The sequence below is a fragment of the Mesoplodon bidens genome, assembly GCF_964165515.1.
Source record: "Mesoplodon bidens genome assembly, contig: HAP1_SCAFFOLD_46, whole genome shotgun sequence".
In the NCBI taxonomy this organism is placed as follows: domain Eukaryota; kingdom Metazoa; phylum Chordata; class Mammalia; order Artiodactyla; family Ziphiidae; genus Mesoplodon; species Mesoplodon bidens.
Window position 1 is genome coordinate 2,537,142 of NW_027672173.1, and position 72,089 is coordinate 2,609,230.

Here is a 72,089-nt window from a genome sequence, read left to right on the forward strand (position 1 = left end):
TGTCAGAGGATTGAAGGGAAGACGGAGAACCAATGAGAGAGTAGCTGTTAGGCATTTGGACGGGCCCATGTCACTCTAATTTCCTGGCAGGAAGAAGAATTTACCAAAGCCGCAGCCACCCACCGGGAACCAGTATAGGTCCTGAACCAAAATTTTGGACTTGCGTTCAGCTCACAAAAAAACGAGTTGAAAAATGGAGCTCAGGGGCACAGCAGTTCACAAACTGGCAGAGTAATAAAGGACAACTCTCGTCCAAATATCTGCTGAGGGAAGGCACCGAGGCCGACTTGAAAGCGAGGCAGAATAGCAGTAATCAGATTTCAAGAGGTACGTAGGAATCGCCTGTAAAGCACAGGAAGAGGGGCACAACCACGCCAATGATGCACTTGTCCAGAAAGGGCATATGCGTTTTCTCCAGAATATATTCACGAGAAAACGCATACGCACTTTTTGGCCAAGCAGGCAAGCGGGCAATGCAAATCTGCACTACAAAGAAGTATCACTTCCCATCGTTCAAAAGGGACATCCACAAAATATGTAAAAACCAGAAAGGCAAGACAGGCCCTGGAGAACAGGAGCCTTGTTATGCTGATGGGTGGGATGTAAATTGCCAACTGCCTCCCTGGAGTGATGCATTGTGTTCCCTAAAACAAGTAAACAACAGAGCTACAGAGCCATGGGCACTTAAAGTCTAGGGAATATACCTTGGGAAAACTGAAAATCAATAAGACAGAGCCACCCCCAAATTTAGGGCTCCACTGCTTAGAAGAACCTCAACTAGGGTACACCTTCAATATCCCAGGAAATATAAAATTATTTCAAAAATAGGGGTACTTACGTATGATGGATTATCCTTCAGCCATGAAATCAATGTCATAAGACCAGTAACAGCAAAGTGAGTGGATTCAGGTACGGTGATTCTAAGTGAAATAAGTCACACAGAAAAAGAAACTTATCATAAGATATCACTTATGAAGATCCTGTAAACATGGCTACACATGAACTGAGTTAGGAAAGAGAACACAGTCTCACATTTAGAAAACACTCTTATGCCTGCTTAAATGGGTAGAAGAGGTGGGGTGATGCATAAAACCAGAGTTTGATATAAGCACAGGTACCGTTACAAAAACCAACTCTGCAATAGACAAGACCTACACCTTCCTCAGTGAAAGGGAATCAAAACCCCATATTTCCCGCAGAGGAATATATCTGACTAGTAAGAATCATAAAACCTATGTATTGATATGTCTCCGTAAGGGTATCAAGTGTGTCTAGACTGGCATAAACATGGCAGCGAGAATCAGCTCAAACCCACTATAAAAAGAAATGTCAAAAACAAAACAAAAAAACAGGGAAATCCTTTACAATTATTTCAGGGTCTCTTAGGAAATCTGGAATGACCCTATCTACAATGACAGCTGGATGCGGCATAAGGCTGGACACTTGGGACTGAGAGGATTGGTGAGATTGTGTGAACAAATGCAGACCCTTTAAAGCAATAATGCATGGCACCCATTATATGGCTCCCAACTCTCCAGGTTGAAGGGAATATTACTACATCGAAAACATGTATGGGAAACCTAGAGAATGGACACACCGTGAATACGAAACGTCTCTAAAACTCAACGAATAGTCCCTCTCCTGGTGTTCCTGTTTGACTTTCCAACTGCTTTACTATCAATCTCCGAACTTGGAGGGATAACCCCTTTAAGCTCCTGGTTCGCACAGGTTGCCAATTTGGCAGAGGATGGAAGGGAAGAGGGAGAACCAATGAGAGAGTAGCTGTTAGGCATTTGGACGGGCCCATGTCACTCTAATTTCCCGGCAGTAAGAAGAATTTACCAAAGTCTCAGCCACCCACCGGGAACCAGTATAGGTCCTGAACCAAAATTTTGGACTTGCGTTCAGCTCACAAAAAACGAGTTAAAAAATGGAGCTCAGGGGCACAGCAGTTCACAAACTGGCAGAGTAATCAAGAACAACTCTCGTCCAAAAATCTGCTGAGGGAAGGCAACGAGGCCAACTTGAAAGCGAGGCAGATTAGCAGGAATCAGATTTCAAGAGGTACGTAGGAATCGCCTGTAAAGCACAGGAAGAGGGTCACAACTTCGCCAATGATGCACTTGGCCAAAAAGGGCGTATGCGTTTTCTAATGAATATATTCACGAGAAAACGCATACGCCCTTTTTGGCAAAGCAAGCAAGCGGGCAATGCAAATCTGCACTACAAAGAAGAATCACTTCCCACCGGTCAAAAGGGACATCCACAAAATATGTAAAAACCAGAAAGGCAAGACAGGCCCTGGAAAACAGGAGCCTTGTTATGCTGATGGGTGGGATGTAAATTGCCAACTGCCTCACTGGTGTGGTGCATTGTGTTCCCTAAAACAAGTAAACAACAGAGCTACAGAGCCCAGGGCACTTCAAGTCTAGGGAACACACCTTGGGAAAACTGAAAATCAATAAGACAGAGCCACCCCCAAATTTAGGTCTCCACTGCATAGAAGAACCTCAACTAGGGTACACCTTCAATATCCCAAGAAATATAAAAGTAGTTCAAATATAGGGGTACTTACATACGATGGAATATCCTTCAGCCATGAAATCAATGTCATAAGTCCAGTAACAGCAAAGTGAGTGGATTCAGGTACGGTGATTCTAAGTGAAATAAGTCACACAAAAAAAGAAACTTATCATAAGATATCACTTATGAAGATCCTGTAAACATGGCTACACATGAACTGAGTTAGGAAAGGGAACAGAGTCTCACTTTTAGAAAACACTCTTATGTCTGTTAAGTGGGAAGGAGAGGTGGGGTGATGCATAAAACCAGAGTTTGATACAAGCACAGGTACCGTTCCAAAAACCAACTGTGCAATAGACAAGACCTTCACCTTCCTCAGTGAAAGGGACTCAAAACCCCATATTTCCCGCAGAGGAATATATCTGACTAGTAAGAATCATAAAACCTAAGTATTGATATGTCTCTGTAAGGGAATCGAGTGTGTCTAGACTGGCATAAACATGGCAGCGAGAATCAGCTCAAACCCACTATAAAAAGAAATGTCAAAAACAAAACAAAAAAAACAGGGAAATCCTTTACTATTATTTCAGGGTCTCTTACGAAACCAGGAACGACCCTATCTACAGTGACAGCTGGATGTGGCATAAGGCTGGACACTTGGGACTGAGAGGATTGGTGAGATTGGGTGAGCAAATGCAGACCCTTTAAAGCAATAATGCATGGCACCCATTATATGGGTCACAAATCTCCAGGTTGAAGGGAATATTACTACAGATATAACATGTACGGGAACCCTGGAGAATTGACACACTGTGAATACGAAAGGTTTGTAAAACTCAGCGAATAGTCACTCTCCTGGTGGTCCTGTTTGACTTTCCAACTGCGTTACTATCAATCTCCCAACTTGGAGAGACACCCCCTTTAAGCTACTGGTTCGCACAGGTTGCCAATTTGTCAGAGGATTGAAGGGAAGAGGGAGAACCAATGAGAGAGTAGCTGTTAGGCATTTGGGCGGGCCCATGTCACTCTAATTTCCCGGCAGGAAGAAGAATTTACCAAAGTCGCAGCCACCCACCGGGAACCAGTATAGGTCCTGAACCAAAATTTTGGACTTGCGTTCAGCTCACAAAAAAACGAGTTGAAAAATGGAGCTCAGGGGCACAGCAGTTCACAAACTGGCAGAGTAATGAAGGACAACTCTCGTCCAAATATCTGCTGAGGGAAGGCACCGAGGCCGACTTGAAAGCGAGGCAGAATAGCAGTAATCAGATTTCAAGAGGTACGTAGGAATCGCCTGTAAAGCACAGGAAGAGGGGCACAACCACGCCAATGATGCACTTGTCCAGAAAGGGCATATGCGTTTTCTCCAGAATATATTCACGAGAAAACGCATACGCACTTTTTGGCCAAGCAGGCAAGCGGGCAATGCAAATCTGCACTACAAAGAAGTATCACTTCCCACCGTTCAAAAGGGACATCCACAAAATAAGTAAAAACCAGAAAGGCAAGACAGGCCCTGGAGAACAGGAGCCTTGTTATGCTGATGGGTGGGATGTAAATTGCCAACTGCCTCCCTGGAGTGATGCATTGTGTTCCCTAAAACAAGTAAACAACAGAGCTACAGAGCCATGGGCACTTAAAGTCTAGGGAATATACCTTGGGAAAACTGAAAATCAATAAGACAGAGCCACCCCCAAATTTAGGGCTCCACTGCTTAGAAGAACCTCAACTAGGGTACACCTTCAATATCCCAGGAAATATAAAATTATTTCAAAAATAGGGGTACTTACGTATGATGGATTATCCTTCAGCCATGAAATCAATCTCATAAGAGCAGTAACAGCAAAGTGAGTGGATTCAGGTACGGTGATTCTAAGTGAAATAATTCACACAGAAAAAGAAACTTATCATAAGATATCACTTATGAAGATCCTGTAAACATGGCTACACATGAACTGAGTTAGGAAAGAGAACACAGTCTCACATTTAGAAAACACTCTTATGCCTGCTTAAGTGGGTAGAAGAGGTGGGGTGATGCAAAAAACCAGAGTTTGATATAAGCACAGGTACCGTTACAAAAACCAACTCTGCAATAGACAAGACCTACACCTTCCTCAGTGAAAGGGAATCAAAACCCCATATTTCCCGCAGAGGAATATATCTGACTAGTAAGAATCATAAAACCTATGTATTGATATGTCTCCGTAAGGGTATCAAGTGTGTCTAGACTGGCATAAACATGGCAGCGAGAATCAGCTCAAACCCACTATAAAAAGAAATGTCAAAAACAAAACAAAAAAACAGGGAAATCCTTTACAATTATTTCAGGGTCTCTTAGGAAATCTGGAATGACCCTATCTACAATGACAGCTGGATGCGGCATAAGGCTGGACACTTGGGACTGAGAGGATTGGTGAGATTGTGTGAACAAATGCAGACCCTTTAAAGCAATAATGCATGGCACCCATTATATGGCTCCCAACTCTCCAGGTTGAAGGGAATATTACTACATCGAAAACATGTATGGGAAACCTAGAGAATGGACACACCGTGAATACGAAACGTCTCTAAAACTCAACGAATAGTCCCTCTCCTGGTGTTCCTGTTTGACTTTCCAACTGCTTTACTATCAATCTCCGAACTTGGAGAGATAACCCCTTTAAGCTCCTGGTTCGCACAGGTTGCCAATTTGGCAGAGGATGGAAGGGAAGAGGGAGAACCAATGAGAGAGTAGCTGTTAGGCATTTGGACGGGCCCATGTCACTCTAATTTCCCGGCAGTAAGAAGAATTTACCAAAGTCTCAGCCACCCACCGGGAACCAGTATAGGTCCTGAACCAAAATTTTGGACTTGCGTTCAGCTCACAAAAAACGAGTTAAAAAATGGAGCTCAGGGGCACAGCAGTTCACAAACTGGCAGAGTAATCAAGAACAACTCTCGTCAAAAAATCTGCTGAGGGAAGGCAACGAGGCCGACTTGAAAGCGAGGCAGATTAGCAGGAATCAGATTTCAAGAGGTACGTAGGAATCGCCTGTAAAGCACAGGAAGAGGGTCACAACTTCGCCAATGATGCACTTGGCCAAAAAGGGCATTTGCATTTTCTAATGAATATATTCACGAGAAAATGCATACGCCCTTTTTGGCAAAGCAAGCAAGCGGGCAATGCAAATCTGCAATACAAAGAAGAATCACTTCCCACCGGTCAAAAGGGACATCCACAAAATATGTAAAAACCAGAAAGGCAAGACAGGCCCTGGAGAACAGGAGCCTTGTTATGCTGATGGGTGGGATGTAAATTGCCAACTGCCTCACTGGTGTGGTGCATTGTGTTCCCTAAAACAAGTAAACAACAGAGCTACAGAGCCCAGGGCACTTCAAGTCTAGGGAACACACCTTGGGAAAACTGAAAATCAATAAGACAGAGCCACCCCCAAATTTAGGGCTCCACTGCATAGAAGAACCTCAACTAGGTTACACCTTCAATATCCCAAGAAATATAAAAGTAGTTCAAAAATAGGGGTACTTACATACGATGGAATATCCTTCAGCCATGAAATCAATGTCATAAGTCCAGTAACAGCAAAGTGAGTGGATTCAGGTACGGTGATTCTAAGTGAAATAAGTCACACAGAAAAAGAAACTTATCATAAGATATCACTTATGAAGATCCTGTAAACATGGCTACACATGAACTGAGTTAGGAAAGGGAACAGAGTCTCACTTTTAGAAAACACTCTTATGCCTGCTTAAGTGGGAAGGAGAGGTGGGGTGATGCATAAAACCAGAGTTTGATACAAGCACAGGTACCGTTCCAAAAACCAACTGTGCAATAGACAAGACCTACACCTTCCTCAGTGAAAGGGACTCAAAACCCCATATTTCCCGCAGAGGAATATATCTGACTAGTAAGAATCATAAAACCTATGTATTGATATGTCTCTGTAAGGGAATCGAGTGTGTCTAGACTGGCATAAACATGACAGCGAGAATCAGCTCAAACCCACTATAAAAAGAAATGTCAAAAACAAAACAAAAAAACAGGGAAATCCTTTACAATTATTTCAGGGTCTCTTAGGAAACCTGGAATGACCCTATCTACAGTGACAGCTGGATGTGGCATAAGGCTGGACACTTGGGACTGAGAGGATTGGTGAGATTGGGTGAGCAAATGCAGACCCTTTAAAGCAATAATGCATGGCACCCATTATATGGGTCACAACTCTCCAGGTTGAAGGGAATATTACTACAGATATAACATGTACGGGAAACCTGGAGAATTGACACACTGTGAATACGAAAGGTTTGTAAAACTCAGCGAATAGTCACTCTCCTGGTGGTCCTGTTTGACTTTCCAACTGCGTTACTATCAATCTCCCAACTTGGAGAGACACCCCCTTTAAACTACTGGTTCGCACAGGTTGCCAATTTGTCAGAGGATTGAAGGGAAGACGGAGAACCAATGAGAGAGTAGCTGTTAGGCATTTGGACGGGCCCATGTCACTCTAATTTCCTGGCAGGAAGAAGAATTTACCAAAGCCGCAGCCACCCACCGGGAACCAGTATAGGTCCTGAACCAAAATTTTGGACTTGCGTTCAGCTCACAAAAAAACGAGTTGAAAAATGGAGCTCAGGGGCACAGCAGTTCACAAACTGGCAGAGTAATAAAGGACAACTCTCGTCCAAATATCTGCTGAGGGAAGGCACCGAGGCCGACTTGAAAGCGAGGCAGAATAGCAGTAATCAGATTTCAAGAGGTACGTAGGAATCGCCTGTAAAGCACAGGAAGAGGGGCACAACCACGCCAATGATGCACTTGTCCAGAAAGGGCATATGCGTTTTCTCCAGAATATATTCACGAGAAAACGCATACGCACTTTTTGGCCAAGCAGGCAAGCGGGCAATGCAAATCTGCACTACAAAGAAGTATCACTTCCCATCGTTCAAAAGGGACATCCACAAAATATGTAAAAACCAGAAAGGCAAGACAGGCCCTGGAGAACAGGAGCCTTGTTATGCTGATGGGTGGGATGTAAATTGCCAACTGCCTCCCTGGAGTGATGCATTGTGTTCCCTAAAACAAGTAAACAACAGAGCTACAGAGCCATGGGCACTTAAAGTCTAGGGAATATACCTTGGGAAAACTGAAAATCAATAAGACAGAGCCACCCCCAAATTTAGGGCTCCACTGCTTAGAAGAACCTCAACTAGGGTACACCTTCAATATCCCAGGAAATATAAAATTATTTCAAAAATAGGGGTACTTACGTATGATGGATTATCCTTCAGCCATGAAATCAATGTCATAAGACCAGTAACAGCAAAGTGAGTGGATTCAGGTACGGTGATTCTAAGTGAAATAAGTCACACAGAAAAAGAAACTTATCATAAGATATCACTTATGAAGATCCTGTAAACATGGCTACACATGAACTGAGTTAGGAAAGAGAACACAGTCTCACATTTAGAAAACACTCTTATGCCTGCTTAAATGGGTAGAAGAGGTGGGGTGATGCATAAAACCAGAGTTTGATATAAGCACAGGTACCGTTACAAAAACCAACTCTGCAATAGACAAGACCTACACCTTCCTCAGTGAAAGGGAATCAAAACCCCATATTTCCCGCAGAGGAATATATCTGACTAGTAAGAATCATAAAACCTATGTATTGATATGTCTCCGTAAGGGTATCAAGTGTGTCTAGACTGGCATAAACATGGCAGCGAGAATCAGCTCAAACCCACTATAAAAAGAAATGTCAAAAACAAAACAAAAAAACAGGGAAATCCTTTACAATTATTTCAGGGTCTCTTAGGAAATCTGGAATGACCCTATCTACAATGACAGCTGGATGCGGCATAAGGCTGGACACTTGGGACTGAGAGGATTGGTGAGATTGTGTGAACAAATGCAGACCCTTTAAAGCAATAATGCATGGCACCCATTATATGGCTCCCAACTCTCCAGGTTGAAGGGAATATTACTACATCGAAAACATGTATGGGAAACCTAGAGAATGGACACACCGTGAATACGAAACGTCTCTAAAACTCAACGAATAGTCCCTCTCCTGGTGTTCCTGTTTGACTTTCCAACTGCTTTACTATCAATCTCCGAACTTGGAGGGATAACCCCTTTAAGCTCCTGGTTCGCACAGGTTGCCAATTTGGCAGAGGATGGAAGGGAAGAGGGAGAACCAATGAGAGAGTAGCTGTTAGGCATTTGGACGGGCCCATGTCACTCTAATTTCCCGGCAGTAAGAAGAATTTACCAAAGTCTCAGCCACCCACCGGGAACCAGTATAGGTCCTGAACCAAAATTTTGGACTTGCGTTCAGCTCACAAAAAACGAGTTAAAAAATGGAGCTCAGGGGCACAGCAGTTCACAAACTGGCAGAGTAATCAAGAACAACTCTCGTCCAAAAATCTGCTGAGGGAAGGCAACGAGGCCAACTTGAAAGCGAGGCAGATTAGCAGGAATCAGATATCAAGAGGTACGTAGGAATCGCCTGTAAAGCACAGGAAGAGGGTCACAACTTCGCCAATGATGCACTTGGCCAAAAAGGGCGTATGCGTTTTCTAATGAATATATTCACGAGAAAATGCATACGCCCTTTTTGGCAAAGCAAGCAAGCGGGCAATGCAAATCTGCACTACAAAGAAGAATCACTTCCCACCGGTCAAAAGGGACATCCACAAAATATGTAAAAACCAGAAAGGCAAGACAGGCCCTGGAGAACAGGAGCCTTGTTATGCTGATGGGTGGGATGTAAATTGCCAACTGCCTCACTGGTGTGGTGCATTGTGTTCCCTAAAACAAGTAAACAACAGAGCTACAGAGCCCAGGGCACTTCAAGTCTAGGGAACACACCTTGGGAAAACTGAAAATCAATAAGACAGAGCCACCCCCAAATTTAGGTCTCCACTGCATAGAAGAACCTCAACTAGGGTACACCTTCAATATCCCAAGAAATATAAAAGTAGTTCAAAAATAGGGGTACTTACATACGATGGAATATCCTTCAGCCATGAAATCAATGTCATAAGTCCAGTAACAGCAAAGTGAGTGGATTCAGGTACGGTGATTCTAAGTGAAATAAGTCACACAGAAAAAGAAACTTATCATAAGATATCACTTATGAAGATCCTGTAAACATGGCTACACATGAACTGAGTTAGGAAAGGGAACAGAGTCTCACTTTTAGAAAACACTCTTATGCCTGCTTAAGTGGGAAGGAGAGGTGGGGTGATGCATAAAACCAGAGTTTGATACAAGCACAGGTACCGTTCCAAAAACCAACTGTGCAATAGACAAGACCTACACCTTCCTCAGTGAAAGGGACTCAAAACCCCATATTTCCCGCAGAGGAATATATCTGACTAGTAAGAATCATAAAACCTATGTATTGATATGTCTCTGTAAGGGAATCGAGTGTGTCTAGACTGGCATAAACATGACAGCGAGAATCAGCTCAAACCCACTATAAAAAGAAATGTCAAAAACAAAACAAAAAAACAGGGAAATCCTTTACAATTATTTCAGGGTCTCTTAGGAAACCTGGAATGACCCTATCTACAGTGACAGCTGGATGTGGCATAAGGCTGGACACTTGGGACTGAGAGGATTGGTGAGATTGGGTGAGCAAATGCAGACCCTTTAAAGCAATAATGCATGGCACCCATTATATGGGTCACAACTCTCCAGGTTGAAGGGAATATTACTACAGATATAACATGTACGGGAAACCTGGAGAATTGACACACTGTGAATACGAAAGGTTTGTAAAACTCAGCGAATAGTCACTCTCCTGGTGGTCCTGTTTGACTTTCCAACTGCTTTACTATCAATCTCCCAAATTGGAGAGACACCCCCTTTAAGCTACTGGTTCGCACAGGTTGCCAATTTGTCAGAGGATTGAAGGGAAGACGGAGAACCAATGAGAGAGTAGCTGTTAGGCATTTGGGCGGGCCCATGTCACTCTAATTTCCCGGCAGGAAGAAGAATTTACCAAAGTCACAGCCATCCACCGGGAACCAGTATAGGTCCTGAACCAAAATTTTGGACTTGCGTTCAGCTCACAAAAAAACGAGTTGAAAAATGGAGCTCAGGGGCACAGCAGTTCACAAACTGGCAGAGTAATAAAGGACAACTCTCGTCCAAATATCTGCTGAGGGAAGGCACCGAGGCCGACCTGAAAGCGAGGCAGAATAGCAGTAATCAGATTTCAAGAGGTACGTAGGAATCGCCTGTAAAGCACAGGAAGAGGGGCACAACCACGCCAATGATGCACTTGTCCAGAAAGGGCATATGCGTTTTCTCCAGAATATATTCACGAGAAAACGCATACGCCCTTTTTGGCCAAGCAAGCAAGCGGGCAATGCAAATCTGCACTACAAAGAAGTATCACTTCCCACCGTTCAAAAGGGACATCCACAAAATATGTAAAAACCAGAAAGGCAAGACAGGCCCTGGAGAACAGGAGCCTTGTTATGCTGATGGGTGGGATGTAAATTGCCAACTGCCTCCCTGGAGTGATGCATTGTGTTCCCTAAAACAAGTAAACAACAGAGCTACAGAGCCATGGGCACTTAAAGTCTAGGGAATATACCTTGGGAAAACTGAAAATCAATAAGACAGAGCCACCCCCAAATTTAGGGCTCCACTGCTTAGAAGAACCTCAACTAGGGTACACCTTCAATATCCCAGGAAATATAAAATTATTTCAAAAATAGGGGTACTTACGTATGATGGATTATCCTTCAGCCATGAAATCAATGTCATAAGACCAGTAACAGCAAAGTGAGTGGATTCAGGTACGGTGATTCTAAGTGAAATAAGTCATACAGAAAAAGAAACTTATCATAAGATATCACTTATGAAGATCCTGTAAACATGGCTACACATGAACTGAGTTAGGAAAGAGAACACAGTCTCACATTTAGAAAACACTCTTATGCCTGCTTAAATGGGTAGAAGAGGTGGGGTGATGCATAAAACCAGAGTTTGATATAAGCACAGGTACCGTTACAAAAACCAACTCTGCAATAGACAAGACCTACACCTTCCTCAGTGAAAGGGAATCAAAACCCCATATTTCCCGCAGAGGAATATATCTGACTAGTAAGAATCATAAAACCTATGTATTGATATGTCTCCGTAAGGGTATCAAGTGTGTCTAGACTGGCATAAACATGGCAGCGAGAATCAGCTCAAACCCACTATAAAAAGAAATGTCAAAAACAAAACAAAAAAACAGGGAAATCCTTTACAATTATTTCAGGGTCTCTTAGGAAATCTGGAATGACCCTATCTACAATGACAGCTGGATGCGGCATAAGGCTGGACACTTGGGACTGAGAGGATTGGTGAGATTGTGTGAACAAATGCAGACCCTTTAAAGCAATAATGCATGGCACCCATTATATGGCTCCCAACTCTCCAGGTTGAAGGGAATATTACTACATCGAAAACATGTATGGGAAACCTAGAGAATGGACACACCGTGAATACGAAACGTCTCTAAAACTCAACGAATAGTCCCTCTCCTGGTGTTCCTGTTTGACTTTCCAACTGCTTTACTATCTATCAATCTCCCAAAGTCTAGGGAATATACCTTGGGAAAACTGAAAATCAATAAGACAGAACCACACCAATATTTAGGGCTGCACTGCTTACAAGAACCTCAACTTGGGTACACCTTAACTGTCCCCGGAAAGAAAAAAATGGTTCAAGAAATTTTGGTACTTACGTACGATGAAACTTCCCTTAGCCATGAAATCAATGTCATAAGGCCAGTAGCAGCAAAATGAGTGGCTTCAGGTACGATGATTCTAAGTGAACTATGTCAAACAGAAAAAGAAAATTATCATAAGATATCACTTATAGGGTGAATTTACACATGGCAACACGTGAACTGAATTACAAACACAACAGAGTCACACATTTAGAAAACAATCTTCTGCCTGCTTAAGTAGAAAGGCGAGGTGGGGTGATGCATAAAACCACAGTTATAAATTAGCACAGATACCGTTACCTAAACTAAGTATGTAATAGACAACACCTACTCCCGGCACAATCAACTGGACTCAACACCCCCTATTCACTGCAGAGGAATATATCTGACTCTAATCATTTTAAATCATATGTATTCTCATGTCTCCATAAAGGAATCATATGTGTGTATAATGGCATGAACACAGCACTGAAATTCAGCTAAACCCCCTTTTAAAAATAAGTTTCAAAAGCAAAATGCAAAAACAGTGAAACAGAGAGAAATCTTAAAAATTACGTTCAGGGCCTGTGATGCAACCTAGATTGACCACCTTTACAACCATAGATGGATGAGACATAAGACTGGACACTTGGGGCTGACAAGATTGCTGAGGTAGTGTGAGCAAAAGAACACCACTTAGAGCAATACTGTGTGCTACCCATTCTAGTGGTCCCAACTCTCCAAGTTGAAGGGAATCTTCCTACAGTTAAAACATGCATGGGAAACTCAGTGGATGTTACACTGTGTAATTGGGAAAGTTTTCTAAAAGGTACCTCATTTTTCCTTTAATCGTGCTCAGCTTCACCATTCCATCTGCATTACTAAAAATCTCCCCACTTGGAGTGTCACCGCCTTTATCCTCCTGTTATGCACAGTTTGCAAATTGAGCAGAGGATGAACAGGAAGAGGGGAAACAAATGAGAGATTAGCTGTAGGTGTTTGGATGGGCACATATCACTCTAGTTTCCCATCAGAAAGAAGAATTAGCCAAAGGCTCAGCCTGAAGCTCCGGAACCAGACTAAGGCCTAAAGCCATCCTGTGGTATTGCAGCCAGCTCACAAATAGGCGATTTGAAAAATGGAAATCAGGGAAACCGCAATTCACAAACTTGCAGAGTTATAAAGGACAACTATCATCCAGAAATATATTGTGGTAAGGCAGTGAAGAGGATTTGAATGCAAGGCAGAATTGAAGGAAACAGATTTCAAGAGGTACATTGGAGTCATCTTTAAAGCTCATGAAAAGCAACAGAACTTCAACAATGTTGCCCTTGGCTGAAAAGGGACTATGTGTATTTTCTTGATTATATTCGGGAAAAAATGCATACTCCCTTTTTGGCCATGCAAGCCATCAGGAATTGAAAATCCACACTACATAGAAGTGTCCCTTACATCCAGTCAAAAGGGCCATCCACAAATAGTGTAAAAACCACAAAAGCAGGAGAGGCCATGGAGAAAAGGGAGCCTGGTTACACCGATGGACAGGATGTAAATTGCAAACAGCCTCTCTGGAGAACTGTATGTTGTTTTCTAAAACAGCTACAGAGCATAGCACAGTTCACTCATGGGCGTGTATTTTGGGAAAACTAAAAATCCACAACACACAGCCAGCCCAAAGTTTAGGGCTGCTCTGTTTACAAGAACCTCGACTTCGGTACACTTTAAATATCCCAGGAAAGGAAAAAAAATGGATATAGATGTTGTGGTACTTATATACAATGGAATGTCACTCAGACATAAAATCAATGTCATAAGGCCAATAGCAGCATAATGAGTGGCTTTAGGTACGATGATGCTAAGTGAAATGAGCCACAAAGAAAAAAGAAACTTATTGTAATATATCACTTATAGAGGGAATGTAAACATGGCTACACATGAACTGAATTTCAAAAGAGAACACAGTTACACGTTCAGAAAACACACTTATGCCTCCTTAACGGGAAAGGTGACGTGGGGTGATGTGTAAAAGCAGAGTTTGAAATTAGCACAGATACCATTCCATATACCAAATATGTAATAGACAAGACCTACTCCTTTCTCAATGAACTGGACACCAAACACCCTATTCACTGAAGAGGAATATAACTGACTGGTAATAATCTTGAAACCTATGTATTTATATGTCTCCATAATGGAATCAAGTGTATGTAGATTGGCATAAACACAGATCAATGGAACAGGACAGAAAGCCCAGAGATAAACCTACATACCTATGGCTATCTCATCTATGACAAAGGAGCTAAGGATATACAATGGAGAAAAGACAGTCTCTTCAGTAATTGGTGCTGGGAAAAATGGACCCCTACACATAAAAGAATGAAATTAGAACACTCCATAACAAAATACACAAAAATAAACTCTAAATGGATTAGAGATCTAAATATAAGACCAGACACTATAAAACACTTAGAGGAAACCATAGGCAGAACACTCTATGACATAAATCACAGCAAGATCCTTTTGGACTCACCTCCTAGAGAAATGGAAATAAAAACAGAAATCAACAAATGGGACCTAATGAAACTTAAAAGCTTTTACACAGTACAGGAAAACATAAACAAGATGCAAAAACAACCCTCAGAATGGGAGAAAATATTTTCAAATGAAGCAATTGACAAAGGATTAATCTCCAAACTTTACGAGCACCACAAGTAGCTAAATATCACAAAAACAAACAACCGAATCGAAAAACGGGCAGAAGACCTAAATAGACATTTCTCCAAAGAAGATATACAGATTACCAAGAAACACATGAAAGGATGCTGAACATCACTAATCATTAGAGAAATGCAAATCAAAACTACCGTGAGGTATCACCACACAGCAGTCAGAGTGGCAATCATCAAAAAAATCTACAAAACAATAAATGCTGGAGAGGCCTTTATTGGAGAAAAGGGAACACACTTGCACTGTGGGTGGGAATGTAAATTGATATGGGCACTAGGGAGAACAGTACAGAGGTTCCTTTAAATAACTAACAATAGAAGTACCATAGGACACAACACTCCAACTACTGGGCATTTGCCTTGCAAAAACCATAATTGTAAAAGAGTTATGTACAAAAATGTTCATTGCACCTCTATTTACAATAGCCATGATATGGAAGCAACCTAAGTGTCCATCGACAGATGAATGGATAAAGAAGATCTGGCACATATATACAATGGGATATTACTCAGCCATAAAAAGAAGCAAAACTGAGTTATTTGTACTGAGGTGGATGGACTTAGAATCTGTCCTACACAGTGAAGTAAGTCAGAAAGGGAAAAACAAATACTGTATGTTAACAGAGATATACGGAACCTAATGAAGAAAAAAAAAGATTTTGAAGAACCTAGTGGCAGGACCGGATTAACGACACAAACATAGAGAAAGGACTTGAGGACACCAGAAGGGGATAAGTAAGCTGCGACGAAGTGAGAGAGTGGCATGGACATAAATACATTACCAAATGTAACACCGATAGCTACTGGGAAGCAGCCACATAGAACAGGGAGATCAGCTCGGTGCTTTGTGACCACATAAAGGGGTGGGATATGGGGTGTGGGAGGGAGATGAAAGGAGTGGATCTGGTGATATTTGTATATGTATAGCTGATTCACTTTTTTATACAGCAGAAGCGAACACTCCATTGTAAAGCATTTATACTCCAATAAACGTGTAAAAGGAAAAAAAAAGAAAGCACAGGGATAAACCTACACACCTATGGTCAACTAATCTATGACAAAGGAGGCAAGACTATACAATGGAGATAAGACAGTCTCTTCAATCATTGGTGCTGGGAAATATGGACAGCTACATGTAAAAGAATGAAATTAGAACACTCCCCAACACCTTACATAAAAGTATATTCAAAATGTATTAGAGACCTTAATGTAAGACCGGATAGTATCAAACACTGAGAGGAAAGCTTACGAAGGATACTCCGACGTAAATCACAGCAAGATCTTTTTTGATCCACCTCCTATAGTAATGAAATAAAAAAGAAAACTAAACAGATGGGACCTAATTAAACGTAAAAGCTTTTGCAAAGCAAAGGAAACTACAAACAAGATAAAAAGACAACCCTCAGAATGGCAGAAAATATTTGAAAACGAATCAATGGACAAATGATTAATCTCCAATATATATAAACAGCTCATGCAGCTCAATATTAATGAAAAAAACAACCCAATACAAAAATGGAAGAAAATCTAAATAGACATTTCTTCCAATAAGACATAGAGATGGCCAGTACGCACATGAAAATCTGCTCATCATCTCTAATTAGTAGAGAAATGGAAATGGAAACTACAATGAGGTATCACGTCACACCTGTTAGAATGGGCATCATCAGAAAATCTACAAAAAACAAATGCTGGAGCGGGTGTGAAGAAAAGGAACTTTCTTCCACTATTGTTGGGAATGTAAATTGATACAGTCTCTATGGGGAACAGTATGGAGGTTCCTTAAAAAACTAAAAATAGAATTACCATATAATCCAGCAATCCCACTACTGGGCATATACCCAGAGAAAACCATAAATCAAAAAGACACATCCACCACAATGTTCATTGCAGCACTATCTACAATAGCCAGGTAATGAAAGCAACCTAAGTGCCCACAGACAGACGAATGGATAAAGATGTGGTACATATATACAATGGAATATTACTCAGCCATACAAAGGAATGAAATTGGGTCATTTGTAGAGACCTTGAAGGATCGAGAGACTGTCATACAGAGTGAAGTAAGTCAGAAAGAGAAAAACCAATATTGTATATTAATGCATATATGTGGAACCTAGAAAAATGGTACAGATGAACCAGTTTGCAGGGCAGAGATAGAGACACAGATGTAGAGAACAAACATATGGACACCAAGGGGGGAACGCCATGTGAGGGTGGTGGTGGGATGAATTGGGAGACTGGGATTCACATGTGCACACTTATATGTATAAAATAGATATCCAATAAGAACCTGCTGTATAAAAGAAATACATAAATTTTAAAAAATTAAAAATAAATAAATAACATTTAATAAAATAAAACAGAAAAAAAGTTTTTCCCTTCACATAGACGTCTTTATATTAATGCATTATTTCCATGTTTATATCACCAAATTAAAACAAAATAGGAATAAATAACATCTACCTTGAACTAAAAAGAAAAAAAAAAAACAGAAACCACCGTTTATACAGAGGAAAATCGTATCAGGGCACTTGCTCCAGTGGTAAAAAATTCTTAAGTTGGTCAGAGGTGGGAAATCGTCTCCCATGCAGTCAGCAGCACTCCCCCCCACAAGGAGCATCCTCATTGCAAAGCTGGTGGACTGTGTCGAAGCGTCTGTGAGTAAATGTGAGCTGAGCCACAGTCCTGCTGCAGCTGAACTCCTCCCACCATTTCCAGGTAAAACACCTGAATATGTACAAGCACTTGCAAGCCTAGAAGAAGGTCTGTGGAGCCACACGAGCGACAGCACGCAGGCTGACCTGGTGCCTGCAGGCCAGCCAGGATGGTCCTGGCCCCAGATGCTCTTCTGGAAGCTTTCCATTTACCTGCCTGTGATACCCCTCCTGCCATGGCCCCCACTGATTTTTAATTCCTCACCTCTGCCTGGGGAGAAATTCCAGCGGCAGGTATGGGTGACACATCCTCTTCTTTAGCAGGTGGCAGCCTGGCAACTCCTGCAGAAAGTCCAGCAGAGCCCCACTCACACTGGGCCACCCACAAAGCCACGGCCCCTCACTCCCTCCCACCACCCCAGCCCCGACACTGCTGACGGGGCAGAGAATATGGCGTCAGGCACAGCTACAGGGTCTCTTGCTTACTGGAGAGGTGTTTATATTGACCTCAACCCAGGCACACCTGGGGAGGCCTGGCAGGTGGTGTCAGGCTGCCCAAATCAGCCAATCCTCATCCCTCAGGGGCTCACAGTGGCAGAAAATGAATCTTGCTAAACGGGCCACGCCTAAGGAACAGGTGTAGGCTCTTGAGAGTTAGGATAGACAAGGGGCTGCAGCTGCCGCTTGTTTTCTTACCATTTTATCAGTTCCATGAGTGGAAAACAACTTCAAGAAAACCCTATCCTAATGAGAAGAACTCAGGAGTCAGGGAGAGGAGTGATGGTGGGTGGAGACAGAGGCCTGGTGCCCTGGCTGCAGTGGAAGTGTCTGGAAGACCAGGCAGAGAGAGGCTGCACAGAGTGATAGCCAGGGTCACAGACCTGTCAGAGCTGCTGTTTGTTAGTTCAAGTCCTGCTCTGAGGTGTTCTGTGTCAGCTGTGAGTGACAGGTGAGCTGGGGGTTCTCTGCAAGGTGGGCTATGTGCACAGTTCCTGTGTGTCCAGCCCTGCCGGTGTACCTGCCCAGGGGAGTTCCGTATCCTGGGAAGGGCCTAACTATGAGAGCCCCATGGGCTGCTGGGTAGCTGCACAGGTGAGCTCCATACCGCTGGAGGGACTTGACCACGAGAGCCCCGTGGGATGTGGGGTGGAGGGTGCAGCCCAGGTGAGCTCCATATCCTGGGATTGGCCTGACCACGAGAGCCCCATGGGCTGCTGGAGACCTGGTAAAGCATATCAGGACAGTCAGTGAAGTCACCGAGGTTATATATCCAGTAGCTCCTATTTCCTACACCCTGCTGGTCATTCTACAATCCACCAGGCCATGGCATTCTGTATTAGACTTCAATGATGCCTTCTTCTGTATTCCATTCATCTCAGAGTAACAAGAATTTTTGGCTTGTGAGTGGCAGGACACAACATGCAACCAAAGAAATAATGCTGGGCCGTCCTGCCCCAATGGTTCAAAAATCCGCACACCATCATTGGGGAAATGTCCTCTAAAGACCTAAAAGTTCTACCTCTGTAAAAGGGAACCCTCCTTCAATATGAAGATGACATTCTGATCGCCAGGCCTACTAAAGACGCCTCTGAACTACCTAGCCAAGAAAGGATAGAAGGTGTCCAAGAAAAAGGCTCAAATATCCCAGGCTAAGGTGACATGCCTGGGCTTCATTCTCACAGATATTCGGAGAAACGCATCCCAGGATAGGGAAGAAGCCATTTGCAGCCTTACCTCTTCTAAAACTAGAAGACAGCTTAGGGGTTCCTGTGGAGGCCAAGGTTTTCTGCATCTGGATCCCTAACTACAGTCTAATAGCTGGGCCTCTACATGAAACACTGACACGAAAAGATGATGATCCTTTTGAATAGAATCCAGAAGCAGCCTCTCAAGAATGGAAAGAGCAGGCAATTCAGACCCTTGCCCAGGAACTCCCTAATTTAGGTAAACCTTTGACCTTTACATACCCGGTCAAAGGTTAATAGCCCTTGGAGCCTTAGTGCAAAAACTGGGACCACTTGAAATGGAGCAACAAAAGAATGCCCTTCAGATATGATAAACTATGATCACCAAGAGCTTTGCCACCGACTCATCAGGCCAGGATACTGGGGTATCTAAAAAGCTGGAAATCAGCAGCCCACAAGGCCAGCTCCCTCGTAAGGGAAAAGGACCCCATGTGTTGATCCTAACCACCCATCATGACCTGAAGTTGCAGGGGTCGCTCTGTGGACACACTCACCTCGAGTGAGGAGGTCCTCCAACTCCAACCTCCAGAGATACAAATGGGGGCAACGGGCCCCCAAGATGACTTGTGTGACTATCACTTGACCTGGAGTTTCTCTCAGAAAACAACAAGACTGTGCCCCGAAAGAGCAGACTACTGCTTGCAGGACTTACTGCACCCACAGGGGAGCTAATAAGCTTGGAGGGGGAAATATATATCCCGCTTTCACCATAGAAAACCCTACAGACAACACGGTGATGGTGGCCAATATGAACGGCTGGACTGCTGGCTACTTCTAAAGGCCGTTGACTCAGTGGATGTCATGGTCCTGGATCACCACTGACCCTGGACTGTGTGGGAGTTGCGCGGGCAAGGCTCTGACCCATGGTGCTGTTTGTACATTAATTCAGGTACCTAATTAAAGAAAGCACAGACTACTGGTCAGAGCATCTAGGCTGACAAAAACCATCTTCCTACGGTCGCCGAACTAATGTGGTGTGGGGTGAAACCTGCCACCTCAGCATCTCTGCACATCTCTTTCCTGGACCCTAAAGGTCATTAGAATCTATAACACTTCCAATGCTGGTGCTCAGGCGGACGAGAAGTGAGGCAGGAGGCCTTGGGACAATCAACCTCACCTGGAGGCTGGTGGGGAGACGTTTTGCCCCTCCCCGCAGGTATCAGGGCTCCCACCATAGCATGAAGCAGTTACAAAAGAGGGGTCTGGACCCTCAACACCCCAAGAATGTGGAACAGAACAAAAAGCAGAGGAGGTGTTTGTCTCCGGCAACATTCATTAAAAATTCCTGGGAGATAAAAAGAGAATCTGGGCAATAAAATATAGTCTAACCTGTTTTTCCTTTGTGCTTTGTATAATTTCACGTGCTCCTAGGGTTCCGCATGCAGAGGTCCCACACCTGGCACTTCAGACCCGATTTCCTAGAACAGAATGGCTGGGTCGACACCTCAGCTAGCTGGGTCCCATGCAGACTCCGTGGCATAGAGCCTGAGCTGCAGCCAACCCAGCCCTCGAGAGCTCCATCCCCTTCCTCCCACTGACGCTGCCGGGATCCCTACACAGCAGCCCAGCCCACAGCCCGTGGGGGAGTGCACGCTCTCACCTCTCCATTCTGTTTTCAAAATAATGTTCCTTTGCTTCTGAACCAAACTCAGTCTTGATCTGTTGGCTCCAATGTCACTGGGCACGGGGACTCCTGTTGGGGTCCACTATGGAGGATCAGTAACAGAAATTGGGAACATTGTAACTTCAATGAACAGATGTGTGAGCAAAACTGTAGTTAACATAGAGCAGTGTATAATGCTCGGGTAAAATAAGCTGTTTCTAAGACTTACATTTGATATTTCCATCACTTTACTATAAGCAAGTTCAGTGAAGATGTCTGTCTTATTTGTCAGGTCAACATTAGAGAAATGAAGTGATTTATTTCCATGGATGTACATTGAATACTCTTGGCTGAAGCTTCAATCTTGTTTTGAATGCTTTTCCATTGAAAATGATACCTCTCTTTCAGTTCCCCCATTTCTGAGAAGTATAAAATCTTATAATTTATTATTACCAAAGGGGAAAGGTAAGAGAAGGGATAAATTAACAGTTTGGGATTAACGCATACACACTGCTATGTATAAAATAGATCATCAACAAGGAACTACTGTATAGCACAGGGAACTACACTGAATATTTTGCAATAACCTAAAAGGGGAAATAATCTGAAAAAGAATCGATATTTTTATTGACATCATCTATCAATGACAGATAAAATGTAACCTAAGCAAGGCTGATGGTGAGCGCTTCTGACCCTGAAGATTTCAATCATCTAAAGTTTGGGCTCTGCATATTTCCCAAGGCCCTTAATGGACATATGTGTAGCCGTAGCTTAAAAATTCCCCAGTTTGGGGTTCAGGGAGGCACTGATTTTGAAAAATCCCTGGTGTTCTCCTTACATGCACGGGACCATTCCTACAGCTAAAACATGCCTGCCTCACCTAGAGGATGGTACACCGTTTCATCGGAAAGAGTTTGGAAAAGGCACCTCATCTCCTCATCGCCTGGTGCTCGGGTTCAACCCTCCAGGATCTTTCTTAACAATCTCCTCACTTGGGGATATCAGCACCGTCAACATCCTCTTGCACACAGTTTGGAATTTGTCCAGAGGAAGAAGTGGAAGGATGAGAAAAATTTAGAGACAAGTCTTAGGTGTTCGGACAGAAACATGCCACTCTAATTTCCCATTAGGAACAAGAATTAACCAAAGGCTCAGCCTGCCTCCTCAGAACCAGAATAGGGCCTGAAGCAATCCAATGGTTTGGCGGCCAGCTCACAAAAAAAGCGAGTTGCAAAATAGAGCTCAGGAGCAGACAATTCAAAGACCTGCAAAGATATAAATGATAACCAACGTCCAAAAATATATTAAGGTAAGGCAACGAAGAGGATCTGAATGAGAGGCAGAATTGCAGGAAACAGATTTCAAAAGGTAGATTGTACTCACATTTAAAGCATATGAAAAGCAGCAGAATTTCTAAAATGATGCAGTTGGGCAAAAGGGTGTATGTGTTTTTTTCGTGAAATCTTCAGGAAAATAAAACACATACAGAGTTTTTGGCCAAACAAGCAAGCGGGAAATGCAAATGTGCACAACAAAGAAGTCTCAATATACACTGCTTAGAAAGGCCATCCAAAAAATGTGTACAAACCAGAAATGCAGGAGAGGCCATGGAGAACAGGGAGCCTAGTCACGCTGATGGGTGGGGTATAAATATCCCAGAGCCACTCTGAAGAAGTGCATGCTGTTTCCTAAAACATCTAAAATACAAAGCCCCCGAGCAAGGGGACTTCAACTCATGGGCATATAACTTGGGAAGACTAAATATCGACAAGACACAGGCACCCCAAAGCTTAGGGCTGCTCTGCATACAAGAACCTCAACTTCGGTACACCTAAATTATCCCAGGAAAAAGAGAAATGCATAAAGAACTTGTGGTAATTCTGTACAACGGAATATCAATGAAACGTGAAATCAATGTCATAAGGCCAAGAGCAGCATAATGAGTGGATTTAGGTATGATGATTCTAAATGAAATTAGTCACACAGAAAAAAGAATCTTATCATAAGATATCACTTACAGAGGGAATGTCAACATCACAACACATGAACTGAATTAAGAAAGAGAACAGAGTCTCACATTTAGAAAACACTCTTATGCCTGCTTAAAGGGAAAGGAGAGGTGGGGTGATGCATAAAACCAGAGTTTGATATTAGCACAGGTAACATTCCATAAACCAAATACAGAAGAGACAAGACCTACACCTTCCTCAGTGAACGGGACTCAAAATCCCTATTCCCTGCAGAGGAATATATCTGACTAGTAAGAATTTAAAACCTATGTATTGATATGTCTCCGTAAGGGAATCAAGTGTGTCTAGACCGGCATAAACACGTCAGTGAAAATCAGTTCAACCCCATTATAAAAATGAATTTCAAAAACCAAACAAAAAAACAGGGAAATTCTTACACAATTCCTTCAGGGGTTCTGATGAAACCTGGAATGACCCTATCTGCAAAGACAACTGGATGAGACATAAGGCTGGACACTTGGAACTGAGAGGACTGGTGAGATTGGGAGAGAAAATGCAGATCCTTTAAAGTAGTAATGCATGACACCATTCCATGAGTCCCAAATCTCCAGGTAGAAGGGAATATCAATACAGTTATAACACGTATGGGAAACCTAGAGAATGGACACACTGTGAGGCGAAAGGTTTCTAAAAGTCTCCTAATTTTTCCTCTCCTTGTGCTCCAGGTTGGCATTCCAACTGCCTTACTATCAAACTCCCAACTTAGGAGAGTTAACCCCTATAACATCCTGGTTCACACAGTTTGCTAATTGTGCAGAGGATGAAAGGGAAGAGGGAGAACCAATCAGAGAGTAGATGTAGGCATTTGGACGCGCACATGTCACTCTAAATTCCCGTCAGGAAGAAGAATTAACCAAAGCCTCAGCCACCCGTAGGGAACAGTATAGCCACCCCTGGAACCAGTATAGGTCCTGAAGCAAAATTGTGGATTTGCGGTCAGCTCCCAAAAATGGGATTTGAAAATTGGAGCTCAGGGGCACAGCAATTCACAAACCTGCAGAGTTATAAAGGACTACTCTCTTCCAAAAATCTGTTGGGAGAAGGGAACGAAGCGGACTTTAAAATGAGGCAGAATTGCACAAAACATATTGCATGAGGTATATTGGAATCACTTTTAAAGCACAGGAAAAGCATCACAACTTCGACAGTGATGCACTTGGCCAAAAACGGCGTATGGCTTTTCTCCTGAATATATTCAGGAGAAAATGCATACGCCGTTTTTGGCCAATCAAGCAAGCGTGCAATGCAAATCCACACTACAAAGTATTGTCACTACCCAGCGGTCAAATGGGACATCCGAAAATCTGTAAAAACCAGAAAGGCAAGAGAGATATGACAGGGACATGAAGCAATGTGATCCCAAGGGACATGGAGGATTGTGATGACCAGCTCATGGAGCATTGTGATGACAAGATTATGTAGCATTTTGCTGACAAAGGCATGGAGCATTGTAATGACAATGCTCATGGAACACTGTGATGACAAGCGTCACGGAGCATTGTGATTAAGCTGTCATGGAGCAGTGGGATGACAAGCGCATGGAGCATTTTGATGACAAGAGTCCCCGATCATTGTGTTGTCAGGGTTCATGGAGCGTTGTGATGACACTGGTCATGGAGCATTGTGATGAGAAGGTCATGGAGCATTGGGCTGAAAATGTTCATGGAGTATTGTGATGAGAGGTGTCATTTAGCACTGTGATGACAAGGTACTGGATCATTGTGATGAGAAGACCATGGAGCCTTGTGATGACAAGTCTCATGGAGCATTCTGATGAAAAGGGGCATGGAGCATTGTGATTACAGGGGTTGTGGAGCATTGTGATGACAAGGGCATGGAGCATGGGATGAGAAGGCCAGGGAGCCTTCTGATGACATGCATCACGGAGTTCTGTGATGACAAGGGCATGGAGCATTGTGATTACAGGGGGCTTGGAGCACTGTGAGGAAAAGGGCATGGAACGTTGTGATGAAAATGGCATGGAGCCTTGTCATGACAGGGTTCATGGATGATACTGACGACAAGTGTCAGGGAGCATTGTGATGACAGGGGTATTGAGCATTGTAATGACAAATTACATGGAGCATTGTGATGAGAAGACCATGGATAATTGTGATGACGAGCGTCATGGGGCGTTGTGATGACAACTGTTATGGAACATGGTGATCACAAGGGTTTGGAGCATTGTGATGACAGAGGTCATGGATCATTCTGATTTCAAGTAGCATGGAGCATTGTGACGACAAGGGCATGCAGCAATGTGATGCCAAGGTTCATGGAGGATTGTGATGACAATGGTAATGGAGTATTCTGTTGACAAGCGCATAGAGCATTGTAATGACAGGTCATGTAGCATTTTGCTGACAAAGGCATGGAACATTGTGACGACAGGTGTCATGGAGCACTGTGATGACAAGCGTCACAGAGCATTGTGAATACAGAGGTCATGGAGCATTGGGATGACCAGGGCATTGATCATTTTGATGACAAGGGTCATAGAGTTTGGGCTGAATATATTCATGGAGTATTGTGATGATAGGGTTCATGGAGCATAGTGATGACCAGGTAATGGGGCATTGTGATGACAAGAGTCCCGGATCACTGTGTTGTCAGGTGTCATGGAGTGTTGTGATGACAGTGGTCATGGAGCACTGTGATGATATTGCTCATGGAGCATTGCAATGAGAAAGTCATGGAGCATTAGGCTGAAAATGTTCATGGAGTATTGTGATGACAGGAGTCATGGAGCATTCTGATGACAAGCTTGTGTAGTATTGTGCTGACATAGCATGTAACACTGTGATAAGAAGTGTCATGGAACATAGTGATGTCAAGAACTTGGAGAACTGTGATGACCAGGGCATGGAGCATTGTGATGGCAAGACCGTAGAGCATTGTGATGAGAAGACCATGGATAAATGTGATGAAGAGCGACATAGAGCACTGTAATGACAAGGGGTATGGAGCATTTGATCCCAAGGTTCATGGAGGATTGTGATGACAATGGTAATGGAGTACTGTGATGACAAGTGCACAGAGCCTTGTAATGACAATGTCATGTAGCATTTTGCTGACAAAGGCATGGAGCATTGTGATGAAAGGTGTCATTGAGCACTGTGATGACAAGCGTCACGGAGCATTTTGAATAAAGGGGTCATGGAGCATTGGGATGAGTAGGGCATGGATCAGTGTAATGACAAGTGTCATGGAGCATTGGGATGGAAATGTTCATGGAGTATTGTGATGACAAGGGACATGGAGCGTTGTGATGACAGGGGTCATGGAGCATTGTAATGACAGGGGTCATGGAGCATTGTGATGAGAAGTTCATGTAGCACTGGGCTGAAAATATTCATGGAGTATTGTGATGACCGGTGTCATGGAGCATTGTGATGACAAGGTACTGGAGCATTGTGATGCCAAGCGTCATGTTCTTTGTGATGACAAAGTCATGGAGCATTTTGATGACAAGGGCTTTGTGCATTGTGATGAGAAGGGCAGGGAGCATTGTGATGACAGGGTCAAGGAGCAATTTGATGAAAATGGTGATGGAACATTTTGATGACAGAGGTTATGGAACATTGTGATATCAGGGGTCATGGAACATTTTCCTGACAGGGGTTATGGACCATTGTGATGACAGGGGAGTGGGTGTATTGTGATGACTAGTGAGGGAACATTTTGATATCAGTGGTGAGAGAACATTTTGATAAGACGTGCAAGGAGCATTGTGATGACAAGGTTTATGGAGCATTGAGATGACATGGGTCATGGAGCAGTGCACTGACAAGCGCATGGAACATTGTGATGACAAGGTTCATGGAGCATTGAGTTTACAAATTGATGGAGCATTGTGGTAACAAGTGTCACGGAGCATTGTGATGAAAAGTTCATGGAGCATTGTGGTGACAAAGTTCACAGAGCCTTGTGATGAAGAGGGCATGGATCATTGTGATAACACAGGTCATCTAGCCTTGTGATGACTGGAGTCACGAAGCATTGTGAGAACTGGGGCCATGGAGCATTGTGATGACAAGAGTATGGAGCATTGTGATGACAGGGGCACGGAGCATTGGTCTGACAAGTTTCATGGATAATTGTGTTGACATTTGACATAGCACATTGTGATGACAAGGTTATGCAGTATTGTGAAGACAGGTGTCAGGGAGCATTGTGATGACATATTTCATGTTCCATTGTGATGACAATGGCATGGAGCATTGTGATGACAAGGGATTGGAGCATTGTGATGACAAGTTTCATGGAGCATTGTGATGACAACGGCCATTGAGAATTTTGATGAACCTGTCGTGAAGCATTGTGATGACAAAGGCATGGAGCTTGTTATGACAGGGGTCATGGGGCATTGCGATTACATGTGCATGGAGAATTGTGATGACAAAAGCATGTAACATTGTGATGAGAACTGTCATGGAGCATTGTGATGACAAGGACGTGGAGAATGGTGATGACAAGGGACATGGAGCATTGTGATGACCAGGGCATGGAGCATTGTGATGGCAAGACCGTGGAGCATTGTGATGAGAAGACCACGGATAATTGTGATGACGAGCGTCATGGAGCACTGTAATGACAAGGGCTATGGAACATTGTGATGTCCGGGGACATGGAGCATTTTGATGAAAAGGGTCATGGAGCATTTTGATGAAAGGGGTTATGGAATATTGTGATGTCATTGGTCATCGAACATTGTGATGATAAGTGCATGTAACATTGTGATGACAGGAGTCATGGAACATTGTGATGACAGGGGTGAGGGAGTATTGTAATGAATAGTGATGTAACATTGTGGTATCAGTGGTGAGAGAGCATATTGATGAGAAGTGCATGGAGCATTGTGATGACAAGATTAATGGAACATTGGGATGACAAGATTGTGGAGCACTGTGATGACAAGAGCATGGTGCATTGTGATGACGTGTCATGGAGCATTGTGCTGACAAGTGCATGGAGCATTGTGATGACAACAGTCATGGAGGATTGTGCTGAGAAAGGCATAGAGTATTGTGATGACAAGTGTCAAAGAGCATTGTGATGAAAATTAAATGGAGCATTGAGGTTAAAAAGGTCACAGAGAATGTTGATGACGAGGGCATGGACAATTGTGATCACAAAGGTCATGAATCTTTGAGATGACTGGAGTCACGGAGCACTGTGATGACATGGGTCATAGAGCATTGTGATAACAAGTGCATGGAGCATTGTGATGACAAGTGCACGGAGCATTGGTCTAATAATTTTCATGGATTATTGCAGTGACAGTTGGAATGGTGCATTGTGATGACAGGGGCATGGAGCATTGTGAAGAGCAGGTCATGCAGTATTGTGAAGACTGGTGTCAGGGAGCATTGTGATGACATATGTAATGGCCCATTGTGATGACAATGGCATGGAGCATTGTGATGCCAAGTGTCATGGAGGATTCTGATGAGAAAGTTAATGGAGCATTGTGATGACAATGGCTTGGAGCACTGTGATGACAAGGGTCAGGGAGCAATGTGCTGACAAGTGCATGGAGAATTGTGATGACAAATATCATGGAGCATTCTGATGACAAGCTTGTGGAGTATTTTGATGAAAATGGCATGGATCTTTGTGATGAAAATGGCATGGGGCATTGTGATGAAAAAGGCATGGATCCATTTCGTGACAGGTTTCAAGGTGCATTCTGACCACAAGTGTCAGGGAGCATTGTGATGACAAGTGTATTGAGAATTGTGATTACATAAGTCATGGAGCATTGTGATGAAAAGGGCATGGAGTATTGTGATGACAGGCATCATGGAGCGTTGTGATGACAAGTGTTATGGAACATTTTGATCACAAGGTGTTGGAGCATTGTGATGAGAGAGGTCATGGAGCATTATGATTTCATTGTGATGACAATTGCATAAAGCATTATGATGGAGGGCATGGTGCATTGTGATGACAAGGTCATGCAGTATTGTGAAGACAGGTGTCAGGGAGCATTGTGATGACATATTTCATGTTCCATTGTGACGAAAATGGTATGGAGCATTGTGATGTGAAGTGATTTGGAGGATTGTGATGACAAAGGTAATGGAGCATTGTGATGACAAGTGCTTGGAGCATTGTGATGACAAGGGTTAAGGAGCATTGTGATGACAACGGCCATTGAGAATTTTGATGAAAAGGTCCTGAAGCAATGTGGTGACACAGGAATGGAGCTTGCTATGACAGGGGTCATGGGGCTTTGCGATGAAATGTGCATGGAGAATTGTGATGACAAGGGACAAGGAGCACTGTGATGAGAACTGTCATGGAGCATTGTGATGACAAGGACTTGGAGAATTGTGATGACAGCGGACATGGAGCACTGTGATGACCAAAGCATGGAGCATTGTGATGGCAAGACCGTGGAGCATTGTGATGAGAAAACCATGGATAATTGTGATGACAAGCGTCATGGAGCACTCTAATGACAAGGGCTATGGAGCATTGTGATGTCAGGGGACATGGAGCATTTTGATGAAAAGTGTCATGGAGCATTTTGATGACATGGCTTATGAAACATTGTGATGTCATACGTCATCGAACATTGTGATGATAAGTGCATGTAGCATTCTGATGACAGTAGTCATTGAACATTGTGATGACAGGGGTGAGGGTGTATTGTGATGAATAGTGATGTAACATTGTGATATCAGTGGTGAGAGAGCATATTGATGAGAAGTGCATGGAGCTTTGTGATGACAAGGTAAATGGAGCATTGTGATGACAAGATTGTGGAGCACTGTGATGACAAGCGCATGGTGCATTGTGATGACATGTGTCATGGAGCATTGTGCTGACAAGCGCATGCAGCATTGTGATGACAACGGTCATGGAGCATTCTGCTGAGAAAGGCATAGAGTATTGTGATGACAATGGTCAAAGATAATTGTAATGAAAATTTCATGGAGCACTGAGGTTAAAATGGTCACAGAGACTGTTGATGACGAGGCCATGGACCATTGTGATGACAAAGCTCATGAAGCATTGTGATGACTGGAGTCACGGAGCATTGTGATAACAAGGGCATGGAGCATTGTAATGACAAGGGCATGGAACTTTCGTCTAATAAGTTTCATGGATTATTGCAATGAGAGTTGGAATAGCGCATTGTGATGACAAGGGCATGGAGCATTATGAAGACCAGGTCATGCAGTATTGTGAAGCCTGGTGTCAGGGAGCATTGTGATGACATATGTAATGGCCCATTGTGATGACAATGGCATGGAGCACTGTGATGACAAGGGTCAGGGAGCAATGTGCTGACAAGTGCATGGAGAATTGTGATGACAAATATCATGGAGCATTCTGATGACAAGCTTGTGGAGTATTTTGATGAAAATGGCATGGATCTTTGTGATGAAAATGGCATGGGGCATTGTGATGAAAAAGGCATGGATCCATTTCGTGACAGGTTTCAAGGTGCATTCTGACCACAAGTGTCAGGGAGCATTGTGATGACAAGTGTATTGAGAATTGTGATTACATAAGTCATGGAGCATTGTGATGAAAAGGGCATGGAGTATTGTGATGACAGGCATCATGGAGCGTTGTGATGACAAGTGTTATGGAACATTTTGATCACAAGGTGTTGGAGCATTGTGATGAGAGAGGTCATGGAGCATTATGATTTCATTGTGATGACAATTGCATAAAGCATTATGATGGAGGGCATGGTGCATTGTGATGACAAGGTCATGCAGTATTGTGAAGACAGGTGTCAGGGAGCATTGTGATGACATATTTCATGTTCCATTGTGACGAAAATGGTATGGAGCATTGTGATGTGAAGTGATTTGGAGGATTGTGATGACAAAGGTAATGGAGCATTGTGATGACAAGTGCTTGGAGCATTGTGATGACAAGGGTTAAGGAGCATTGTGATGACAACGGCCATTGAGAATTCTGATGAAAAGGTCCTGAAGCAATGTGGTGACACAGGAATGGAGCTTGCTATGACAGGGGTCATGGGGCTTTGCGATGAAATGTGCATGGAGAATTGTGATGACAAGGGACAAGGAGCACTGTGATGAGAACTGTCATGGAGCATTGTGATGACAAGGACTTGGAGAATTGTGATGACAGCGGACATGGAGCACTGTGATGACCAAAGCATGGAGCATTGTGATGGCAAGACCGTGGAGCATTGTGATGAGAAAACCATGGATAATTGTGATGACGAGCGTCATGGAGCACTCTAATGACAAGGGCTATGGAGCATTGTGATGTCAGGGGACATGGAGCATTTTGATGAAAAGTGTCATGGAGCATTTTGATGACATGGCTTATGAAACATTGTGATGTCATACGTCATCGAACATTGTGATGATAAGTGCATGTAGCATTCTGATGACAGTAGTCATTGAACATTGTGATGACAGGGGTGAGGGAGTATTGTGATGAATAGTGATGTAACATTGTGATATCAGTGGTGAGAGAGCATATTGATGAGAAGTGCATGGAGCTTTGTGATGACAAGGTAAATGGAGCATTGTGATGACAAGATTGTGGAGCACTGTGATGACAAGCGCATGGTGCATTGTGATGACATGTGTCATGGAGCATTGTGCTGACAAGCGCATGCAGCATTGTGATGACAACGGTCATGGAGCATTCTGCTGAGAAAGGCATAGAGTATTGTGATGACAATGGTCAAAGATCATTGTAATGAAAATTTCATGGAGCACTGAGGTTAAAATGGTCACAGAGACTGTTGATGACGAGGCCATGGACCATTGTGATGACAAAGCTCATGAAGCATTGTGATGACTGGAGTCACGGAGCATTGTGATAACAAGGGCATGGAGCATTGTAATGACAAGGGCATGGAACATTCGTCTAATAAGTTTCATGGATTATTGCAATGAGAGTTGGAATAGCGCATTGTGATGACAAGGGCATGGAGCATTATGAAGACCAGGTCATGCAGTATTGTGAAGCCTGGTGTCAGGGAGCATTGTGATGACATATGTAATGGCCCATTGTGATGACAATGGCATGGAGCATTGTGATGCCAAGTGTCATGGAGGATTCTGATGACAAAGGTAATGGAGCATTGTGATGACAATGGCTTGGAGCATTCTGATGAAAAGGGTCAGGGAGCATTGTGCTGGCAAGTGCAAGGAGAATTGCGATGACAGCTGTCATGGAGCATTGTGATGAGAAGGTCATGGAGCATTGGGCTAAAAATATTCATGGAGTATTGTGATGACAGGTGTCATGGAGGATTGTGATGACAAGGTACTGGAGCATTGTGATGAGAAGACCATGGAGCCTTGTGATGATATGTCTCATGGAACATTCTGGTGAAAAGGGGCATGGAGCCTTGTGATTAAAGGGGTGGTGGAGCACTGTGATGTCAAGGGCATGGAGCATTGGGATGAGCATGTCATGGAGCCTTGTCATCACAGGGTTCAAGGAGCAAACTGACGACAAGTGTCAGGGAGCATTGTGATGACAAGGGTATTGAGCATTGTGGTGACAAAAGTCATGGAGCATTGTGATGAGAAGACCATGGATAATTGTGATGACGAGTGTCATGGGGCGTTGTGATGATAAGTGTTATGGAACATTTTGATCACAAGGATTTGGAGCATTGTGATGAGAGTGGTCATGGAGCATTATGATTTCATTGTGATGACAATAGCATGAAGCATTATGATGGTGGGCATGGTGCATTGTGATGACAGGGTTCATGGAGCATTGAGATGAAAAGGGGCATGGAACATTGTGATTTCAGGGGTCTTGGAGCATTGTGATGACAGGTGTAATGGAGCATTGTGATGGCAAGGGCATGGAGCACTGTGATGAGAAGGCCATGGAACATTCTGATGACATGCACCATGGAGCTTTGTGACGACAAGACATGAAGCAATGTGATGAGAGTGATCATGGAGCATTGTGATGACAATGACATGGATCATTGTGATGCTAATGGTCATGTATCTTTGTGATGACAAAGTCATGGAGCATTTTGATGACAAGTGTGTTGTGCATTATGATGAGAAGGGCAGGGAGAATTTTGATGAGAGCGTCATGGAGCAATTTGATGAAAAGGGTCATGGAACATTTTGATGACAGGGGTTATGGCACATTGTGAGGTCAGGGGTCATGAAACATTTTCATGACAGGGGTTATGGACCATTGTGATGACAGGGGAGTGGGTGTATTGTGATGACTAGTGAGGGACCATTTTGATATCAGTGGTGAGAGACCATTTTGATAAGACGTAAAAGGAGCATTGTGATGACAAGGTTTATGGAGCATTGTGATGACATGGGTCATGGAGCACTGCGCTGACAAGCGCATGGAACATTGTGATGACAAGGGTCATGGATCATTGAGTTGACCAAGGGACGGAGCATTGTGATAACAAGTTTCACGGTGCATTGTGATGAAAAGTTCATGGATCATTGTGCTGACAAAGTTCACAGAGCCTTGTGATGATGAGGGCATGGATCATTGTGATGACACAGGTCATGAAGCCTTGTGATGACTTGAGTCATGGAGCATTGTGAGAACTGGTGTCATGGAGCATTGTGATGACAAGGGCATGCAGCATTGTGATGACAGGGGCATGGAGCATTGGTCTGACATGTTTCATGGATAATTGTGTTGACTGTGGGCATGGCACATTGTGATGACAAGGGCATGGAATACTGTGAAGACAGGTGTCATGGAGCATTGTGATGACATATTTCATGTTCCATTGTGATGACAATGGTATGGAGCATTGTGATGTCAAGTGATTTGGATGATTGTGATGACAAAGATAATGGAGCATTGTGATGACAAGGGCTTGGAGCATTGTGATGACAAGGGTCATGGAACATTGTGATGACAACGGCCATTGAGAATTTTGATGAAATGGTCGTGAAGCATTGTGGTGACACAGGAATGGAGCTTGCTATGACAGGGGTCATGGGGCATTGCGATGACATGTGCATGGAGAATTGTGATGAAAACGGACATGGAGCTCTGTGATGACCAAAGCATGGAGCATTGTGATGGCAAGACCGTGGAGCATTGTGATGAGAAGACCATGGATAATTGTGATGACGAGCGTCATGGAGCACTGTAATGACATGGGCTATGGAGCATTGTTATGTCAGGGGTCATGGAGCATTTTGATGAAAAGGGTAATGGAGCATTTGATGACATGGCTTATGGAACATTGTGATGTCATACATCATCGAACATTGTGATGATAAGTGCATGTAGCATTGTGATGAAAGGAGTCATTGAACATTGTGATGACAGGGGTGAGGGAGTATTGTAATGAATAGTGATGTAACATTGTGATATCAGTGGTGAGATAGCATATTGATGAGAAGTGCATTGAGCATTGTGATGACAAGGTAAATGGAGCATTGTGCTGAGAAAGGCATAGAGTAGTGTGATGACAAGTGTCAAAGAGCATTGTGATGAAAATTTCATGGAGCATTGAGGTTAAAAAGGTCACAGAGACTGTTGATGACGAGGGCATGGACCATTGTGATGACAAAGGTCATGAAGCATTGTGATGACTGGAGTCACGGAGCATTGTGATAACAAGGGCATGGTGCATTGTGATGACAAGGGCATGGAACATTGGTCTAATAAGTTTCATGGATTATTGCAATGACAGTTGGAATAGCACATTGTGATGACAAGGGCATGGAGCATTGTGAAAACCAGGTTATGCAGTACTGTGAAGACTGGTGTCAGGGAGCATTGTGATGACATATGTAATGGCCCATTTGATGACAATGGCATGGAGCATTGTGATGCCAAGTGTCACGGATGATTCTGATGACAAAGGTAATGGAGCATTGTGATGACAATTGCTTGGAGCATTGTGATGACAAGGTTCAGGGAGCATTGTGCTGGCAAGTGCATGGAGAATTGTGATGACACGGGTCATGGAGAATTTGGATGACAAGCTTGTGGAGTATTTTGATGACAATGGCATGGAGCATTGTGATGAAAATGGAATGGGGCATTGTGATGATAAAGGCATGGAGCCTTTTTGTGCCAGGGTTCAAGGAGCATTCTGACGACAAGAGTCAGGGAGCATTGTGATGACAAGTGTATTGAGAATTGTGATGAAAAAGGTCATGGAACATTTTGATGAAAAGGGCATGGAGTATTGTGATGACAGACATCATGGAGCGTTGTGATGACAAGTGTTATGGAACATTGTGACAACAAGGATTTGGAGCATTGTGATGACAGAGGTCATGGATCATTTTGATTTCAAGGAGCATGGAGCATTGTGATGACAAGGGCAGAAACAATGTGATCCCAAGGTTCATGGAGGATTGTGATGACAATGGTAATGGATTATTGTGATGACAAGTTCATTGAGCATTGTAATGACAAGGCCATGTAGCATTTTGCTGACAAACGCATGAAACATTGTGGTGACAGGTGTCACGGAGCATTGGGATGACAAGGGAAGGGATCATTTTGATGACAAGGGTCATGGAGCATTGGGATGAAAATGTTCATGGAGTATAGTGATGACAAGGGACACGGAGCGTTGTGATGACAGGGGTCATGGAGCATTGTGCTGAGAAAGGCGTAGAATATTTTGATGACAAGGTTCAGAGAGCATTGTGATGAAAGTTTCATGGAGCATTGAGTTTAAAAAGGTCACAGAGACTGTTGATGAAGGGGGCATGGACCATTGTGATGACTAAGGTCATGAAGCATTGTGATGACTGGACTCACGGAGCATTGTGGTGACATGGGTCATGGCGCATTGTGATAACAACGACATGGAATATTGTGAAGACCAGGTCATGCAGTATTGTGAAGACTGGTGTCAGGGAGCATTGTGATGACATATGTAATGGCCCATTGTGAAGACAATGGCCTGGAGCATTGTGATGCCAAGTGTCATGGAGGATTCTGATGACAAATGTAATGGAGCATTGTGATGACAATGGCTTGGAGCATTGTGATGACAAGGGTCAGGGAACATAGTGCTGACTAGTGCATAGAGAATTGTGATGACAAAGGTCATGGAGCATTCTGATGACAAGCCTGTGGAGTATTTTGATGATAATGGCAAGGAGCATTGTGATGAAAATGGCATGGGGCATTGTGATGAAAAAGAATGGAGCCATTTCCTGACAGGGTTCAAGGAGCATTCTGACGACAAGTGTCAGGAATCATTGTGATGATAAGTGTATTGAGAATTGTGATGACAAATGTCATGGAGCATTGTGATGAAAAGGGCATGGAGTATTGTGATGACAGGCATCATGGAGCGTTGTGATGACAAGTGTTATGGAACATTGTGATCAAAAGTGTTTGGAGCACTGTGAAGACAGAGGTCATGGATCATTTTGATTTCAAGGAGCATGGAGCATTGTGAGGACAAAAGCATGAAACAATGTGATCCCAATGTTCATGGAGGATTGTGATGACAATGGTAATGGAGTATTGTGATGACAAGTGCATAGAGCATTGTAATGACAACGTCCTGTAGCATTTTGCTGACAGAGGCATGGAGCATTGTGATGAGAAGACCATTGAGCCTTGTGATGATATGTCTCATGGAAAATTCTGATGAAAAGGGGCATGGAGCCTTGTAATTACAGCGGTCGTGGAGCACAGTGATGACAAGCGCATGGAGCATTGGGATGAGAAGGCCATGGAGCCTTGTCATCACAGGATTCAAGGAGCATACTGACGACAAGTGTCAGGGAGCATTGTGATGACAAGGGTATTGAGAATTGTGGTGACAAAAGTCATGGAGCATTGTGATGAGAAGATCATGGTTAATTGTGATGACGAGCGTCATTGGGTGTTGTGATGATAGATGTTATGGAACATTTTGATCACAAGGATTTGGAGCATTGTGATGAGAGAGGTCCTGGAGCATTATGATTTCACTGTGATGAAAATAGAATGAAGCATTATGATGGTGGGCATGGTGCATTGTGATGACAGGTTTCAAGGAGCATTGAGATGAAAAGGGGCATGGAGCATTGTGATTACAGGGTTCTTGGAGCATTGTGATGACAGGTGTAATGGAGCATTGTGATGGCAAGGGCATGGAGCACTGTGATGAGAAGGCCATGGAGCATTCTTATGACATGTGTCATGGAGCTTTGTGACGACAATGGCATGAAGCAATGTGATGAGAACGATCATGGAGCATTGTGAAGACAATGACATGGAGCATTGTGATGCGAAGGATCATGGATCTTTGTGATGACAAAGTCATGGAGCATTTTGATGACAAGGGTGTTGTGCTTTGTGATGAGAAGGGCAGGGAGCATTGTGATGACATGTTCATGGAGCAATTTGATGAAAAGTGTTATGGAACATTTTGATGACAGGGCTTATGGAACATTGTGATGTCAGGGGCTATGGAACATTTTCATGACAGGGGTTATGGACCATTGTGATGACAGGGGAGTGGGTGTATTGTGATGACTAATGAGGGAACATTTTGATATCAGTGGTGAAAGAGCATTTTGATAAGACGTGCAAGGAGCATTGTGATGACATGGGTCATGGAGCACTGTGTTGACAAGCGCATGGAGCATTGTGATGCCAAGGTTCATGGATGTTTGTGATGCCAAAGTCATGGAGCATTTTTATGACAAGGGCGTTTTGCATTGTGATGAGAAGGGCAGGAAGCATTGTGATGACAGGTTCATGGAGCAATTTGATGAAAAGGGTTATGGAACATTTTGATGACAGGGCTTATGGAACATTGTGATGTCAGGGGTTATGGAACTTTTATATGACAGGGGTTATGGACCATTGTGATGACAGGGGAGTGGGTGTATTGTGATGACTAGTGAGGGAACATTTTGATATCAGTGGTGAAAGCGCATTTTGATAAGACGTGCAAGGAGCATTGTGATGACATGGGTCATGGAGCACTGTGTTCACAAGCGCATGGAACATTGTGATGACAAGGGTCATGGAGCATTGAGTTGACAAAGGGACGGAGCACTGTGATAACAAGTCTCACGGAGCATTTTGATGAAAAGTTCATGGAACATTGTGGTGACAAAGTTCACAGAGCCTTGTGATGATGAGGGCATGGGTCATTGTGATGACACAGGTCATGAATCCTTGTGATGAATGGAGTACTGAGCATTGTGTGAACTGGGGTCATGGAGCATTGTGTTGACAATGGCATAGAGCATTGTGATGACAGTGGCATGGAGCATTGGTCTGACAAGTTTCATGGATAATTGTGTTGACACTGGGCATGACACATTATGATGACAAGGTCATGGAGTATTGTGAATACAGGTGTCAGGAAGCATTGTGATGACATATTTCATTTTCCATTGTGATGACAATGGTATGGAGCATTGTGATGCCAAGTGTTATTGAGGATTGTGATGACAAAGGTAATGGAGCATTGTGATGACAAGGGCTTGGATCATTGTGATGACAAGGGTCATGGAGCATTTTGATGACAACGGCCATTGAGAATTTTGATGAAAAGTTCGTGAAGCATTGTGATGACAGAGGCATGGAGCCTGCTATGACAGGGGTCATGGGGCATTGTGATGACATGTGCATGGAGAATTGTGATGATAAGGGACATGTAGCACTGTGATGAGAACTGTCATGGAGCATTGTGATGACAATGACGTGGAGAATTGTGATGACAAGGGACATGGAGGATTGTGATGACCAGGGCATGGAGCATTGTGATGGCAAGACCGTGGAGCATTGTGATGAGAAGACCATGGATAATTGTGATGACGAGCGTCATGGAGCACTGTAATGACAAGGGCTATGGAGCATTGTGATGTCAGGGGACATGGAGCATTTTGATGAAAAGGGGCATGGAGCATTTTGATGACAGGGCTTATGGAACATTGTGATGTCATAGGTCATCGAACATTGTGATGATAAGTGCATGTAGCATTGTGATGACAGGAGTCATGGAAAATTGTGATGACAGGGGTGGGGGAGTATTGTGATGAATAGAGATGTAACATTGTGATATCAGTGGTGAGAGAGCATATTGATGAGAAGTGCATGGAGCATTGTGATGACAAGGTTAATGGAGCATTGTGATGACAAGATTGTGGAGCACTGTGATGGCAAGCGCATGGTGCACTGTGATGACATGTGTTATGGATCATTTTGCTGAGAAGCGCATGGAGCATTGTGATGACAACAGTCATGGAGCATTGTGCTGAGAAAGGCATAGAGTATTGTGATGACAAGGGTCAAAGAGCATTGTGATGAAAATTTCATGGAGCCTTGAGGTTAAAAAGGTCACAGAGACTGTTGATGACAAGGGCATGGACCATTGTGATGACAAAGGTCATGAAGCATTGTGATGACTGGACTCACGGAGCATTGTGATGATATGGGTCATGGAGCATTGTGATAACTAGGGCATGGAACATTGTGATGAAAAGGGCATGGAGCATTAGTCTAATAAGTTTCATAGATTATTGCAATGACAGTTGGAATGGCGCATTGTGATGACAAGGGCATGGAGCATTGTGTAGACCAGGTCATGCAGTATTGTGAAGACATGTGTCAGGGAGCATTGTGTTGACTTATGTAATAGCCCATTGTGATGACAATGGCATGGAGCATTGTGATGCCAAGTGTCATGGAGGATTCTGATGACAAAGGTAATGCAGCATTGTGATGAAAATGGCTTAGAGCATTGTGATGACAAGTGTCAGGGAGCATTGTTGTGAAAAGTGCATGGAGAATTGTGATGACAAAGGTCATGGAGCATTCTGATGACAATGTTGTGGAGTATTTTGATGACAACGGCTTGGAGCATTGTGATGAAAACGACATGGGGAATCGTGATGAAAAAGGCATGGAGCCTTTTCGTGACAGGTTTCAAGGAGCATTCTGACGACAAGTGTCACGGAGCATTGTGATGACAAGTGTATTGAGAATTGTGATGACAAACTTCATATAGCCTTGTGATGAAAAGGGCATGGGTTATTGTGATGACAGGCATCATGGAGTGTTGTGATGACAAGTGTTTTGGAACATTCTGATCACAAGTGTTTGGAGCATTGTGATGACAGAGGTCATGGATCATTTTGATTTCAAGGAGCATGGAGCATTGTTATGACAAGGGCATGAAACAATGTGATCCCAAGGTTCATGGAGGATTGTGATGACAATGGTAATGGAGTATTGTGATGACAAGCGTATAGAACATTGTAATGAAAAGGTCATGTAGCATTTTGCTGACAAAGGCATGGAGCATTGTGATGACAGGTGTCATGGAGCACTGTGATGACAAGCGTCCCGGAGCATTGTGAATACAGGTTTCATGGAGCATTGGGGTGACAAGTGCATGGATGATTTTGATGACAAGTGTCATGGAGCATTGGGATGAAAATGTTCATGGAATATTGTGATGACAAGGGAAATGGAGTGTTGTGATGACAGGGGTCATGGAGCTTTGTGATGACAAGGTACTGGAGCACTGTGATGAGAAGACCATGGAGCCTTGTGATGATATGTCTCATGGAATATTCTGATGAAAAGGGGCATGGAGCCTTGTGATTACAGGGGTCGTGGAGCACTGTGATGACAAGGGCATGGAGCATTGGGATGAGAAGGCCATGGAGCCTTGTCATCACAGGGTTCAAGGAGCATACTGACGACAAGTGTCAGGGAAGATTGTGATGACAAGGGTATTGAGCATTTTGGTGACAAAAGTCATGGAGCATTGTGATGAGAAGACCATGGATAATTGTGATGACGAGCGTCATGGGGCGTTCTGATGATAATTGTTATGGAACATTTTGATCACAAGGATGTGGAGCATTGTGATGAGAGAGGTCATGGAGCATTATGATTTCATTGTGATGACAATAGCATGAAGCATTATGATGGTGGGCATGGTGCATTGTGATGACAGGGATCATGGAACATTGAGATGTAAAGGGGCATGGAGCATTGTGATTACATGGGTCTTGGTGCATTGTGATGAGAAGCGTAATGGAGCATTCTGATTGCAAGGGCATAGAGCACTGTGATGAGAAGGCCATGGAGCATTCTGATGACATGTGTCATGGAGCTTTGTGACGACAAGGGCATGAAGCAATGTGATGAGAGCCAACATGGAGCATTGTGATGGCAAAGAAATGGAGCATTGTGATGCCAAGGGTCATGGATCTTTGTGATGACAAAGTCATGGAGCATTTTGATGACAAGGGTGTTGTACATTGTGATGAGAAGGGCAGGGAGCATTGTGATGACAGTATCAGGAGCAATTTGATGAATAGGGTCATGGAACATTTTGATGACAGGGGTTATGGAACATTGTGATATCAGGGGTCATGGAACATTTTCATGACAGGTGTTATGGACCATTGTGATGACTGGGGAGTGGGTGTATTGTGATGACTAGTGAGGGAACATTTTAATATCAGTGGTGAGAGAGCATTTTGATAAGACGTGCAAGGAGCATTGTGATGACAAGGTTTATGGAGCATTGTGATGACATGGGTCATGGAGCACTGCCCTGACAAGCGCATGGAAGATTGTGATGACAAGGGTCATGGAGCATTGAGTTGACAAATGAATGGAGCATTGTGATAACAATTGTCACGGAGCATTGTGATGAAAAGTTCATGGAGCATTGTGGTGACAAAGTTCACAGAGCCTTGTGATGATGAGGGCATGGATCATTGTGATGACACAGGTCATGACGCCTTGTGATGACTGGAGTCACGGAGCATTGTGAGAACTGGGGTCATGGAGCATTGTGATGACAAGTGCATGGAGCATTGTGATGACAGGGGCATGGAGCATTGGTCTTACAAGTTTCATGGATAATTGTGTTGACAGTGGGCATGGCACATTGTGATGACAAGGACATGGATTATTGTGAATACAGGTGTCAGGGAGCATTGTGATGACATATTTCATGTTCCATTGTGATGACAATAGCATGGAGCATTGTGATGCCAAGTGTTTTGGAGGATTGTGATGACAAAGGTAATGGAGCATTGTGATGACAAGGGTCATGGAGCATTTTGATGACAACGGCCATTGAGAATTTTGACGAAAAGGTCGTGAAGCATTGTGATGACAGAGGCATGGAGCTTGCTATGACAGGGGTCATTGTGATGACATGTGCATGGAGAATTGTGATGACAAAAGCATGTAAAATTGTGATGAGAACTGTCATGGAGCATTGTGATGACAAGGACTTGGAGAATTGTGATGACAAGGGACATGGAGCATTGTGATGACCAGGGCATGGAGCATTGTGATGGCAAGACCGTGGAGCATTGTGATGAGAAGATCATGGACAATTGTGATGACGAGCGTCAAGGAGCACTGTAATGACAAGGGCTATGGAGCATTGTGATGTCCGGGGACATGGAGCATTTTGATGAAAAGGGTCATGGAGTATTTTGATGAGAGTGTTTATGGAACATTGTGATGTCATAGGTCATCGAACATTGTGATGATAAGTGCATGTAGCATGGTGATGACAGGAGTCAGGAACATTGTGATGACAGGGGTGAGGGAGTATTGTAATGAATAGTGATATAACATTGTGATATCAGTGGTGAGAGAGCATATTGATGAGATGTGCATGGAGCATTGTGATGACAATGTTAATGGAGCCTTGTGATGACAAGATTGTGGAGCACTGTGATGACAAGCGCATGGTGCATTGTGATGACATGTCATGGAGCATTGTGATGACAAGCGCATGGAACATTGTGATGACAACGGTCATGGAGCATTGTGCTGAGAAAGGCATAGAATATTGTAATGACAAGGGTCAAAGAGCATTGTGATGAAAATTTAATGGAGCATTTAGGTTAAAAAGATCACAGAGACTGTTGATGATGAGGGCATGGACCACTGTGATGACAAAGGTCATGAAGCATTTGGTGACTGGAGTCACGGAGCATTGTGATGACAGGGGTCATGGATCATTGTGACGACAAGGGCATGGAGCATTGTGATGACAGAGGCATGGAGCATTCGTCTGAAAAGTTTCATGGATAATTGTGTTGACTGTGGGCATGGCACATTGTGATGACAAGGTCATGGAGTATTGTGAAGACAGGTGTCAGAGAGCATTGTGATAACATATTTCATGTTCCACTGTGATAAAAATGGTATGGAGCATTGTGATGTCAACTGATTTGGAGGATTGTGATGACAAAGGTAATGGAGCATTGTGATGACAAGGGCTTGGAGCATTGTGATGACAAGGGCTTGGAGCATTGTGATGAAAAGGGTCAAGGAGCATTGTGATGACAACGGCCATTGAGAATTTTGATGAAAAGTTCATGAAGCAATGTGTTGACACAGGAATGGAGCTTGCTATGATAGGGGTCAGGGGCATTGCGATGACATGTGCATGGAAAATTGTGATGACAAGGGACATGGAGCACTGTGATGAGAACTGTCATGGAGCACTGTGATGACAAGGACGTGGAGAATTGTGATGACAATGGACATGGAGCACTGTGATGACCAAAGCATGGAGCATTGTGATGGCAAGACCGTGGAGCATTGTGATGAGAAGACCATGGATAATTGTGATGACGAGCGTCATGGAGCACTGTAATGACAAGGGCTATGGAGCATTGTGATGGCAGGGGACATGGAGCATTTTGATGAAAAGTGTTAAGGAGCATTTTGATGACATGGCTTATGGAACATTGTGATGTCATAGGTCATCGAACATTGTGATGATAAGTGCATGTAGCATTGTGATGACAGGAGTCATGGAACATTGTGATGACAGGAGTGGGGAGTATTGCGATGAATAGAGATGTAACATTGTGATGTCATTGGTGAGAGAGCATATTGATAAGAAGTGCATGAAGAATTGTGATGACAAGGTTAATGGAGCATTGTGATGACAAGATTGTGGAGCACTGTGATGGCAAGCGCATGGTGCACTGTGATGATATGTGTCATGGAGCATTGTGCTGAGAAGCGCATGGAGCATTGTGATGACAACGGTCATGGAGCATTGTGCTGAGAAAGGCAGAGAGTATTGTGATGACAAGGGTCAAAGAGCATTATGATGAAAAATTCATGGAGCCTTGAGGTTAAAAAGGTCACAGAGTCTGTTGATGACGAAGGCATGGACCATTGTGATGACAAAGGTCATGAAGCACTGTGATGACTGGACTCACGGAGCATTGTGATGACATGGGTCATGGAGCATTGTGATAACAAGGGCATGGAACATTGTGATGAAAAGGGCATGGAGCATTGGTCTAATAATTTTCATGGATTATTGCAATGACAGATGGAATGGCGAATTGTGATGACATGGGCATGGAGCATTGTGAAGAGCAGGTCATGCAGTATCGTGAAGACTGGTGTCAGGGAGCATTGTGATGACTTATGTAATAGCCCATTGTTTTGACAATGGCATGGAGCATTTTGATGCCAAGTGTCATGGAGGATTCTGATGACAAAGGTTATTCAGCATTGTGATGAAAATTGCTTAGAGCATTGTGATGACAAGTGTCAGCTAGCATTGTGCTGAAAAGTGCATGGAGAATTGTGATGACAAAGGTCATGGAGCATTCTGATGACGGGGTTGTGGAGTATTTTGATGACATTGGCATGGAACATTGTGATGAAAACGGCAAGGGACATTGTGATGAAAAAAGCATGGAGCCTTTTCGTGACAGGTTTCAAGGAGCATTCTGATGACAAGTGTCACGGAGCATTGTGATGACAAGTGTATTGAGAATTGTGATGACAAAGGTCATGGAGCCTTGTGATGAAAAGGGCATGGGGTATTGTGATGACAGGCATCATGGAGTGTTGTGATGACAAGTGTTTTGGAACATTCTGATCACAAGTCTTTGGAGCATTGTGATGACAGAGGTCATGGATCATTTTGATTTCAATGAGCATGGAGCATTGTGATGACAAGGGCATGAAACAATGTGATCCCAAGGTTCATGGAGGATTGTGATGACCATGGTAATGGAGTATTGTGATGACAAGCGTATAGAACATTGTAATGAAAAGGTCATGTAGCATTTTGCTGACAAAGGCATGGAGCATTGTGATGACAGGTGTCATGGAGCACTGTGATTACAAGCGTCACGGAGCATTGTGAATACACGGGTCATGGAGCATTGGGATGACAAGTGCATGGATGATTTTGATGACAAGTGTCATGGAGCATTGGGATGAAAATGTTCAAGGAATATTGTGATGACAAGGGAAATGGAGTGTTGTGATGACAGGGGTCATGGAGCACTGTGATGGCAAGGTACTGGAGCATTGTGATGAGAAGACCATGGAGCCTTTTGATGATATGTCTCATGGAACATTCTGATGAAAAGGGGCATGGAGCCTTGTGATTACAGGGGTCGTGGAGCACTGTGATGACAAGGGCATGGAGCATTGGGATGAGAAGGCCATGGAGCCTTGGAATCACAGGGTTCAAGGAGCATACTGACGACAAGTGTCAGGGAACATTGTGATGACAAGGGTATTGAGCATTGTGGTGACAAAAATCATGGAGCATTGTGATGAGAAGACCATGGATAATTGTGAGGACGAGCGTCATGGGGCGTTCTGATGATAAGTGTTATGGAACATTTTGATCACAAGGATTTGGAGCATTGTGATGAGAGAGGTCATGGAGCATTATGATTTCATTGTGATGATAATAGCATGAAGCATTATGATGGGGGGCATGGTGCATTTTGATGACAGGGTTCATGGAACATTGAGATGAAAAGGGGCAAGGAGCATTGTGATTACATGGGTCTTGGTGCATTGTGATGAGAGGTGTAATGGAGCATTGTGATTGGAAGGGCATAGAGCACTGTGATGAGAATGCCATGGAGCATTCTGATGACATGTGTCATGGAGCTTTGTGACGACAAGGGCATGAAGCAATGTGATGAGCGCGAACATGGAGCATTGTGATGGCAATGACATGGAGCATTGTGAGGCCAAGGGTCATGGATCTTTGTGATGACAAAGTCATCGAGCATTTTGATGACAAGGGTGCTGTACATTGTGATGAGAAGGGCAGGGAGTATTGTGATGACAGGGTCATGGAGCAATTTGATGAATAGGGTCATGGAACATTTTGATGACAGGGGTTATGGAACATTGTGATGTCAGGGGTCCTGGAACATTTTCATGACAGGGGTTATGGACCATTGTGATGACAGGGGAGTGGGCGTATTGTGATGACTAGTGAGGGAACATTTTGATATCAGTGGTGAGAGAGCATTTTGATAAGAAGTGCAAGGAGCATTGTGATGACAAGGTTTATGGAGCATTGTTATGACATGGGTCATGGAGCACTGCACTGAGAAGCGCATGGAACATTGTGATGACAAGGGTCATGGAGCATTGAGTTGACAAATGGATGCAGCATTGTGATAACAAGTGTCACGGATCATTTTGATGTAAAGTTCATGGAGCTTTGTGGTGACAAAGTTCTCAGAGCCTTGTGATGATGAGGGCATGGATCATTGTGATGACACAGGTCATGACGCCTTGTGATGACTGGAGTCACGGAGCATTGTGAGAACTGGGGTCATGGAGCATTGTGATGACAAGTGCATGGAGCATTGTGATGACAGGGGCATGGAGCATTGGTCTGACAAGTTTCATGGATAACTGTGTTGACAGTGGGCATGGCACATTGTGATGACAAGGTCATGGAGTATTGTGAAGACAGGTGTCAGGGAGCATTGTGATGACATACTTCATGTCCCATTGTGATGACAATATCATGGAGCATTGTGATGCCAAGTGTTTTGGAGGATTGTGATTACAAATGTAATGGAGCATTGTGATGACAAGGGCTTGGATCATTGTGATGACAAGGGTCATGGAGCATTTTGATGACAACGGCCATTGAGAATTTTGACGAAAAGGTCGTGAAGCATTGTGATGACAGAGGCATGGAGCTTGCTATGACAGGGGTCATGGGGCATTGTGATGACATGTGCATGGAGAATTGTGATGACAAAAGCATGTAAAATTTTGATGAGAACTGTCATGGAGCATTGTGATGACAAGACCGTGGAGCATTGTGATGAGAAGACCATGGATAATTGTGATGACGAGCGTCAAGGAGCACTGTAATGACAAGGGCTATGGAGCATTGTGATGTCCGGGGACATGGAGCATTTTGATGAAAAGGGTCATGGAGTATTTTGATGACAGGGTTTATGGAACATTGTGATGTCATAGGTCATCGAACATTGTGATGATAAGTGCATGTAGCATAGTCATGACAGGAGTCATGGAACATTGTGATGACAGGGGTGAGGGAGTATTGTAAAGAATAGTGATATAACATTGTGATATCAGTGGTGAGACAGCATATTGATGAGATGTGCATGGAGCATTGTGATGACAATGTTAATGGAGCCTTGTGATGACAAGATTGTGGAGCACTGTGATGACAAGCGCATGGTGCATTGTGATGACGTGTCATGGAGCATTGTGCTGACAAGCGCATGGAGCATTGTGATGACAACGGTCATGGAGCACTGTACTGAGAAAGGCATAGAATATTGTAATGACAAGGGTCAAAGAGCATTGTGATGAAAATTTAATGGACCATTTAGGTTAAAAAGATCACAGTGACTGTTGATGATGAGGGCATGGACCAATGTGATGACAAAGGTCATGAAGCATTTTGATGACTGGAATCATGGAGCATTGTTATAACAAGGGCATGGAGCATTGTGATGACAAGGGCATGGAACATTGGTCTAATAAGTTTCATGGATTATTGCAATGACAGTTGGAATGGCGCATTGTGATGACAAGGGCATGGAGCATTGTGAAGACCAGGTCATGCAGTATTGTGAAGACTGGTGTCAGGGAGCATTGTGATGACACATGTTATGGCCCATGGTGATGACAATGACATGGAGCATTGTGATGCCATGTGTCATGGAGGATTCTGATGACAAATGTAATGGAGCATTGTGATGACAATGGCTTGGAGCCTTGTGATGACAAGGGTCATGGAGCATTGTGCTGGCAAGTGCATGGAGAATTGTGATGACATGTGTCATGGAGCATTTGGATGACAAGCTTGTGTAGTATTTTGATGACAATGGCATGGATTATTGTGAGGAAAATGGCATGGGGCATTGTGATGAAAACAGCATGGAGACTTTTCTTGACAGGGTTCAATGATCATTCTGACGACAAGAGACAGGGAGCATTGTGATGACAAGTGTATTGAGAATTGTGATGACAAATGTCATGGAACATTGTGATGAAAAGGTCATGGAGTATTGTGATGACAGGCATCATGGAGCCTTGTGATGACAAGTGTTATCGAACATTGTAATCACAAGGGTTTGGAGCATTGCGATGACAGAGGTCATGGATCATTTTAATTTCAAGGATCATGGAGCATTGTGATGACAAGGGCATGAAGCAATGTGATCCCAAGGTTCATGGAGGATTGTGATGACAATGGTAATGGAGTATTGTGATGACAACCGCATAGAGCATTGTAATGACAACGTCATGTAGCATTTTGCTGACAAAGGCATGGAGCATTGTGATGACAGGTGTCATGGAGCACTGTGATGACAAGTGTCACAGAGCATTGTGAATACAGAGGTCATGGAGCATTGGGATGACTAGGGCACGGATCATTTTAATGACAAAGTTCATGGAGTTTGGGCTGAATATATTCATGGAGTATTGTGATGACAGGTATTATGGAGCATTGTGATGACTAGGTAATGGGGCATTGTGATGACAAGATTCCCGGATCATTGTGTTGTCAGGTGTCATGGAGTGTTTTGATGACAGTGGTCATGGAGCATTGTGATGATATTGGTCATGGAGCATTGCGATGAGAAAGTCATGGAGCATTGGGCTGAAAATGTTCATGGAGTATTGTGATGACAGGGGTCATGGAGCATTTTGATGAAAAGGGCATGGAGCTTTGTGATGACAGAGATCATGGATCATTTTGATTTCATAGAGCATGGGGCACTGTGATGACAAGGACATGAAACAATGTGATCCCAGGGTTCATGGAGGATTGTGATGACAATGGTAATGGAGTATTGTGATGACAAGTGCATAGAGCATTGTAATGACAAGGTCATGTACCATTTTGCTGACAAAGGCATGGGGCATTGTGATGACAGGTGTCATGGAACTCTGTGATGACAAGCATCACGGAGCATTGTGAATACAGGGGTCATGGAGCATTGGGATGACAAGGGCATGGATCATTGTGATGACAAGGGTCATGGAGCATTGGGATGAAAATATTCATGGAGTATTGTGATGACAAGGGACATGAAGCGTTGTGATGAGAAGGTCTTGGAGCATTGGGCTGAAATTGTTCATGGAGTATAGTGATGACAGATGTCATGGAGCATTGAGATGACTAGGTACTGGAGCATTGTGATGAGAAGACCATGGAGCCTTGTGATGATATGTCTCATGGAACATTCTGATGAAAAGGGGCATGGAGCATTGTGATTACAGGGGTTGTGGAGCACTGTGATGACAAGGGTATGGAGCATTTGGATGAGAAGGCCATGGAACCTTGTCATCACATAGTTCAAGGAGCATACTGACGACAAGTGTCAGGGAGCATTGTGATGACAAGGGTATTGAGCATTGTGGTGACAAAAGTCATGGAGCATTGTGATGAGAAGACCATGGATAATTGTGATGACGAGCGTCATGGAGCACTGTAATGACAAGGGCTATGGAGCATTGTGATGGCAGGGGACATGGAGCATTTTGATGAAAAGTGTTAAGGAGCATTTTGATGACAGGGCTTATGGAACATTGTGATGTCATAGGGCATCGAACATTGTGATGATAAGTGCATGTAGCATTGTGACGACAGGAGTCATGGATCATTGTGATGACAGGAGTGGGGGAGTATTGCGATGAAAAGAGATGTAACATTGTGATATCATTGGTGAGAGAGCATATTGATGAGAAGTGCATGGAGAATTGTGATGACAAGCTTAATGGAGCATTGTGATGACAAGATTGTGGAGCACAGTGATGGCAAGCACATGGTGCACTGTGATGACATGTGTCATGGAGCATTGTGCTGAGATGTGCATGGTGCATTGTGATGACAACGGTCATGGAGCATTGTGCTGAGAAAGGCAGAGAGTATTGTGATGACAAGGGTCAAAGAGCATTATGATGCAAATTTCATGGAGCCTTGAGGTTAAAAAGGTCACAGCGTCTGTTGATGACGAGGGCATGGACCATTGTGATGACAAAGGTCATGAAGCACTGTGATGACTGACTCACGGAGCATTGTGATGACATGGGTCATGGAGCATTGTGATAACAAGGACATGGAACATTGTGATGAAAAGGGCATGGAGCATTGGTCTAATAATTTTCATGGATTATTGCAATGACAGATGGAATGGCGAATTGTGATGACATGGGCATGGAGCATTGTGAAGAGCAGGTCATGCAGTATTGTGAAGACTGGTGTCAGGGAGCATTGTGATGACTTATATAATAGCCCATTGTTTTGACAATGGCATGGAGCATTTTGATGCCAAGTGTCATGGAGGATTCTGATGACAAAGGTTATTCAGCATTGTGATGAAAATTGCTTAGAGCATTGTGATGACAAGTGTCAGCTAGCATTGTGCTGAAAAGTGCATGGAGAATTGTGATGACAAAGGTCATGGAGCATTCTGATGACGGGGTTGTGGAGTATTTTGATGACAACGGCATGGAACATTGTGATGAAAACGGCATGGGGCATTGTGATGAAAAAGGCATGGAGCCTTTTTGTGACAGGTTTCAAGAAGCATTCTGACGACAAGTGTCACGGAGCATTGTGATGACAAGTGTATTGAGAATTGTGATGACAAAGGTCATGGAGCCTTGTGATGAAAAGGGCATGGGGTATTGTGATGACAGGCATCATGGAGTGTTGTGATGACAAGTGTTTTGGAACATTCTGATCACAAGTGTTTGGAGCATTGTGATGACAGAGGTCATGGATCATTTTGATTTCAATGAGCATGGAGCATTGTGAAGACAAGGGCATGAAACAATGTGATCCCAAGGTTCATGGAGGATTGTGATGACCATGGTAATGGAGTATTGTGATGACAAGCGTATAGAACATTGTAATGAAAAGGTCATGTAGCATTTTGCTGACAAAGGCATGGAGCATTGTGATGACAGGTGTCATGGAGCACTGTGATTACAAGCGTCACGGAGCATTGTGAATACACGGGTCATGGAGCATTGGGATGACAAGTGCATGGATGATTTTGATGACAAGTGTCATGGAGCATTGGGATGAAAATGTTCAAGGAATATTATGATGACAAGGGAAATGGAGTGTTGTGATGACAGGGGTCATGGAGCATTGTGATGGCAAGGTACTGGAGCATTGTGATGAGAAGACCATGGAGCCTTTTGATGATATGTCTCATGGAACATTCTGATGAAAAGGGGCATGGAGCCTTGTGATTACAGGGGTCGTGGAGCACTGTGATGACAAGGGCATGGAGCATTGGGATGAGAAGGCCATGGAGCCTTGGAATCACAGGGTTCAAGGAGCATACTGACGACAAGTGTCAGGGAACATTGTGATGACAAGGGTATTGAGCATTGTGGTGACAAAAGTCATGGAGCATTGTGATGAGAAGACCATGGATAATTGTGAGGACGTGCGTCATGGGGCGTTCTGATGATAAGTGTTATGGAACATTTTGATCACAAGGATTTGGAGCATTGTGATGAGAGAGGTCATGGAGCATTATGATTTCATTGTGATGATAATAGCATGAAGCATTATGATGGGGGGCATGGTGCATTTTGATGACAGGGTTCATGGAACATTGAGATGAAAAGGGGCAAGGAGCGTTGTGATTACATGGGTCTTGGTGCATTGTGATGAGAGGTGTAATGGAGCATTGTGATTGGAAGGGCATAGAGCACTGTGATGAGAATGCCATGGAGCATTCTGATGACATGTGTCATGCAGCTTTGTGACGACAAGGGCATGAAGCAATGTGATGAGCGCGAACATGGAGCATAGTGATGGCAATGACATGGAGCATTGTGAGGCCAAGGGTCATGGATCTTTGTGATGACAAAGTCATGGAGCATTTTGATGACAAGGGTGTTGTACATTGTGATGAGAAGGGCAGGGAGTATTGTGATGACAGGTGTCATCGAGCACTGTGATGACAAGTGTCACAGAGCATTGTGAATACAGAGGTCATGGAGCATTGGGATGACTAGGGCACGGATCATTTTAATGACAAAGTTCATGGAGTTTGGGCTGAATATATTCATGGAGTATTGTGATGACAGGTATTATGGAGCATTGTGATGACTAGGTAATGGGGCATTGTGATGACAAGATTCCCGGATCATTGTGTTGTCAGGTGTCATGGAGTGTTTTGATGACAGTGGTCATGGAGCATTGTGATGATATTGGTCATGGAGCATTGCGATGAGAAAGTCATGGAGCATTGGGCTGAAAATGTTCATGGAGTATTGTGATGACAGGGGTCATGGAGCATTTTGATGAAAAGGGCATGGAGCTTTGTGATGACAGAGGTCATGGATCATTTTGATTTCATAGAGCATGGGGCACTGTGATGACAAGGACATGAAACAATGTGATCCCAGGGTTCATGGAGGATTGTGATGACAATGGTAATGGAGTATTGTGATGACAAGTGCATAGAGCATTGTAATGACAAGGTCATGTACCATTTTGCTGACAAAGGCATGGGGCATTGTGATGACAGGTGTCATGGAACTCTGTGATGACAAGCATCACGGAGCATTGTGAATACAGGGGTCATGGAGCATTGGGATGACAAGGGCATGGATCATTGTGATGACAAGGGTCATGGAGCATTGGGATGAAAATATTCATGGAGTATTGTGATGACAAGTGTCATGAAGCGTTGTGATGAGAAGGTCATGGAGCATTGGGCTGAAAATGTTCATGGTGTATAGTGATGACAGTTGTCATGGAGCATTGAGATGACAAGGTACTGGAGCATTGTGATGAGAAGACCATGGAGCCTTGTGATGATATGTCTCATGGAACATTCTGATGAAAAGGGGCATGGAGCATTGTGATTACAGGGGTTGTGGAGCACTGTGATGACAAGGGCATGGAGCATTTGGATGAGAAGGCCATGGAACCTTGTCATCACATAGTTCAAGGAGCATACTGACGACAAGTGTCAGGGAGCATTGTGATGACAAGGGCATTGAGCATTGTGGTGACAAAAGTCATGGAGCATTGTGATGAGAAGACCATGGATAATTGTGATGATGAGCGTCATGGGGCGTTGTGATGATAAGTGTTATGGAACATTTTGATCACAAGGATTTGGGGCATTGTGATGAGAGATGTCATGGAGCATTATGATTTCATTGTGATGACAATAGCATGAAGCATTATGATGGTGGGCATGGTGCATTTTGATGACAGGGCTCATGGGGCATTGAGATGAAAAGGGGCATGGATCATTGTGATTACGGGGGTCATAGAGTTTTGTGATGACAGGTGTAATGGAGCACTGTGATGGCAAGGGCATGGAGCACTGTGATGAGAAGGCCATGGAGCATTCTGATGACATGCGTCATGGAGCTTTGTGACGACAAGGGCATGGAGCAATGTGATGAGAGCGATCATGGAGCATTGTGATGACAATGACATGGAGCATTATGATGCCAAGGGTCATGGTTCTTTGTGATGACAAAGTCATGGAGCATTTTGATGACAAGGGCGTTGTGCGTTGTGATGAGAAGGGCAGGGAGCATTGAGATGACCGGGTCATGGAGCAATTTGATGAAAAGCGTCATGGAACCTTTTGATGACAGAGTTTATGGAACATTGTGATGTCAGGGGTCTTGGAATATTTTTATGACAGGGGATATGGACCATTGTGACGACAGAGTAGTGGGTGTATTGTGATGAATAGTGAGGGAACAGTTTGATATCAGTGGTGAGAGAGCATTTTGATAAGACGTGCAAGGAGAATTGTGATGACAAGGTTTATGGAGCATTGTGATGACATGGGTCATGGAGCACTTCGCTGACAAGCGCATGGAAGATTGTGATGACAAGGGTCATGCAGCATTGAGTTGACAAAGGGACGGAGCATTGTGATAACAAGTGTCACGGAGCATTGTGATGAAATGTTCATGGTGCATTGTGGTGACAAATTTCACAGACCCTTGCGATGATGAGGGCATGGATCATTGTGATGACACAGGCCATGAAGCCTTGTGATGACTGGAGTCAAGGAGCATTGTGAGAACTGGGTTCATGGAGCATTGTGATGACAAGGGCATGGAGCATTGTGATGACAGGGGCATGGAGCATTGGTCTGACAACTTTCATGGATAACTGTGTTGACTGTGGGCATGGCACATTGTGATGACAAGGGCATGGAGTATTGTGAAGACAGGTGTCAGGGAGCATTGTGATGACATATTTCATGTTCCATTGTGATGAAAATTGTATGGAGTATTGTGATGTCAAGTGATTTGGAGGATTGTGATGACAAAGGTAATGGAGCATTGTGATAACAAGGGCTTGTTGCATTGTGATGACACGTGTCAAGGAGCATTGTGATGACAACGGCCATTGAGAATTTTGATGAAAAGTTCGTGAAGCAATGTGGTGACACAGGAATGCAGCTTGCTATGACAGTGGTCATGCGGCATTGCGATGACATGTGCATGGAGAATTGTGATGACAAGGGACATGGAGCACTGTGATGAGAACTGTCATGGTGCATTGTGATGACAAGGACGTGGAGAATTGTGATGACAACTGACATGGAGCACTGTGATGACCAAAGCATGGAGCATTGTGATGGCAAGACCATGGAGCATTGTGATGAGAAGACCATGGATAATTGTGATGACGAGCGTCATGGAGCACTGTAATGACAAGGGCTATGGAGCATTGTGATGGCAGGGGACATGGAGCATTTTGATGAAAAGGGGCATGGAGCATTTTGATGACAGGGCTTATGGAACATTGTGATGTCATAGGTCATCGAACATTGTGATGATAAGTGCATGTAGCATTGTGATGACTGGACTCATGGAACACTGTGATGACAGGGGAGGGGGAGTATTGCGATGAATAGAGATGTAACATTGTGATATCATTGGTGAGAGAGCATATTGATGAGAAGTGCATGGAGCATTGTTATGACCAGGTTAATGGAGCATTGTGATGACAAGATTGTGGAGCACTGTGATGGCAAGCGCATGGTGCAATGTGATGACATGTGTCATGGAGCATTGTGCTGAGAAGCGCATGGAGCATTGTGATGACAACGGTCATGGAGCACTGTGCTGAGAAAGGCAGAGAGTATTGTGATGACAAGGGTCAAAGAGCATAATGATGAAAATTTCATGGAGCCTTGAGGTTAAAAAGGTCACAGAGACTGTTGATGATGAGGGCATGGACCATTGTGATGACAAAGGTCATGAAGCACTGTGATGACTGGACTCACGGAGCATTGTGATGACATGGGTCATGGACCATTGTGATAATAAGGGCATGGAACATTGTGATGAAAACGGCATGGAGCATTGGTCTAATAAGTTTCATGGATTATTGCAATGACAGTTGGAATGGCGAATTGTGATGACAAGGGCATGGAGCATTGTGAAGACCATGTCATGCTGTATTGTGAAGACTGGTGTCAGGGAGCATTGTGATGACTTATGTAATAGCCCATTGTGATGACAATGGCATGGAGCATTTTGATGCCAAGTGTCATGGAGGATTCTGATGACAAAGGTAATGCAGCATTGTGATGAAAATTGCTTAGAGCATTGTGATGACAAGTGTCAGCTAGCATTGTGCTGAATAGTGCATGGAGAATTGTGATGACAAAGTCATGGAGCATTGTGATGATGGGGTTGTGGAGTATTTTGATGACAATGGCATGGAACATTGTGATGAAAACGGCATGGGGCATTGTGATGAAAAAGGCATGGAGCCTTTTCGTGACAGGTTTCAAGGAGCATTCTGACGACAAGTGTCACGGAGCATTGTGATGACAAGTGTATTGAGAATAGTGATGACAAAGGTCATGGAGCCTTGTGATGAAAAGGGCATGGGGTATTGTGATGACAGGCATCATGGAGTGTTGTGATGACAAGTGTTTTGGAACATTCTGATCACAAGTCTTTGGAGCATTGTGATGACAGAGGTCATGGATCATTTTGATTTCAGTGAGAATGGAGCATTGTTATGACAAGGGCATGAAACAATGTGATCCCAAGGTTCATGGAGGATTGTGATGACAATGGTAATGGAGTACTGTGATGACAAGTGCATTGAGCATTGTAATGACAAGGTCATGTAGCATTTTGCTGACAAAGGCATGGAACACTGTGGTGGCAGTTGTCATGGAGCACTGTGATGACAAGCGTCACGGAGCATTGTGAATACAGGGGTCATGGAGCATTGGGATGACAAGGGCATGGATCATTGTGATGACAAGAGTCATGGAGCATTGGGATGAAAATGTTCATGGAGTATCGTGATGACAAGGGACATGGAGCGTTGTGATGTCAGGGGTCATGGAGCATTGTGATGACAAGGTACTGGAGCATTGTGATGAGAAGACCATGGAGCCTTGTGATGATATGTCTCATGGAACATTCTGATGAAAAGGGACATGGAGCCTTGTGATTACAGGGGTCGTGGAGCACTGTGATGACAAGGGCATGGAGCATTGGGATGAGAAGGCCATGGAGCCTTGGCATCACAGGGTTCAAGGAGCATACTGACGACAATTGTCAGGGAACATTGTGATGACAAGGGTATTGAGCATTGTGGTGACAAAAGTCATGGAGCATTGTGATGAGAAGACCATGGATAATTGTGATGACGAGCGTCATGGGGCGTTCTGATGATAAGTGTTATGGAACATATTGATCACAAGGATTTGGAGCATTGTGATGAGAGAGGTCATGGAGCATTATGATTTCATTGTGATGACAATAGCATGAAGCATTATGATGGGGGGCATGATGCATTGTGATGACAGGGTTCATGGAACATTGAGATGAAAAGGGGCATGGAGCATTGTGATTACAGGGGTCTTGGTGCATTGCGATGAGAGGTGTAATGGAGCATTGTGATTGCAAGGGCATAGAGCACTGTGATGAGAAGGCCATGGAACATTCTGATGACATGTGTCATGGAGCTTTGTGACAACAACGGCATGAAGCAATGTGATGAGAGCGAATATGGAGCATTGTGATGGCAATGACATGGAGCATTGTGATGCCAAGGGTCATGGATCTATGTGATGACAAAGTCATGGAGCATTTTGATGACAAGAATGTTGTACATTGTGATGAGAAGGGCAGGGAGCATTGTGATGAAAGGTCATGGAGCAATTTGATGAAAAGGGTCATGGAACATTTTGATGACAGGTGTTATGGAACATTGTGATGTCAGGGGTCCTGGAACATTTTCATGACAGGGGTTATGGACCATTGTGATGACAGGGAGTGGGTGTATTGTGATGAGTAGTGAGGGAACATTTTGATATCAATGGTGAGAGAGCATTTTTATAAGACGTGCAAGGAGCATTGTGATGACAAAGTTTATGGAGCATTGTGATGAAATGGGTCATGGAGCACTGCGCTGACAAGCGCATGGAATATTGTGATGAAAAGTGTCATGGAGCATTGTGTTGACAAAGGGACGGAGCATTGTGATAACAACTGTCACGGAGCATTGTGATGAAAAGTTCATGGAGCATTCTGGTGACAAAGTTCACAGAGCCTTGTGATGATGAGGGCATGGATCATTGTGATGACACAGGTCATGACACCTTGTGATGACTGGAGTCACGGAGCATTGTGAGAACTGGGGTCATGGAGCATTGTGATGACAAGGGCATGGAGCATTGTGATGACATAGGCATGGAGCATTGGTCTGACAAGTTTCATGGAAAATTGTGTTGACAGTGGGCATGACACATTGTGATGACAAGGTCATGGAGTATTGTGAAGACAGGTGTCAGTTAGCATTGTGATGACATATTTCATGTTCCATTGTGATGACAATGGCATGGAGCATTGTGATGCCAAGTGTTTTGGAGGACTGTGATGACAAAGGTAATGGAGCATTGTAATGACAAGGGCTTGGAGCATAGTGATGACAAGGGTCATGGAACATTGTGATGACAACGGCCATTGAGAATTTTGACGAAAAGGTCGTGAAGCATTGTGATGACAGGGGCATGGAGCTTGCTATGTCAGGGGTCATGCGGCATTGCGATGACATGTGCATGGAGAATTGTGATGACAAAAGCATGTAAAATTGTGATGAGAACTGTCATGGTGCATTGTGATGACAAGGACGTGGAGAATTGTGATGACAAGGGACATGAAGCATTGTGATGACCAGGGCATGGCACATTCTGATGGCAAAACCATGAAGCACTGTGATGAGAAGACCATGGATAATTGTGATGACGAGCGTCAAGGAGCACTGTAATGACAAGGGCTATGGAGCATTGTGATGTCAGGGGACATGGAGCATTTTAATGAAAAGGGTCATGGAGTATTTTGATGACAGGGGTTATGGAACATTGTGATGTCATAGGTCATCGAACATTGTGATGATAAGTGCATGTAGCATGGTGATGACAGGATCATGGAACATTGTGATGACAGGGGTCAGGGAGTATTGTAATGAATAGTGATATAACATTGTGATATCAGTGTTGAGAGAGCATATTGATGAGATGTGCATGGAGCATTGTGATGACAATGATAATTGGGCCTTGTGAGGACAAGATTGTGGAGCACTGTGATGACAAGCGCATGGTGCATTGTGACGACGTGTCATGGAGCATTGTGCTGAGAAAGGCATAGCGTATTGTGATGACAAGGGCCAAAGAGCATTGTGATGAAAATTTCATGGAGCATTGAGGTTAAAAATGACACAGAGACTGTTGATGATGAGGGCATGGAACATTTTGATGACAAAGGTCATGAAGCATTGTGATAACTGGAGTCACGGAGCATTTTGATAACAAGGCCATGGAGCATTGTGATGACAAGGTCATGGAATATTGGTCTTATAAGTTTCATGGATTATTGCAATGTTAGTTGGAATGGCGCATTGTGATGACAAGGGCATGGAGAATTGAGAAGAGCACGTCATGCTGTATTGTGAAGACAGGTGTCAGGGAGCATTGTGATGACATATATAATGGCCCATTGTGATGACAATGGCATGGAACATTGTGATGCCAAGTGTCATGGAGGATTCTGATGACAAAGGTAATGAAGCTTTTTGATGACAATGGCTTGGAGCATTGTGATGACAAGGGTCAGGGAGCATTGTGCTGGCAAGTGCATGGAGAATTGTGATGACACGGGTCATGGAGCATTTTGATGACAACATTGTGGAGTATTTTGGTGACAATGGCATGGAGCACTGTGATGAAAATGGCATGGGGCTTTGTGATGAAAAAGGCATGGAGCCTTTTAGTGACAGGGATCAAGGAGCATTCTGACGACAAGAGTCAGGGAGCATTGTGATGACAAGTGTTATGGAACATTGTGATCACAAGGTTTTGGAGCATTGTGATGACAGAGTCATGGATCATTTTGATTTCAAGGTGCATGGAGCATTGTGATGACAAGGGCATGAAGCAATATGATTCCAAGGTTCATGGAGGATTGTGATGACAATGGTAATGCAGTTTTGTGATGACAAGCATAGAGCATTGTAATGACAAGGTCATGTAGCATTTTGCTGACAAATGCATGGAGCATTTTGATGACAAGTGTCATGGAGCACTTTGGTGACATGCGTCACTGAGCATTGTGAATACAGGGGTCATGGAGCATTGGGATGACAAGGGCATGGATCATTGTGATGATAAGCGTCATGGAGCATTGGGCTTAAAATGTTCATGGAGTATAGTGATGACAGGGATCATGGAGCATTGTGATGAGTAGGGAATTGAGCATTGTGATGACAAGAGACCCGTATCACTCTGTTGTCAGCGGTCATGGTGTGTAGTGATGACAGTGGTCATGGAGCATTGTGATGATATTGGTCATGGAGCATTGTGATGAGGAGGTCATGGAGCATTGGGCTGAAAATGTTCATGGAGTATTGTGATTACAGGGGTCATGGATCATTGTGATGACAAGGAAATGTAGCATTGTGAATAGAAGACCATGGAGACTTGTGATGACAAGTCTCATGGAGCATTCTGATGAAAAGGGGCATGGAGCATTGTGATTACAGGTGTCTTGGAACATTGTTATGACAAGGGCATGGAGCATTGTGAGGAGGCCATGGAGTATTCTGATGACATGCGTCATGGAGCTTTGTGATGACAAGTGCATGGAGCACTGCGATTACAGGTGTCTTGGAGAATTGTGATGAAAAGGGCATGGAGCCTTGTCAGGATAGGGTTCAAGGACATACTGACGACAAGTGTCAGGGAGCATTGTGATGACAAGTGTATAGAGCATGGTGATGACAAGGGTTATGGAGCATAGTGATGAGAAGATCATGGATAATTGTGATGATGGGCGTCATGGGGTGTTGTGATGATAAGTGTTATGGAACATTGTGATCAAAAGAGTTTGGAGCATTGTTATGACAGAGGTCATCGAGCATTTTGATTTCATTGTGATGACAATAGCCTGAAGCATTATGATGATGGGCATGGTGCATTGTGTTGACAGGGTTCATGGAGCATTGAGATGAAAAGGGGCATAGAGCATTGTGATTACAAGGGTCTTGGAGCATTGTGATGAGAAGGGCAAGGAGCATTGTGATGACAAGGGCATGGAACTTTCTGATGTCATGTGTCATGTATCATTGTGATGACAAGGGCATGGAGAAATTTGATTACAGGGGTCTTGGAGCATTGAGATGACATGTGTCAGGGACCCTTGTGAATGACAAGGCCGTGGAACTTTGTGATGGTAGGAGTCATGGAGCATTGTTATGACAGGTGTAATGGAGCATTGTGATGAGAAGGACATGGAGCATTGGTCTGAAATGTTTCATGGATTATTGTGATGAGAGTGGGCATGGAGCATTGTGATGACTAGGTCACGGAACACTGTGATACATGAGTCAGTGAGGTTTGTAATGACAAGGACATGGAGCATTGTGATGAGAAGGGCATCGAGCATTGTGATGACAAGTTTCATGGAGCTTTGTGATGACAATGACATGGAGCATTGTGATGCCAAGGGTCATGGAGCTTTGTGATGACAAAGGTCATGAAGCATTTTGATGGCAAGTGTGTGGTGCATTGTGATGAGAAGGGCAGGGAGTATTTTGGTGACAATGTTATGCAGGAATTTGATGAAAGTGTAATGGAACATTTTGAAGACAGAGGTTATAGAACATTGTGATGTCAGGTGTCATGGAACTTTGGGATGAAAAGGATCATGGAGCATTTTGATGACAGGGGTTATGGAACATTGTGATGTCAGGGGTCATGGAACATTGTGATTATAATGGGATGTAGCATTGTGATGACAGGGGTCATGGAATATTGTGATTACAGGGGTGAGGGAGTATTGTGACGACTAGTGATGTAACACTGTGATATCTCTTGTGAGAGAGCATTTTGATGAGAAATGCATGCAGCATTGTGATTACAAGGTTTATGGAGCATTGCAATGAAAAGTTTGCGGACCGTTGTGAGGAAAAGTGCGTGGCACATTGTGATGACAAGGGACATTGAATATTTTTTTCTGCCAAAGGCATGGAGCATTGTGATGACAATGGTCATGGAGCATTGTGATGAAAAGTTCATGGAGCATTGTGGTTTCAAATGTCACAGAGCCTTGTGATGACGCGGGCATGGACCATTGTAATGGCAAACGTTATGCAGCATTGTGATGAATGGAGTCACGGAGCATTGTGATGACAGGGGTCATGGAGCATTGTGATGACTAGGGCATGGAGCATTGTGATGACAGGGGCATGAAACATTGGTCTGACAAGTTTCATAGAGTATTGTGATGACAGTGGGCATGGTGCATTGTGATGACAAGGGCATGGAGCATTGTGATGAGAAGGTCATGGAGGGTTGTGAAGACAGCTGTCAGGGAGCACTGTGATGACATATGTCATGGTACATTGCGATGACATTGGCAGGGAGCATTGTGATGCCAAATGTAATGGAGGATTGTGATGACAAATATAATGGAGCATTGTGATGACTAGGGCTTGCAGCATTATGATCAGAATGGCCACTGAGAATTTTTATGACTAGGGCATGAAGCATTGTGATGACAAAGTCCTGGAGCATTGTGATGAGAAAATTATGGAGCCTCGTAATGACAAGTCTCATGGAGCATACTGATGAAAAGGGGCATGGAGCACTGTGATTACAGGGGTCTTGGAGCACTGTGATGAGAAGGGTCATGGAGCCTTGTTATGACAAGTCCATGGAACATCGTGATGGCAGGGCTCAAGGAGCATTGTAATGACAGGGATAATGGAGCAATGTGATGGCAAGGGCATGGATCATTGTGATGAGAAGGCCATTGAGCATTCTGATGACATGTGTCATGGAGCTTTGTGATGACAAGGGCATGGAGCAGTGTGATTACAGTGGTCTTGGAGCATTGTGATGAAAAGGGAATGGATCTTTGTGATGAAAACCGTATGGAGCCTTGTCATGACAGGTTTCAAGGAGCATACAGACAACAATGGTCAGGGAGCATTTTGATGACAAGTGTATTGAGCATTGTGATGACAAAGGGCATGGAGCATTGTGATGAGAAGACCATGGATAATTGTGATGACGAGCTTCATGGGCATTGTGAGGACAAGTTTTATGGAATATTGGGATCACATGGGTTTGGAGCATTGTTATGACAAAGGTCATAGAGCATTTTGATTTCATTGTGATGACAATAGCATGAAGCATTATGATGATGGGCATGGTGCAATTTGATGAGAGGTTTCATGGATCCTTGGGATGAAAAGGGGCATGGAGCACTGTGATTACAGTAGTCTTGGAGCATTGTGATGATAAGGGCATGGAGCATTGTGATGAGAAGGCCATGGAGCATTCTGATGACATGAGTCGTGGAGGTTTGTGATAACAAGGGCATGGATCATTTTGATTACAGTGGTATTGGAGCATTATCATGCAAACGGCATGGATCATTGTGATGAAAAAGGCATGGAGCCTTGTCATGACAGGGTTCAAAGAGCATACTGACGACAAGTGTCAGGGAGCATTTTAATGACAGGTGTATTGAGCATTGTGATGACAAATGTCATGGAGAATTGTGATGAGAAGGGTCATGGAGCCTTGTGATGACAAGTCCATGGAACATCGTGATGGCAGGGTTCATGGAGCATTGTGAGGAGAAGGGATGGAGCATTCTGATGACATGCGTCATGGAGCTTTGTGATGACACGGGCATGGAGCAATGTGATGAGAGCTTTCATGGAGCATTGTGATGACAAAGACATGGAGCATTATGATGCCAAGGGTCATGGATGTTTGTGTTGAAAAGGACATCGAGCATTTTGATAACAAGGGCGATGTGCATTCTGATGAGAAGGGCAGGGAGCATTGTGATGACAGGGTCATGGAGCAATTTGATGCAAAGGGTCATGGAACATTTTGATGACAGGGGTTATGGAACATTGTGATGTCAGGGGTCATGGATCAATTTGATGAAAATTGTCATGGAGCATTTTGATGACAGGGGTTATGGAACATTTTGATGTCAGGGGTCATCGAACATTGTGATAATAATTGCAAGTAGCATTGTGATGACAGGAGTCATGGAACACTGTGATGACAGGGGTGAGGGAGTATTGTGATGAATAGTGATGTAACATTGTGATATCAGTGGTGAGAGAGCATTTTGATGAGAAGTGCAAGGAGCTTTGTGATGACAAGGTTTATGGAGCATTGTGATGACAAGTTTGTGGAGCGCTGTGAAGACAAGCACATGGCGCATGGTGATGACATGTGTCATGGAGCATTGTGATGAGAAGACCATGGATAATTGTGATGACGGGCGTCATGGGGCATTGTGATGACAAGTGTTATGGAATATTGTGATCACAAGGGTTTGGATCATGGTTATGACAGAGCTCATGGAGCATTTTAATGTCATTGTGATGACAATAGCATGAAGCATTATGATGATGGGTATGGTACATTGTGATGAGAGGCTTCATGGATTATTGAGATGAAAAGGGGCATGGAGTATTGTGATTTTAGAGGTCTTGGAGCATTGTGATGAGAAGGGTCATGGAGCCTTGTGATGAAAAGGCCATGGAATATCGAGATGTCAGGGGTCATGGAGCATTGTGATGACAGGTGTAATGGAACTTTGTGATGGCAAGGGAAAAGAGCATTGTGATGAGAAGGCCATGGAACTTTCTGATGATATGCGTCATGGAGCTTTTTGATGAAAAGGGCATGGAGCAATGTGATGAGAGCGTTTATGGATCTTTGTGATGACAAAGTCATGGAGCATTTTGATGAGAAGGGCGTTGTGCATTGTGATGAGAAGGGCAGGGAGCATTGTGATGACAAGTGCATGAAGCAATGTGATCCCAAGATTCTTGGAGGATTGTGATGACAATGGAAATGCAGTGTTGTGATGACAAGCACATAGAGCATTGTAATGACAAGGTCATGAGGCATTTTGTTGACAAAGGCATGGAGCATTGTGATGATAGGTGTCATGGAGCACTGTGATGACAAGCGTCACGGAGCATTGTGAATACAGGAGTCATGGAGCATTGGGAAGATAAGGTCATGGATCATTGTGATGAGGAGCGTCATGGAGCACTTGGCTGAAAATTTTCATGGAGTATTGTGATGACAGGAGTCATGCATTGTGATGACAGAGGTCATGGAGAATTTTGATTTAATTGTGCTGACAATAGCCGGAAGCATTATGATGATGCGCATGATGCATTGTGAAGACAGGGTTCATGGAGCATTGAGATTAAAGGGGCGTGGAGCTCTGTGATTACTGGGGTCTTGGAGCATTGTGATGACATGGGCATGGATCCTTTTGATGAGAAGGCCATGGAACATTCTGGTGACATGTGTCATGGAGCTTTGTGATGAGAATGGCATGGAGCATTGTGATTACAGGGGTCTTGGAGCATTGTAATGACAAGTGTCATGGAGCCTTGTGATGACAAGGCCGTGGAACATTGTGATGGCAGTGGTCATGGAGAATTGTTATGACAGGGATAATGGAGCATTTTGATGAGAAGGGTATGGAGCATTGTGATTTCAAGTTTTATTGAGCATTGCGATGACAAATTTGTGGACCGTTGTGATGAAAAGTGCGTGACACATTGTGATGACAAGGGTCATGGAGCATTTTTCTGGCAAAGGCATGGAGCATTGTGATGAAAAGGGTCACGGAGCATTGTGATGAAATGTTCATGGAGCATTGTGGTTACAAAGGTCACAGAGCCTTGTGATGATGCGGGCATGGACAATTGTGATGACAAATGTTATGAAGCATTGTGATGACTGCAGTCACGGAGCATTGTGATGACAGGGGTCATGTAGCATTGTGATGACAAGGGCTTGGAGCACTGTGATGAGAGGGGCATGGAGCATTGGTCTCACAAATTTCATAGATTATTGTGATGACAGTGGACATGGTGCATTGTGATGACATGGGCATGGAGCGTTGAGATGAGAAGGTCATGGAGTATTGTGAAGACAGGTGTCAGGGAGCATTGTGATGACATATGTCATGATCCATTGCGATGACAATGGCAGGGAGCATTGTGAGGCCAAATGTAATGGAGGATTGTGATGACAAATATAATGGAGCATTGTGATGACAATGGCTTGGAGCATTGTGATGACAAGGGTCAGGGAGCATTGTGCTGACAAGTGCATGGAGAATTCTGATGACAAGGGTCATGGAGCTTTCTGATGACAAGCTTGTGGAGTATTTTGATAACAATAGCATGCAGCATTGTGATGAAAACGGCATGGGGCCTTGTGATGAAAAACCCATGGAGCCTTTTCGTGACAGGGTTCAAGGAGCATTCTGATGACAATTGTCAGGGAGCATTTTGATGGCAAGTGTATTGAGAATTGTGAGGACAAAGGTCATGGAGCATTGTGATAAAAAGGGCATGGAGTATTGTGATGACAGGCATCATGGAGCGTTGTGATGACAAGTGTTATGGAACATTGTGATCACAAGAGTTTAGAGCATTGCGATGACAGAGGTCATGGATCATTTTGATTTCAAGGAGCATGGAGCATTGTGATGACAAGGGCATGAAGCAATGTGATCCCAAAGTTCATGGAGGATTGTGATGACAATGGTAATGGAGTATTGTGATGACAAGCACATAGAGCATTGCAATGACAATATCATGTAGCATTTTGCTGACAAAGGCATGGAGCATTGCGATGACAGGTGTCATGGAGCACTGTGATGACAAGCGTCACAGAGCATTGTGAATACAGGTGTCATGGAGCATTGGGATGACAAGGGCATGGATCATTGTAATGACAAATGTCATGGAGCATTGGGCTGAAAATGTTCATGGAGTTTTGTGATGACAGGGGTCATGGAGCACTGTGATGACAGAGGTCATGGAGAATTTTGATTTCATTGTGCTGACAATAGCCGGAAGTATTATTATGATGGGCATGATGCATTGTGATGACATGGTCCATGGAGCATTGAGATGAAAAGGGGCATGGAACACTGTGATTACAGGGGTCTTGGAGCATTGTGATGACAAGGGCATGGAGCATTGTGATGAGAAGGCCATGGAGCATTCTGATGACATGAGTCATGGAGCTTTGTGATGACAAGGGCATCGAGCATTTTGATTACAGGGGTCTTGGAGCATTATCATGCAAACGGCCTGGATCATTGTGATGAAAAAGGCATGGATCCTTGTCATGACAGGGTTCAAGGAGCACACTGACGACAAGTGTCAGGGAGCATTGTGATGACAAGTGTATTGAGCATTGTGATGACAAATGTCATGGAGCATTGTGATGAGAAGACCATGGATAATTGTGATGATGAGCGTCATGGGGTGTTGTGATGATAAGTGTTATGGAACATTGTGATCACAAGGTTTTGGAGCACTGTGATGACAGAGGTCATGGAGCATTTTAATGTCATTGTGGTGACAATACCCTGAAGCATTATGATGATGCCATAGTGCACTGTGATGACAGTGTTCATGGAGCATTGAGATGAAATGGGGCATGGAGCATTATGATTACAAGGGTCTTGGAGCATTGTGATGACAAGGGCATGGAGCATTGTGATTAGAAGGCCATGGAACATTCTGATTACATGCATCATGGAGCTTTGTGATGACAAGCACATGGTGCATGGTGATTAAAGGGGTCTTGGAGCATTGTGATGACAATTGTCATGGAGCCTTGTGATGACAAGGCCATGGAACATTGTGAAGGCACTGTTCATGGAGCATCGTTACGACAGGGGAAATGGAGCAATGTGATGAGAAGGGCATGGAGCATTGGTCTAAAATATTTCATGGATTATTGTGATGAGAGTGGGCAAGGAGCATTGTGATGACAAGGGTACTGAACACTGTGATACATGGGTCATGGAGGATTGTAATGACAAGGGCATGGAGCATTTTGATAAGAATTCCATGGAACATTCTGATGACATGTGTCATGGAGCTTTGTGATGACTAGGGCTTGGATCATTATGATGACAATGGCCATTGAGAATTTTCATGACAAAGTCGTGAAGCATTGGGATGACAAGGTCCTGGAGCACTGTGATGACAAAACCATGGAGCCTTGTGATGACAAGTCTCATGGAGCATACTGATGAAAAGGGGCATGGAGCATTGTGATTACAGGGGTCTTGGAACATTGTGATGACAAGGGCAAGGAGCATTGTGAGGAGAAGACCAAGGAGCATTCTCATGACTTGCATCATTGAGCTTTGTGATGACAAGTGCATGGAGCATTGTGATTACAGGGGTCTTGGAGAACTGTGATGACAAGCGTCACGGAGCATTGTGTATACAGGGGTCATGGATCATTTAGATGACAAGGGCATGGATCATTGTGATGACAAGGGTCATGGAGCATTGGGCTGAAAATGTTCAATGATTATTGTGATGAGAGGGGTCATGGAGCATTGTGATGACTAGGGAATGGAGCATTGTGATGACAAGAGTCTCGGATCATTGTGTTGTCTGGTGTCATGGAGTTTTGTGATGACTGTGGTCATGGAGCATTGTGATGATATTGGTCGTTGAGCATTGTGATGAGAAGGTCATGGAGCATTGGGCTGAAAATGTTCATGGAGTATTCTGAAGGCAGGGGTCATGGAGCATTGTGATGACAAGGGAATGGAGCATAGTGATGACAAGGTCCTGGAGCATTGTCATGAGAAGAACATGGAGATTTGTGATGACAATTCTCATGGAGCATTCTGATGTAAAGGTGCATGGAGCATTGTGATTACAGGGCTCTTGGAGCATTGTGATAACAAGGGCTTGGAGCATTGTGAGGAAAATGGCATGGAGCACTCTGCTGACATGCGTCATGGTGCTTTGCGATGACAAGGGCATGGAGCATTTTGATTAAAGTGGTCTTGGAGCCTTGTGATGAAAAGGACATGTATCATTGTGATGAAAAACGCATGGAACCTTTTCATGACAGGGTTCAAGCAGCATACAGACAACAAGTGTCAGGGAGCATTGTGATGACAAGTGTTTTGAGCATAGTGATGACAAATTTCATGGAGCATTGTGATGAGAAGACCATGGATATTTATGATGATGAGCGTCAGGGGGTGATGTGATGATAAGTGTTACGGAACATTGTGATCACAAGGGTTTGGGTCATTATGATGACAGAGGACATGGAGCATTTTGATTTCACTGTGATGACAATAGCATGAAGCATTAAGATGATGGGCAAGGTGCATTGTGATGACAGGGTTCATGGAACACTGAGATGAAAAGCGGCATGGAGCATTGTAATTACAGGGGTCTTGGAGCATTGTGATGACAAGGGCATGGAGCATTGTGATGAAAAGGGCATGGAACATTCTGATGACATGCGTCATGGAGCTTTGTGATGCCAAGGGCATGGAGCATTGTGATTACCAGGGTCTTGGATCATTGTGATGGCAAGGGTCATGGAGTCTTGTGATGACAAGGCCGTGAAACATTGTGATGGCAGGGGTCATGGAGCATTGTTATGACAGAAGTAATGGAGCATTGTGATGAGAAGTGTCATGGAGCCTTGTGATGACAAGGCCATGGAACATCGTGATGGCAGGGGTCATGGAGCATTGTCATAACAGGGGTAATGGAGCATTGTGATGGCAAGGGCATGGAGCATTGTGATGAGAAGGGCATCGAGCATTGTGATGACAAGTGTCATGGAGCTTTGTGATGACAAAGGCATGGAGAAATGTGATGAGAAGTTTCATGGAGAACTGTGATGGCAATGACATGGAGCATTGTGATGCCAAGTATCATGGAGCTTTGTGATGACAAAGGTCATGGAACATTTTTATGACAAGGGCGTGGTGCATTGTGATGAGAAAGGCAGTGAGCATTTTGATGACAGGGTCATGCAGCAATTTGATGAAAAGTGTAATGGACTATTTTGATGACTGGGGTTATAGAACACTGTGATATCAGGGGTCATGGAGCTTTGGGATGAATATGGTCATGGAGCATTTTGATGACAGGGGTTATGGAATATTGTGATGTCAAGGGTCATGGAACATTGTGATGATAAAGGGATGTAGCACTGTGATGACAGGAGTCATGGCACATTGTGTTTACAGGCGTGAGGGAGTATTCTGATGACTAGTGATGGAACACTGTGATATCTCTGGTGAGAGAGCCTTTTGATGAGAAGTGCATGGAGCATTGTGATTACAGGGTTTATGGAGCATTGCAATGACAAGGTTGTGGAACGTTGTGATGAAAATCGTTTGGCACATTGTGATGACAAGGGTCATGGGGCATTGTTCTGACAAAGACATGGAGCATTGTGATGACAAGGGTCACGGAGCACTGTGATGAATAGTTCATGGAGCATTGTGGTTACAAATGTCACAGAGCATTGTGATGACGTGGGCATGGACCATTGTGATGACAAACGTTATGAAGCATTGTGATGACTTGTGTCATGGAGCATTGTGATGACAGGGTTCCTGGAGCACGGTGATGACAAGGGCATGGAGCATTCTGATGACAAGGGCATGAAACATTGCTCTAAAAAGTTTCATAGATTATTGTGATGACAATGGTCATGCAGAATTGTGATGACAAGGGCATGGAACATTGTGATGAGAAGGTCATGGAGTATTGTAAAGACAGGTGTCAGGGAGCATTGTGATGACATAGGTCATGGTCCATTGCAATGACAATGGCAGGGAGCATTGTGATGCCAAATGTAACGGAGGATTGTGATGACAAATATAATGGAGCATTGTGATGACTAGGGCTTGGAGCATTATGATGACAAGGGCCATTGAGAATTTTCATGACAAGTCTTGAAGCATTGTGATGACAAGGTCCCGGAGCATTGTGATAAGAAAACCATGGAGCCTTGTGATTACAAATCTCATGGAACATACTGATGGAAAGGGGCATGGACCATTGTGATTACAGGGGTCTTGGAGCATTGTGATGAAAAGGGCATGGATCATTGTGATGAAAAAGGCATGAAGCCTTGTCATGACAGGTTTCAAGGAGCATACAGATAACAACTGTCGGGGAGCATTTTGATGACTAGTGTATTGAGCATTGTGATGACAAAGGTCATGGAGCATTGTGATGAGAAGACCATGGATAATTGTGATGACAAGCGTCATTGGGCATTGTGATGACAAGTGTTATGGAATATTGTGATCACAAGTGTTTGGAGCATTGTTATGACAGAGTTCATGATGCATTTTGATTTCATTGTGATGACAATAGCATGAAGCATTATGATGATGGGCATGGTGCATTGTGATGACAGGGTTCATGGATCACTGAGACGAAAAGGGGCATGGAGCATTGTGATTACAGGGGTCTTGGAGCATTGTGATGAGAAGGGTCTTGGAGCCTTGTGAAGACAAGGCCATGGAGCATTCTAATGACATGTGTCATGGAGCATTGTGATGAAAAGGGCATGGAGTAATGTGATGAGAGCTTTCATGGAGCATCGTGATGACAATGACATGGAGCACTGTGATGCCAAGGGTCATGGATCTTTGTGATGACAAAGGTAATGGAGCATTTTGATGACAAGGTCGTTGTGCATTGTGATGAGAAGGGCAGGGATCATTTTGATGACAGGTTTATGGAGCAATTTGATGAAAAGGGTCATGGAACATTTTGATGACAGGTGTTATAGAACATTGTGATGTCAGGGGTCATGGAGCATTTTGATGAAACGGGTCATGGAGCATTTTGATGACGGGTTATGGAACATTTTGATGTCAGGTGTCATCGATCATTGTGATGATAATGCATGTAGCATTGTGATGACAGGAGTCATGGAACACTGTGATGACAGGGGTGAGGGAGTATTGTGACGAACAGTGATGTAACATTGTGATATCTGTGCTGAGAGAGAATTTTGATGAGAAGTGCATGGAACATTGTGATCACAAGCTTTATAGAGCATTCTGATGACAAGATTGTGGAACACTGTGATGACAATCGCATGGTGAATTGTGATGACATGTGTCTTGGAGCATTGTGCTGACAAGCACATGGAGCACTGTGATGAAAAGGGTCATGGAGCACTGTGCTGAGAAAGGCATAGAGCATTGTAATGACAAGGGTCAAAGAGCATTATGATTAAAATTTCATGGAGCATTGTTGTCAAATAGATCACAGAGACTGTTGATGATGAGGGCATGGACCATTGTGATGACAAAAGTCATGAAGCATTGTGATGACTGGAGTCACGGAGCATTGTGATGACAGGGGTCATGGTGCATTGTGATAACTAGGGCATGTAGCATTCTGATGACAAGGGCATGTAGCATTCTAATAAGTTTCATGGATTATTGTGATGAGAGTTGGAATGGCGCATTGTG